The sequence below is a fragment of the Lathyrus oleraceus genome, chromosome 5 (assembly GCF_024323335.1).
Source record: "Lathyrus oleraceus cultivar Zhongwan6 chromosome 5, CAAS_Psat_ZW6_1.0, whole genome shotgun sequence".
Classification (NCBI taxonomy): Eukaryota; Viridiplantae; Streptophyta; class Magnoliopsida; order Fabales; family Fabaceae; genus Lathyrus; species Lathyrus oleraceus.
This window is the reverse complement of record NC_066583.1, coordinates 310,810,873-310,882,961: the sequence shown is the minus strand read 5'-3', so window position 1 is coordinate 310,882,961 and position 72,089 is coordinate 310,810,873. Positions and strand designations below refer to the sequence as shown.

The window sequence follows — 72,089 nt, the reverse complement described above, 5'->3', positions numbered from 1 at the left end:
CTCTTGTGGCGATTGTAACCTTTGATGCAGATCTACGGAGCGATCACAAATATTGACGATGACAACGCCTTTACTCAGTCCTCACAAATGGATTCCTTCAATCTCAGTGCTAGCTGCTATGAATGAAGGTTTTGAGTGTGTGTGTGTGTGTGTGTGAGAGAGAGAGAGAGAGAGAGAGAGAAACAAAATTGCAACTCCACAAATGCTTCTACATAAGGGTTCTATTTATAAAAGCACTTGTGTGGGCTGCAAGCTAAAAAGCCCACTCAAGTGTATGTGGCCCATATCTTATAATATGCCAAAATCACTTAAGTGTGTGGTACCTTACCATATTTCGTATTCTACTTAAGTACATTGTACCTTACGATGTTCTACAATTCACTTAAGTGCACCGTACATTACGGTATTCCTTAGTTAGTCTATCTCTCATCAATCTCTCCTTTTGTGTGTGACCCTGTAGGTTTTCGCAGCATTGACAATTATATTAAATCACGTATTCAACATAATAAACAGTGAGCGGTATCTAGCAACACATCACTTCTACCCAAGACACGAAAATGTCATGTGATCTGACAAACCCTTTTATGATAATACTTATGTATACAATTACCCTTTTGCCCTTATATCTATATTGAACACAAGGCATAGACCGTGTCATCCTAGTCCAGTTCAATATTGGGCCCATAGACATTTATCTTGTTACGGAGGATGGGAAAATTCCATCTAGGTCACTCATGTCCCTTAGCATGCTTCATGGAGTACCCATCAACTATCTTTATGGTCATCCAGTTACGGACAATGTTTGATCAGCAATAAGGCAATCGACTCTACATCTAGGGTCCATAGTGGTTTCAGGTTGAAGGGTGGTATACACCATTACCACCATGAGAATAACTTATGACACTTCGCATAACATTCTATATAGTATTCTCATAGCGGGTCAATCCAGTATAAATATTACTCTTAATATTCATACTTATGTTTAAGACTTGATAACTCCTTATCCATGATCCATGAGATGTGATCATCAGTCTATATACATAATAGTCTTAGTGCTTTAATGTTATCCAACTTCACAATAAAGCTCGACTATGAATACTTTAAGAATAATGTCCTTATGTTTAATGTGATCTCATGATTAAGTCACACTTGATACATTAAACGGACTATCTATTCTAGGGACTTTATTAGACAAACATAATAAAGAAAAAGCCTTTTATTATTAATAAATAATTCGATACAAGTACCAAAAGTATTGGCCTCTAGGGCTTACACCAACAATTTGAACTTCATCTGATACATCTTTGAAGACATCTCTAAGTTCATCTACAACATGATCATTGCGAAGCTGTTATTTTGAGCCTGTGACCTGTGGAATTCATCTGTTAGATGGGCTATTTTGAAGAAGATATTGGAATGGATAAGCTTGGACGTGGCCATCTTTATTTGATGCCTTGCTTTTCAAGATAATATAATTGTGCATTTGTGTGTTGCTTGATTCTAAAATTCTAAGGGAATTCTGGGTTTCTATTGACATTCTTGTCTATTGGATTGCTACCCACTTGGTCAGATCTTTTCAACTCTTAACTTTTAATTTTGTGCATAGGATAGTCTCTTCATCTTCTCCCCGTTTCTTTAATTTCAAAATATCTCCCTCCATTTCTCAATATCTTCTTTGTGTGAACTACTTTTGTTCTAAACTTTAACCACTTTTGCAAAAAGATAGAAACTTTGGCCTTATGCCATTGCATTTTCAAACTTCTTTTCTTAAATCAAACTTATAAATAAACTTAAATATACTTGACTTAAACTTTCAAAAAGAAAAAAAAAGAACTAACACATTCAAATCATTTTTAGGCCTTTGTGCCTTTCAAACTTAATTTTTGTTAAAAGTAATGCATCCACTTTGAAATTTATATCGCGAACTATGAAGTTTTGATCCCTCATTTTTATGTTGGTACGTAGGCACAAGACCGAAGGTCTTGTCAAACACAAAAATATAATTAATGAATTATTTTCTCACCCCCCATTCTATTTGTTTGTGAACATCACTTTATACCAAGTACATATGCACACAAAAAGGGCTCCCTAGGAGTACCTAGGACACTTTGGATGCTAACACCTTCCCTCTGTGTAACCAACCCCCTTACCTGTGATCTCTGACTTTTTATTAGTTTTGATTTGAAAACTTCTTACTTTTGGGTTTTGTTCATACTTTTTCCTTTTTCCCTTGGAAACGATAAAAGCACGGTGGCGACTCTTGTTATTTGATCTCTAGTTTGTCAACAGCTTGATGATAATGAATTTCCCGCTATAGAAATTAAGTGGCGACTCTGCTGGGGAGTAGTCTCCAGTGGGTTTAGCCTACTTTTTGTGTGAATATATTTGTATATATGTGATGTTTGTATATATGTATGTGTGATATAATCTGCTTGTTGTGCTTAGTGATCTCTGAGTGGTGAGATAAGTTCTAACCCGAACTTGAGTGCAATTAAGATAGGAGGATGGTATAGTCATGTTCGACTTATGTGGAGTAGTTCTTAACAAGTCTGCGTGAGATCCATCTGCTCAGTGGAGACTCCTTTGGATTTGGAAATGTCACACAAGTATTTGTGGTTAGACATTACTATTTATAGTTGGGTCTGAGAAGCTGAGGACCTTAGAACATTTAACCCATCTTAGCCTATTTAGGACGTAGTGCAAAAACTGTTCAAGTGTAGACTTGATAATAGTTGTTACGTGATACTACACTCAGACGAGTTTCTCTTGAGAATATTATGGGTCGATGAGTCTGTCATCTTAACCTGTAATATCCGATAGATGGAATTAAAACTTTGGGGACTTTTTAGAACATGATCTACAAGTTTTTATCCTTAGTTCATTCCTTTGGGATGGTTCTTACCCAGACTCCATGTTCGTGACTTGCAACAAACCCTTGATTCTTGGTTGATCCAATCAAGTCTTGTCAATATCAATGGAACTTGGGTGTTGATAAGGTGAAAGCCATAATCCACCAAAATGGATGATTGATCTTGACAATGACTTGATTCATCCCTTGACCTTTGTTTTCCTTGTGTGTGATCCCTTATTTGTGATTGTTGTATTCATATATTCATGCGCATCATAACATTCATCACACAAAAATTTCAAGGAACTAAGGTGTCATTTGCAAATATTTTCAGACCATGGATTATGGACGAAGGAACACTGAGAAGTACAATTTTAGATGTCCCGACTTGAAAGAGTTAAGGAAGGTAGCATCTTTTGTATTATATCCCTTGGACTTCAAACAACGTCTTAGGAAGCTTCTATCTATCTTGTTTGCTGTTGTGGTTGAAGTACTTTTGAGTGTGCTAGTGCAGTTCTATGATCCTCTCTACCATTGTTTCACTTTCCCAGATTTTCAGCTTGTGCCTACATTGGAGTAGTATTCTCATCTTTTGGGGATACTTGTTTCTAGTAGAGTGCCTTTTAGTGGATTGGAGGAGATTCCCCGATCTAGTATTATTGTTGAAGCTCTTCACTTGAAGAAGTCTGAGATAGAGGCTCATTGGGTGAAGAAGGGACGATTATTTGGGTTGCCATCTGATTTCCTCATCAAGGAAGCCACTACCTTTGCTCAAGCTGGTAGTATGGACGCTTTTGAAGCTATCTTTGTGTTGCTCATCTATGGATTAGCTTTGTTCCCTAACATTGGCGGTTTTGTTGATGTTAACGCCATTAGACTTTTCTTGATTGGGAATCATGTGCCTACTTTGTTGAGTGATATGTATTTCTCTTTGCATCTAAGGAATTCTAAGGGTGGTGGAACGATTGTCTGTTGTATTCCTCTTCTGTACAAGTGGTTTATTTTGCACTTGCCTCAGACACCTGCTTTTGTGGAAAACAAATAATGTGTAAGATGGTCTCTGAGACTTATGTCTCTCACTAATGATGATATAGTTTGGTATGATCCGTCTTTAAGAAGTTTGGAGATTATTGATAGTTGTGGTGAATTCTCTAATGCGCCTCTCATTGGTACACAAGGGGGAATTAACTACAACCCTGCTTTGGCTCGTCGTCAACTTGGGTTCCCTTGAGAGACAAACCTAATAACATGTTGTTAGAAGGTATTTTCTATCAAGAGGGTAAAAATTCCTAACATTTAAAGCAGAAGATTATGCATGCTTGGCATAATATGCATAGGAAAGGAAGATCCGAGCTTGGTTCGCGCAATTGTGTAGCTTTGGAAGCTTACACTCTTTGGGTGAAGAAGAGAGCTATGGAGTTTAAGATGCCTTACCCTTGTGAAAGACCTATGTCTATGGTTGTGGTTGAGCCATTAAATCTCCCTAACCAAGATGTAGAGGAGTTGGAATACGCGCTCGCCAAGATGAAGCAAGAGAAGGATATGTGGGAAGAGTGCTTTCGTGCTTTGAGCAAGAAGCATGAAGTGTTGCAGTTGGAGTCTAAGAACAAAGATGCACTTATCGAGCTACTTAAAGACCGAGTGACAAAGAGATAGAGAGAGCCATAGGTTTCATCTTCTAGCATGCCTCAGCCTTCCGTCGCTTTGAAGAAGATTGTTGATCGGCTTGTCCTCGAGAAGACTCATATGAAGGCTTCTTTTGAGACCGAGATCCGTTGCATTCGAAGGAAGTACGCGCCTTCAGTCAGATCTTCTGAGATTGTTGTTAGGGATCCTTAGGATGACTAGTCTCCTTTTCTTTTGTATTTTTCATTTGGTTTCTGAAATTGTACTTAGCGTAATCCTTCCAATTTACATAAATAAAAAGAGATTTTTTGTCATATCATATTGTTGCAATTGGCATTTAAATATTATATATTTGCAAATGATATAGTAAGCTCCTTGAAAATAAAAATAATCAAGCATTGCATTTCATGACTCATTTGCATAAGCAGGTTTTTGCCAGATGTCTAATTGGCGTTTCTTCTGTGCTTTAGCCAAGCTGACTCACCGTTACAATACCCGAGCCAATCATCAGAAAATCATGGAACATTTGGAGTAAGAGAACAGAGAGCTGAAGGACGAGATCGCTCGCCAGACTGCCATGATGGAGTCAGTTCTTGCTGCTCATAATCAAGCTTCTCCAAAACCCGCAACTCCTCCCGTGAGGACTGTTACTTCAGAGGTGACTACCTCTACCATGCCTGCTTCTACCGCCCACTTCACATCGAATATGCATGTCGGATTCCCGTGGGGAATACCGCCCAACTTTGTGCCCGAAGGCTTTGCGCCTACATTTGCTTCCATGGCGGAATCTAGCCCGGTCATGTCTGTGCCACCTCCTGTAGAGGATACCATCTATCATTCTGAGCCGTCTGAGGGTCCGGGTGTTTATGAGAAGATGGACGAGATAAAGGATCAGTTTCTTGAGCTACGTAAGGAATTGAAGATGCTGAGAGGTAAAGATCTGTTTGGGAAGAGTGCTGCTGAGTTATGCTTAGTGCCCAATGTCAAGATCCTAGTAAAATTCAAAGTGCCTGACTTTGAAAAGTATAAGGGGAACTCTTGTCCGATCAGTCATCTTGTGATGTATGCCCACAATATGTCTACTTATACCGACAATGATCAATTGCTTATTCACTACTTCCAAGATAACTTAACTGGTGTTGCACTCCGTTGGTACATGGGGTTGGATAGTGCAAGCATACACACTTTCAACGACTTGGGAGATGCTTTTGTGAAGCAATACAAATATAATGTGGATATGGCGCCAGATAGAGACCAACTGAGGTCTATGTCTCAGAAAGACAAAGAGACATTTAAGGAGTATGCGCAACGATGGAGGGAGTTGGCTGCCCAGATCACTCCTCCTTTGGAGGAAAAAGAAATGACAAAGATCTTCTTGAAAACCCTGAGTTCATTTTATTATGAACGCATGATCGCTAGTGCCCCCAATGATTTTATCGAAATGGTAAATATGGGGGTGAGACTTTAGGAAGGAGTCCATGAGGGACGGTTGTCAAGAGACGAGGCATCAACAAGCAAGAGATATGGTAGCAACTTTGGTAAGAAGAAGGATAGTGAGACCAACACAGTAATCAGTGGGAGGCAGAGGAGGCCTCAGATCAGAAGAAATCCACCATCCCGTCAACATCATCATCATCAAGTGTCATCAGTAATTCTGATATTTTCTAATCTACAAGAAACACTAATACAACAACAACAACATCAACGTCAACAACAACAATCGCAACAAAGAACAAACACCTACAACAACGACAATACCAACAACAGTCATCATCAGCAGAACTTTGAAAGGAAGAAGGTCTCTTTTGACCCGATTCCTATGTCGTATGGAGAGTTGTATCCCTCGCTAGTTCTCAAGAACTTAATTCAACCGAGGAACCCACTGCAGATCCCAGAACCACTTCCTTGGTGGTATAAACCTGAACTCCATTGTGCTTTTCAACAAGGAGCACCCGAACATGATATTGAAAATTGCTATCCATTGAAGTATGAGGTTCAAAAGCTTATGAAGAGTGGTATGGTGTCCTTTGAGGACCGCGCGCCAAATGTGAAAGAAACCCCTTTGCCCGCTCATGGGAACTCTTCAGTGAATATGATGGACGGTTGTCCTGGAGAATTCAAGGTTTTTGACGTCCAGTTTATCCGAAGATATTTGGTGCAGATGCACATGGATATCTGTTTGGTGAGTGACTGTGAACATGACCATGATGGTTGTGTTGTTTTTAGTATGAACCCAAGAGGGTGTGATGTAGTGAAAAAGGACATCCAACGTCTGATGGATGAAGGCATGATTCAATTTGTTCAATCCCATCATGTAGATGATGACGTCAATGTCATAGTGCCCGTTTTCAAACAGCAAGAGCGGTTGGTAATTCAATATGATAGCAACAACAATAATAATGTCAATCAAAGATCAGTATCGTCGTTGGTAATACGGTTAGCGGGCCCAGTCCCATATTCATCTGATAAGGTTGTACCGTACCAGTAAAATGCTACAATGATAAAGAATGGTCAAGAGGTCCCGTTACCTATGACTAGTTCAGTAGTGAGCATTGCCGATGTAACGAAGGTGACCCGCAGTGGTCGAGTGTTTGGGCCGGTGGTCCCAAAAAACAAAGAGTAAACGATTGTTGGTAAGAAGGTGGAGGTTCCTAATGTAGATCCGATTAGTTGTTCAAAAGATAAGTCTAGTGAATCCAGTAACTTGAAAGCCAATGATGATGATGAGGTACTGTCGCTCTCCGGATTTCCCGAATCCAAGTACAAACGCGAAAAAGAGTGGCGCGGAAAAAGAGTAGAGTCGCCAGCTATGTACTTTTATCCCAAAAGGAGGGAAAGGTAGTACTGCATAACCAAGAGGGAACGGATAAAACAAAGTCTCGAACCAAAGAAAACTGAGTAAGGGGGTCGGTTACGTGAAGGGAAGGTTATCGCACCCCTTCACGTCTGTGGTACTCCACAGGATCCACGCTTGCTATTTATGTCTAAAGTGTGTGTATAAAAAAGTCCTATATGCGATGCGAAAGAGAGAAAATCAAAGTAGGGAAAAGAAAGAGTTATTGCTCGCACAGGCCCTACCCTGCTGCATACGTATCTCAAGAAGGGTTGAGAATCAGAGCACCGTAGCTCGGCTAACCTATTTTTGTTTGTTTTGTGTTTTTTAGATGAACGACGTTACTACGCAATCTATCGGATGCTCGACCTTTGGAGACTTACTCACCTGTAGTAGAAGGAATTAACGTGTTCTTAAGAAAAGAAAATCAAAGAGTTTGTTTGTGTTTTAGGAATGCTCATGCAAAAAGGAAGTCCTAGACGAAGGAACCGTGCTACCTTAATTGACATGCAAGCGAGAGACTATACGAAGCCTAGCAATCCTATGGGGAGACGATCACACCATACAAAAAACATATAGCATAAAATAAACACACCAACAAGGGGGCTCAAACATACACGGGTAGGGGCTTTAGTCAAGAGGGGTCATATCAACCTCGACAAACAAGCCATGGAAAGGTAATCAAATGGGCTCTTAACCACTGACATTGAACGTCAGGGTGAGCAGATCAAAAGGGTAATGAGGATAAGACCTCATAGCTCTTAACCCTGGACAGGGTGAGCTCATGACAAAGCGTGGGGGTTCAGAAAGATGGAACCCTCTCCACTGACTGACCGGACAAAAGATCTTGGGCTTTTGTTCTGAAGCATTGACACGTAGTGCGAGCATATAGAACGACACACTGAATAATTGGGGATTGACTATTAATCCCTTTTATCCGTCAATTGCCTCTTCATGGAGGTCTTTAGCACTGGTGCCTCTTCTTGGAGGTCTTTGGGCACAAAAGTAAACACACAAAAATATTGCCTCCTATCGAGGTCTTCCAGCTAAGAAAGCGGTAAAATGCGGGAAAGATGTAAAAGGGATCAAGAGATCTACCACACGGATAAAGATCCGAAGTAATAGCAACTAAAGAAACAAGAAACCTAGAGATCTCTCAAGCTAACACCAGCAAAGAAAGCAAGTCAGCAAAGCAATCAGAATAAATCTCCAAATGGTATCCCACAAATAAAGTGGAATACCAAGCAAGCTATCCCTTCAAGAGTCATGTGAGCCCTTACAAAAACTCAACAAACAAGTTAGAATAACAAGATGGGGTGCAATCAAGAGTTGCACCAAACAAGAGAATCATAGCAACCACATGAATCATGCTATTAAAGTTCACAAAAAGCTCACAAAAAACAACCAAGGATAGGAGGCCTAAACCTCTTGTCAAACAAATGCATCAAAAGGATATCAAAACTCAAAGTCAGGGGGCAAGGATCCATACATCAAGACATGATATATATACTAAAACATGTGCAAAAGGATTGGTTTCAACACTCAAAGGAAGTGACATAAGTGCCTCATGCTAAGCAAGCATCAAAATAGGGACTAAAATGAAAACAGCAACTTCAAAAATCCAAATCAAATCGAAAATGCATCCTAAATTCATGGGAATTTAACACAAGGTTCCACTAGGCATATACAAACATCATGCAAAAAAATCAGGAGCATCCAGATTCATTTGATATGAAAATAAAAATCGAGAAATTGAGAAGGCAAAAATATGTCCTAAAATGCAACATTTAAGTTCATGTGTCAAACCTTAGCAAAATGACATAGAAAATAATCAAACAAATTACCACATCTTAGTATCATGTATGAGGATGGTGTGTGCAAAAGCTTGGGCCAGAATGATTAAAATATGGGATTTCATGAAGGTTTTAATGCAAATGGCCGAAAAATGCACATAAATGAATCAGAAATTCATATTAAATTCCACGTGTCATGAAATAATTGGGCAATGGTACCAAAAAATCAAGGACTCATCAGGGATCACTCACGAAAAATTTCGATTTTTTTTGAGTATTTTTGCTATTTTTAAAAATAAAATAAAACGGGATGAAATATGTACATGGCATGTGACACATAAGCAACAATATCAATTGGTCCAAAAGTCACTTAAGTGAATAATAAAAATAAATAAAAAATGAAAATCAGAAAAAATGTGGGCCTTTGGATCAAAAGAAAAGTCAACAAGATCTAACGGCCACGGGATCGTCTTCTTCCTCAAGACATTCCGGCCGTGAACAGTAACTCCGGCGGGATTCCGGCCACCGCCGGCGGCGGCCTCCTCTACGTGCGGCCCGGAAATTCACGAAAATGGGGCTACCCCCCCCTAAACCATATGCTAGGAACTCAAAAATCACATTAGTTTTTCATGAATCCTCACCAATCTCTCCAATCACAACCAAAAAGTTTGAACATCAAAACTTTAAATCAAGATTTCTCACTCAATATTGCATCATTTTAAAAAGTAAACACATCTACATCATCACCATAGCATGTAGTTTCATTTAGGCATAAAAAATGAGCAAAATAAGAGGGTCGAAATTTGAGTTACCGGAGATGGCGCCTTCCGAAACTTCAGTATGGTGACGAGATAAACTCCAGAATACCTCCCTTGAACTTCTATGAGTGTTTTCTACCTTTGATTGTGCTTGAAACGGTCCAGATCTTGAGATTCAAGAAGCGACCTCCATTAAAGCTCTGTTTAGGAACTGCTTGGAATGACTCAAATGAAGGGTGGTTTATGATCCTTAGAGTGTATAGATCAAGAATATGCTACTGGTTTTCATTTTTCATGGATGTATGGAGGGATTTGATGAGAATCAAGTGTGAGATGATTTTGGGAAAGTCAGATTTTTGGAGTGTATGGAGGCTGCACGAATTAGGGTTTGCTCCAATGAATTTTTAGAGTTTATACCCTGATTTTTGTGGCTTGGTGGGCTCAAAATGAAGGCAATTCAAGTCCGTGATTTTTTGTTATTTTTATGCATGTATGACTTCCACACATGTGGGAATACATGGGCTCAAATCCCAAGGTGGATTTGGCCCAAAAAACAATGCTGAAAAAATTCCCAATGATTGGCACATGAGGATATTCCATGATGTCATTATGAGTCCTTTTGACTTTTCATGCAAGAAAGCTTGAAAAATGACTTGCACCATTGATGAATAATGCAAAATTATAGGTCATTTTGCATGCCCTTTTGAAGTACTTCTCAAAACAAAACCATAGCAAAAAGAGCCACACCAATTGGACTTGTCAAACTCAAGTTATGCCCTTTTAAAGCCTTCATGCACACTTCATCATTCAAGAACCATAACTCTTCAACCATTCATCATATGGCCTTGAAATAGGACGTTTTGGAAAGGGGAGACAAATATCTACAACTTTCATGTTTGAGAAAAATTCATTTGGAGCTTCCTTGGTGATGAAAAATGTTAAATGATCTTGGTATATCAGCAAGCTCGCTAGGCGAGTGAGGTAGCGAAGGGGCTCGCTAGGTGAGCACTCAGCGAGGTTCTAGCGAACACTCCCAGACTTGGATAACATAACTAGCAGTTACTCGCTAGGCGAGCATCTAGCGAGCAGGTAGCGAGCAATTCCAGTAGCAACATCATCAAGGCTCGCTGGAGCGAAGCAGGAAGCGTGGGCTTCGCCTAGCGAAGGATTGTTCGCCTAGCGAACATCTGCAACTCTTCTGGGAAGTTTTCTCCTGGGCGCAGGTGCCTCTGGTGGCTTATTTTGGAGCTCGCTAGGCGAACCATTCTGCTCGCCTAGCGAGCATGACAGCTCAGGAACATCTTTCCAAATTTGGTAACCTGTGCACTGGACCTTTGTTCCTTCAAGATTAATGTTTTGAATGATGAATAGACCCCATTTGAACATGTTGGAAGTATCTCAAGCCATTCCCTAGCAATTTGACCCTCAGTTGACCAACAGTTGACTTTTGACTTCACGGTTGAGTTTTGAATTGTATTGGGCCCATTAAGCTTGATCCTTTAAAGAAAACCTCTGGTTGATGCGCAATCTCCCTTGGGTTGACTGATCAATCAGATAGAACCCACAAAGTGACTTGGATGATATCCAAACTTCTTGGAAGACAAACTCTTGGAGCTAATTCTGATTGACATGATGAAATGCAATATGAAATGTTAAATGACCTAAAATGAATGCATGAATGAGGAGGGAAAATTTGAGGTGCTACAGGTACTCCGATTGATAAAAAGGAGCGAGTTTAATGTGGTTGAGCAGCTGCTCCAGACTCCCTCAAAAATCTCAGTGTTGTCTCTATTGATGAATTCCGAAGCGCACAGAGAAGCACTACAGAGAGTTCTTGAACAAGCATACATAGAGCATGATGTTACTGTAGATCAGTTTGATCACATAGTGGCTAACATCACTTCATGCAATAAACTGAGCTTCTTCGATGAAGAACTCCCTGAGGAGGGAAGAAATCACAACCTGGCTTTGCATATTTCAATGAACTGTAAGAAGGATGCTTTGTCAAATGTGCTTGTTAACACCGGTTCGTCACTGAATGTGCTTCCGAAGTCAACTTTGTCAAAGTTATCTTACCAAGGAGCGCCCATGAGGTATAGCGGTGTAATCGTCAAAGCTTTTGATGGTTCGCGTAAGACAGTAATTGGTGAAGTGGACCTTCCGGTTAAGATAGGTCCGAGTGATTTTCAGATTACTTTTCAAGTAATGGATATCCACCCGGCCTATAACTGTTTATTGGGAAGGCCATGGATTCATGAGGCAGGGGTTGTTACCTCCACTCTGCATCAGAAATTGAAATTTGTCAAGAATGACAAGCTTGTGATTGTTGGAGGAGAGAAGGCGTTGTTGGTTAGCCATTTTTCATCTTTATCGTATGTTGAAGCTGAGGATGAGGTTGGAACTCCGTTCCAAGCCTTATCTATTGTTGCTGAGAAGAGAGTTGGGGCACCTATATCCTCATTGAAAGATGCCAAGAAGATTGTGGAAGAAGGTGTTGTTGATCAGTGGGGGCGCATGGTAGAGGTCTCCGACAACAAAGGCAGAATCGATTTGGGGTTCCAGAAAGGCTCATCAATTGCAAGATCTGAAGATATGCAACTTAGCTTCCATGGCGGAGGGTTCATTCATGGCAATGAACAACACTTAGTTGTAGTTCTAGAGGATAACAAAGAGGAAGATTGCACCAACTTTGTAACGCATGGAAAGACATGCAACAATTGGACTGTCGTTGATATTCCTGTTATTTTGCATCGATATAAGTAATTGCTTTTATATTTTAAAATCCTTATCTTATGCCTAAGGGAGAAGTGAACATTGTTTGGGCATTTTAAATTGATCATCAATAAAACTAATTCTATTCATCCACATCTTTGATGTTTATTTTTACTTTTTGCTTTATTCTGAAAATGGTAATTACAAAAAACATAAATAAACAATATAATTGTCCATCTGCATAATATTTGGTCACAAATTCACTTCTCTAAAATCAAAATATCAAATCATTATGCAGGTTGGTTCCTAACCCCATTGAATACAATGATCCTTTTCCTTCTCCAAATCTTGAATTCTCTGTGTTTGAGGCCGAGGAGGAAAGTGATGTAGAAGTCAGTGATGAATTGTCTCGTCTTCTTGAGAAAGATGAAAAGATTATTCAGCCGTTTGAAGAGCGGATTGAGCTAGTCAACTTGGGTTCGGAAGATGATGTGAAGGAAGTCAAGATTGGGTCTTGACTGTGTCCAGATGCTAAGAAGGAGTTGATTGATCTTCTTCAAGAATATTCAGATGTGTTTGCTTGGTCCTATCAAGATATGCCTGGGTTGGATTCTAAGATTGTGGAGCATAGATTGTCGTTGAAGCCAGAATGCCCGCCAGTCAAGCAGAAATTGAGAAGAACGCATCCTGATATGGCTGTGAAGATCAAAGAGGAAGTGCAAAAGAAGATTGATGCCGGTTTCCTTGTGACTGCTGAGTATTCGCAATGGGTGGCCAATATTGTGCCTGTGCCGAAGAAATATGGAAAAGTCCGCATGTGTGTCGATTATAGAGATTTGAATAAATCCAGTCCGAAAGATGATTTCCCTCTGCACACATTGATATGTTGGTAGAAAATACTGCTAAATTCAAAGTCTTTTCGTTTATGGATGTATTTTCCGGATATAATCAGATCAAAATGGCACCCGAAGATATGGAGAAGACCATATTCATTACACCCTGGGGAACATTCTGTTATAGAGTGATGCCTTTCGGTTTAAAGAATGCTGGTGTGACTTACCAGAGAGCAATGACTACTCTTTTTCATGATATGATGCATAAAGAGATCGAAGTATATCTCGATGACATGATTGCTAAATCAATTGATGAAGAGGAACATGTTGAGCATTTGATGAAGCTATTCCAGCGTTTGAGGAAGTATAAACTCCGCTTGAATCCCAATAAGTTTACTTTTGGTGTTCGTTCTGGTAAGTTGTTGGGCTTCATTGTTAGCGAGAAGGGTATTGAAGTTGATCATACCAAGGTCAAAGCAATACAAGAAATGCCTGCACCCAAAACTGAGAAGCAAGTCAGAGGTTTTCTCGGTCGCTTGAATTATATTTCCAGATTCATTTCCCACATGACTGTCACATGTGCACCTATATTCAAGCTTCTTCGGAAAGATCAGTCTTGTGATTGGACCAAAGACTGCCAGAAAGCTTTTGACAATATAAAGGAATATTTGCTTGAACCTCCGATTTTGTATCCACCTGTTGAAGGAAGACCGTTGATCATGTATCTGACTGTGCTCGAAGATAGTATGGGTTGTGTTCTTAGTCAGCAAGATGAGACTGGAAAGAAGGAATTTGCAATTTACTACCTCAGTAAGAAGTTCACCGACTGTGAGACTCGGTATTTAATGCTTGAGAAGACTTGTTGTGCATTGGCTTGGGCTGCTAAGCGACTGCGCTAGTATATGTTGAATCATACCACTTGGTTGATATCCAAAATGGATCCAATCAAGTATATATTTGAGAAGCCTGCTTTAACTGGGAGAATTTCCCGTTGGCAGATGTTCTTATTAGAGTATGATATCGAATATCGATCTCAGAAAGTGATCAAAGGTAGTATCTTGGCTGACCATTTGGCTCACCAACCAATTGAAGATTACCAGTCAGTGCAGTATGATTTTCCTGATGAAGAGATCTTATACTTGAAAATGAAAGATTGTGATGAACCATTGCTTGCAGAAGGGCCAGAAATTGGTTCCCGTTAGGGCATGGTATTTGATGGAGCTGTTAATCAATATGGGAATGGTATTGGGGCAGTGATTATTACTCCTCAAGGCACGCATCTACCATTTACAGCTAGATTGACTTTCAAATGTACAAATAACATGGCAGAATATGAAGCTTGCATTATGGGGCTCGAAGAGGCCATTGATCTAAGAATCAAGTATTTGGATGTCTTCGGTGATTCGGCTTTGGTTGTGAATCAAATCAAAGGTGAGTGGGAGACAAATCAACCCGGTTTAGTACCATATAGAGATTATGCGAGAAGGATTTCAACTTTCTTTACAAAGGTTGAATTTCATCATATCCCTCGAGATGAGAACCGGATGGCAGACGCTCTTGCAACATTGGCATCAATGATTATAGTGAAGTATTGGAATGAAGTTCCCAATTTATCAGTGATACGTCTTGATAGGCCAGCTCATGTGTTTTCTGTTGAAGAGATTAAAGACGAGAAGCCATGGTATTACGACATCAGATGTTTCCTCCAAAGTCAGATTTACCCGCCTGGGGAATCTTTGAAAGATAAGAAGACTTTGAGAAGATTAGCCGGTAATTTCTACTTGAATGGTGATATACTGTACAAGAGAAATTTCGACATGGTTTTGCTTAGATACGTGGATAGACACGAAGCAGACTTGTTGATGACCGAAGTGCATGAAGGTTCCTTTGGTACTCATTCCAATGGACATGCAATGGCAAAGAAGATGTTGCGAGCAGGTTACTATTGGCTGACAATGGAATCTGACTATTGCAAATTTGTGAAGAAGTGCCACAAGTGTCAAATATATGCTGATAAGATTCATGTTCCTCCGACACTATTGAATGTTATCTCTTCCCCATGGCCCTTCTCCATGTGGGGAATTGATATGATTGGGATGATCGAGCCCAAAGCTTCGAATGGACATCGTTTCATTTTGGTGGCAATCGACTACTTCACAAAATGGGTTGAAGCGGCATCGTATGCAAATGTAACCAAGCAAGTTGGTGTAAGGTTTATCAAGAATCAGATTATATGCCGCTATGGTATGCCAAGTACGATCATTACTGATAATGGATCGAACTTGAATAACAATATGGTGGAAGCTCTTTGCAAAGACTTCAAGATTGCACACCATAATTCTTCTCCCTACAGACCCAAGATGAATGGGGTTATTGAAGCTACGAACAAGAACATTAAGAAGATTATTCAGAAGATGGTTGTCACGTATAAGGATTGGCACGAGATGCTCCCTTTTGCTTTGCGTGGGTATCATACATTCATCCGCACTTCAACAGGGGCAACCCCTTTCTCTCTTGTATATGGTATGGAAGCAGTGCTCCCCTTAGAGGTTGAGATTCCTTCATTGCGTGTGCTCATGGAAGCCAAGTTGACTGAGGCTGAATGGTGTCAGACCAGGTTTGACTAATTGAATTTAATTGAAGAGAAGAGATTAACTGCCATGTGTCATGGTAAGTTATATCAGCAAAGGATGAAGAAAGCTTTTGATAAGAAGGTCAGACCTCGTGTGTTCATAGAGGGGTGACCTTGTGCTCAAGAAGATTTTGACGTTTAAGCCAGATTCTAGAGGAAAATGGACTCCTAATTATGAAGGCCCATATGTTGTTAAGAGAGCCTTTTCATGCGGAGCATTGATTCTTACAACTATGGATGGTGAAGAGTTCACTCGTCCTATGAACGCAGATGCAGTCAAGAAATACTTCGCCTAAAAATAAAAGAATAACTCGCTAAGTTGAAAACCCGAAAGGGCGGCTTAGGCAAAAATGAGTGTCTCTGTGGATCGAAAACCCGAAAGGACGATCCAGGCAAAAATTAGAGACATAAAACAGAAAGAATTTCCCGATAAGTTGAGTACCCCACCTTGGGGAGACTTATGCAAAAGTTAGGGATTATGTCAAGTAATTGCACTCTGCTGATCTTCAGATTTTGAAGACTTGTTTGAGCATAAGGGTTGACATCGATTCATCACCCCAGCAGTGGTCAAGAGCACAGTGGACATCAAGAGTTGGTAGAGGGATTAGTGGTCATTTGTATTCAATGTAACCCTTTTCCATGTAAATTACCATTTTCAACTTTGTAAAATCTACAGAGTCTTGTCATTTACAGACTACCATTCTATTAAATAAAGTTGAGCTTTTATCCAATTGTTTTCACTCTTATTTACTTTAGCCAATAATATTAATTTGATTATGATCATTTTTGAAATTAAAATTTTAATCAAATTCATTTTCTTAAATATATAAAAGCAAGAAATTTTCAAAGCAATTAAAAAGAAACACCGACAGCATTTCGAAAGCAGCAAGTCTTAAGTGTGAAGCATTGAGGGTTCCCCAAAGCAGTTAACCCTTCGGGTATCCTTGGCCGAGTTTGTTGATCAAGTTCCCCTGCGGCATGTTTGATCCCCGGCAGAACTCCCGTACATTTTCCTAACTGAGTTAGTACCCTGCGGAGTTGTGTTTTATCCCCGACAGAGTTTCGGTATCCCCCTGCAGAGTTTGTGTATTCTTCAGCAGGTTTGATTTTGGATCTTCAGCAAAGTAAGTTGATTTCCCCAGTAGATCGCGTTGGCTTCTCCACCTGTCGCCATCCGACTCGCTCCTATTCAAAGTTTCCTCCTGGTTTCTGAGCAGCTATTTGTGTTATCCTCTGTATGGTTGTCTCCCATTTGATATGGTGTTGACCTGCAGACTCGATAACATTTCCTTTCCTCAACGAATCTCCTCCTTCCCCAGCTAGGGTTGAGCCTTTGGATGTTGATCTCTCTGTTCTCTAGTAGTTGTCCCTTTTTTCTAGATTGGCCAAGGATTGTACTGATGATTCAAATTTTGCGACACCTTTGTATCCTTTGCGATCTTTTTGTCAGCATAATCATCATATATACATATACACTCATATAATTTCATATTTGCATATTTGTGTCATTCATATTTGATGAATCATTGTCTGAGATTCTTGTGCTCTGTTATGGCGATACTTTATCCATATACAAGTTCGGTGGTTATCCTCTCTCAATTTTAGAAGGTCGGCCCCTTAAGCAGAAAGACTTTAACCTTTCTCCTTTTTCCACTGAGTTATTTCCTCGTGGATGATCATTGTTTCATTTTTCCTCCCCATTCGATTATCTGAATGGAACCACTCCCCTTGAGATATATCCTCATTGGATGGAGTTTTGATTGACTGTTTCTTTCTAGCTCTTACCTAGATAGATGCTTTGAGTCTCCTAAGAGTTTATTGCCCAGTAACTGTTAATATTCTTCTTAGTTTGCAGTTTGTTACTTCTTGCCAAATACACGGCAAAAGTATCCCTGTTTTTCTCCTCAGTAGAGTCCCTAGTGGATCTATTCCCCAGAAAGTATATCCTTGATATGTTCATCCTAACCGGTGATGGATATCTTTCTCTCCCCTGCTTGAGTTTATCCTTGATATGTTCATCCTAACCGATGACGGATGTTCTCATCTTTGGTATTCTACCCAATAAAAAGGTAGTTGTAATCCCTATTTTTGTTCCCCAGAGAGTTAATCCTTGATATGTTCATCCTAACCGATGACAGGTTTCCTTCTCTTTGCGGTCTTCTACCCAGTAACCGATAGTTGTAAATCCTGCTTTTGTCCCCTTCTTAGAGTCTATCCTTGATATGTTCATCTTAACTGGTGACGGATTTTCTCTTCGATGGTACTCTATCCAGTAACTGATAGATGTAATTCCTATTTTCTCTCCTCAACAGAGTCTATCCTTGATATGTTCATCTTAACGGGTGACGAATTTTCTCTTTGACAGTATTCTATCCAGCATTCGATAGATGTAATTCCTACTTTTTTCTCAGTTGGTTTATCCTTGATATGTTCATCTTAATCGATGACGGATATCCTCCTTGACAATTCCCAGGCAAGTCTATCCTTGATATGTTCATCCTAACCGATGACGGATTTTCTTCCCTGTTGAGTTTATCCTTGATATGTTCATCCTAACCGATGACGGATACTCTCATCCTTGGTCTTCTACCCAGTAACTGGTAGTTGTAAATCCTATTTTTGCAGTTTTCCCAAGCAAGGCTATTCTTACCCAGTAACCGACAATGAATACTTTTTCCTGGCAGTTCCCAATGAATCATCCTTGATATGTTCATCCTAATCGATGACGGATGTCCTCTCTGTCAGATCTTTGTTATCTCCTTACCCAGTAATAGGTAGTAGATAGTAGATTTCTGCTCCTCCTGTGTTGAAGTTTATTTCTCCCCAGTTGAGTTGAGTGCGCATTTCCTTAGTGAAATCGCCTTTCCTGCATGATTCAAGTACGTCGGTTTTATCTTGATCTACTCGTTTCCCCTGCAGATGTTTCGTTTCCCCGACTGAGTCTTTCCATTTTGTATGGAATTCCTCTAGTCCCCCAGCAGTTTTAAGTCGTAGCCTAGCCTACGCATAACCTCTTTTATCCCCTCAGAGTCTTTGTCTCCCCGGTGACTTTTCCTTACGGAATACATTATACTCATGCGGACTTTCAATCTCTCTGATTTCTTTTCCTTTGTTGCAATATTTCCCCACAGGGCATTAACTTTTGCATTCATATCGTATGCATCATGAGGTCTCTTAGGGACCAAAATTCGTTTCTATGTGTTGTTATTTAAGCCCATTCTACTAGGTCGAGCCAAAGATTTTAACCTTCACCTCCTCAGTTAGAATGTCCTTAAATAGGGACAACTGTAAGACCCTAATTTTTACCCTAAGATCCCTCATGCAATTTCATCATATGCATTAGCATTGGGATCATACCTTGGCATCCTCCTTACCCCTCTCTCATTGAGTTTGTTTTGGGAGAGATCACCAAGCACTATGTGATTGTATCATACTTGTATATTATCATTTTACTAACCAAAATACCAAAAATATGTCTTTTGCATTTGCCTAACTCTTTTATAGGTAGGGCATGATCCCATTGATTTATCAAGTTCATATCTAGGGTTTGAGACCCTCATGGCAAAGAGCACAACCATGGATTGACCCACAAATGGTTATAAGCATCATATATGAGTCCCAATGGTTCCTACATGTGATATTGATCAAGTATTCTTCAAGAGTTTGAAGGTGATTTGCCTTGGAAACCCTAGTTTGACTGGGTATCTTGAGTGACTTCTCCAACAAGCTATCTCACCAATTGATCAAATTTCTCAAGGGACACTTCAAAATTTCATGATCTAATGCATATATGATCTATCATGAGCCTAAAAAGTCAAAAGAATTGAAGGTTAGCAAGTTGGTTGATGGTGGTTGGCCAGATGAATTCATCTGATCAAAACTGGGTCTCCCTAGACCCTATCTCCTACAATTTTCACCATATGAAAATTATTCCAAGAGAAACTTTACTCTAAATGATATTACAAACAACTTTCATGTTGAGACCTAGATCTAGTTTTGCTTGGAAAATCATTTTTCTATGTTTAAACATTATAGGTCATTTTGTCTAAACCCTAATTTGAAAGTCAACTTCCCAAAGCCATAACTTGCTTAATTTTTATGATATGAAATATTTCCAAGTTTAATAATCAAATTCAAGATGTCTAATTCAACTTTGATGTTTGGAGTGAGAGCTGATTCAACTTTTATGAGCATGTGATATGAGGATACATTATAGGTAATTTTTGACTTATACCATTAAACAAGTGATTTTCCTCAACTTCAAAAATGCATAACTCTATCATTATAAATCCAAAAACCATGAAATTAGTGACCATTTTGAATGTATTTGAAAGAGATACAACTTTTATGAAGACACTTTTCTCATTTGAAGCTCACATAAAATGTTAAGCAAGATGGAATATTGAGATATATGGCTTGACACTTAGAAATATTTTCAACATGTTGAAATTTCCAAACTTCCACCTCAAAAGTCACCATGATCCAAGCTCCAAATGGAAATGTGTTCAACATCAAACTTGTTCCCCTTGATCTAAGATTTCCAAAGAACCCAAGTTCATGCATTTTGGATGAAGTCTGCTAGGTCTGCGCAAGGCTTTAACAGAGTTGCATCATTGGAGAAAATCAAATGTCCAAAACTCCACATATCATTGCCTTGCCACTCAAGCCTCATTTGAACTTCAGAACAGTTGGGTATGGATCAAAGTGGATTGCTTCATGGGCATGTACACGCCCATGCAAGCTTGTGCATGAAATGACCAAATTTAGCAATTTTTCAAGTGTGCAGTTATCAATCCCAAATGCTATAAATATAAGGCCTCTGAGCTCAATTCAAACAGACCTTGCGCGCCAGCTTTACCCCCCAATTGAAACCCTCACATTTCAAAGGAAAACCTGAGAATTTTCAACTTGAAAATTGAGTTTGAATCTCACTGTTTGGATATTCAAGAACTCCAGGATCCAAAGCTTTATACCATTGCTAAACCTCTCCTACAAGCTTCTCATGTGTGAACAAATCAAGGTTGAAGCAAGCAACATCAAGTTCTACACAGCATTGAAGGTAATTTTCAGAAAACTTTATCTCTTCGATTATCACTCAATTCACATCAATTCTTTGGATCTTTGGTTGTCTGAAGTCCTACCAATGTAGGCAAGAAGATTGAGTTGCTTAGAGGTCAAATCGAAGCAACTCAGTTGACACACCTCAAAATTCAACTCCTCATATATTTTTATATATTTGGAGTTAGTTGAAATTGAGGTCAGATTCGTGCTCTACGCCATTTTTTCTTTCAGATCATGTCCTCATTTTTCATTTTCTCGATGTTGATGAATGAACCAGTCCGGTGGACCTCGCTTGAGAAGGTGACCGGAGGTCCGGCGCCTGTGGTGTGCTGGACAGGTTCTGAGCCATTTATCTCATTTAAAATGTTTTAATCTCACGCGTTGGTTTTAATTGACATCCCTGCAGCGCATTAACTTATGTCTATTATGGAGCGCGCGCGCTGATCCACTTGATCTACCACCTCAATTAATGAGGGAGATCAAGTGGTCCACGTTTTTTCTGATTATTTGAATTTCATTTAATTTGTTTTATTTTCATTAATTCATATTATATTTAATATTGATCCAAAAAATATGAGAATTTCACCAAAAAAATTTAAATAAATTCCTCTTTCATATTCTGAATTAAAATTATTTTTTGGATCATTATTAATATTTTTCATGATTTAATTGATTTTGTAATTATTTTTAATTGTTTAAAAATACTTTTAAGTCTTTAAAAATTCTGAAATTTTTTCTCCAAGGTCCTTTGACCTTGTTTGACCTATGATAAATCTCATGGACATTTCTTTGGTGTTTTGATAAGGTTTTAGGAATTTGGTAAACCATATTTAATTTAAATGCTTTATTTTAGTATTTTTTAATTTGAATAAATGCCAAATAATTGTGTTGACCTCTTGTGATAATTTGTGTAAGTTTGACTTATGTTGTTCGGCCTTGGTCAAAGTTGATTTGACTTTGTTAAGTTAATATCATTGGATTTAGGGGATTGATGGAATGTACATTCCATTTCCCAAAATGAATGAATGATATTAATTTGGTAAAAGTCCTCCTTTGACCAATTTGAGTTTTGATCCATCCCCCCCCCCCCCCTCTTCATCTATTTCCCATTCTTTATGCATTCATCTTATTTGGCCTATGATATCTCTAAGTCTTAAGGCTAGTCGATTGCAAAATCAACATAAGTATGGATGAGATTAGGCCATCTCTTTTGCATATTGTTTTTGTGTGTGGTATGTCTCATGAGCATAGTCCATTATACTATGTATCTAACATGCATTAACACCAAAATTCTATTGCCTGACCTTAAATAGTTGTGACTTCTACATAAGTCCAATTACGATTGCTTAACATAGCGCTAAATTTTGACACAAAAAAGCATAGCATTCTAGTTAGTGAGATTGTAAGTCTCCCCTCTTTCATGGTATTGTGTGGAAACTTGGCCTTTTTTCCTTCCCTTTTGGAAGATGTCTTGGCTCAAGGATCCATGCTTGTGATAAGTGGGTTGAGTATTCTCCAAAGAATGACTTAAAATGAAAAGCAAAAGAAAAACAATACTAACTTCTAACTCATTAACAACTAACATTTAATTTCAAGTCCTTTATTTCAATGCACTTTAATTTTTAAGCTCTATTCATTTGCCATTATTCATACCATTCTAATTGTTTATGTTAATGCAATTTTCACTTTGTCCATTGGGACCATATTGTGTGATATATCTTGTTTGTGTGTATTTTGTTTGTTTGTGTGGTCTTTAGCCATTAATGTACATAATAAGAACAAAAAACCCTAAAAAACTTCTGTGTGAACTGTTGACTTGATCTTGGACAAATTGGACTTAGAATCTAGGCAACCTCCCTATGCTAAAGGATTTGGCCAATGCCAACATTTGTGTAACCAATTGCTTACCATTTGAAAATTCATCTGATACATCTTTGAAGATCCTTTTAAGTTCATCTGCAACATGATCATTGTAAAGCTGTTATTTTGAACCTGTGACTTGTGGAATTCATCTGCTACATGGGCTAATTTGAAGAAGATCATGGAGTGGCTAAGCTTGGATGTGGCTATCTTTATTTGATGCCCTGCTCTTCAAGATTGATATAATTGTACATTGTGTGTTGCCTGATTCAAAATGTCCAAGGGAACTTGGGTTTATATAAGACATTCTTGTCTATTGGATTGCTACCCATTGGTCAAATAATTTCAACTCTTAACTTTTAATTTTGTGCATATGATTAGTCTCTTCATCTCCCCCCACCTCTTTATTTCAAAATCTCTCCCTCCTTTTAAAAAATCTTCTTTGTTTGAACTAGTTTTATTCTAAACTTTGACCACTTTGCAAACTAGAAACTTTGGCCTTATGCCATTGCATTTTCAAACTTCTTTTTCTTAAATCAAACTTGTAAATAGACTTAACTATACTTGACCTAAACTTTTAAAATCCAAAAAGAACTAACTCATTCAAACCATTTTTAGGCCTTGGTGCCTCTCAAACTAAATTTTTGTTAAAAGCTATGCATCCACTTTGAAATTTGTATCACGAACTATGAGGTTTTGATCCCTCATTTTTATGTTGGTACGTAGGCACAAGTTCGAAGGTCTTGTCAAACACAAAAATATAATTAATGAATTATTTTCTCTTCCCCTCACTCTATTTGTTTGTAAACATCACTTTGTACAAGATACATATGCACACAAAAAGGGGCTCCCTAAGAGTACCTAGGACACTTTGGGTGCTAACACCTTCCCTTTGTGTAACCAACCCCCTTACCTGTAATCTCTGACATTTTATTATTTTTGATTTGAAAACTTCTTACTTTTGGGTTTTGTTTGTACTTTTTCCCTTTTCCCTTGGAAATAATAAAAGCACGGTGGCGACTCTTGTTATTTGATGTCTTGCTTATCCATAGCTTGATGATCATGAATTTACCGTTACACATACATGTCATGGACGACTGTTATTGCATATTTTTCATCAGGGAATTCAATTGAAAATTTGGCACCATTCTTTCTAAACATTTGAATGAAATCTACACTTGATTCATCTACTTGTTTTTTTCAAGTTCATTCGATACGGTGCCTTATTATTTAGGCCAAGGCTAGTTGAATATGTCATGGAAACACCTTTTACATGTCTTACCGACTTTGTATTGAGTTTGTTGGAAGAAAGGATACCATGAAAAATATTGTTTTTGTCAATGATAAATAGAACAACTATAGTTTTTGAAATTCGTTCTAGTTTCCATATATAATTGCATTACACAGTAAACATTCCAATATGCTACATAGTTTATAACCTCTGGAAAGAGACACCAATTTTCCCATCCATTTAAGATATGACTTCCCATAAAACAACTTATCCACGGGATTAAGTTGCATTCTAAAGTACCTTATGATTGTATTGAATGTGAGGTTAGGATCCAACGACTGTTGTCTAATAGGTTTATCCCCGACTACAACTGGGTGGTGCTACACATTGTTTGGGTTTGTTTAGAAACCCTGTTCAAGCTGAATATGAGGTAGGAGGTTCCCCTCATTGCTGCTCATGGTTTGTCTTAACATTATTTCTCGCAGGAGCACTGAATACCATCAGTGAATTACAATGTTAAAACCATGGTTGTTCACCAACATAACCAACAATTGGTATAGGTATCGTCAAACCCACAGAAGGTGTAACTAGTAAGTTAAGTCGTGACAACAATGTTATGGAATTAGCCGACTCATATGGGTAACTTTCTCATGATTGCGGAATTTATTATCTACAACTAACATTTGGATTTATGCTATTGGGCTAAAGGTTTGTCCTTCAACATAACACATGTTGTTCGACTGTATAGTGTTGTCATAAGACAATAATTACAACTAGAGTCGTCAAAATTGGTTAACACATAATGGGCTGACTCATCAAGCCCGATAAATCATAGGATTTAGGGCTTAAAAATTAGAGTCCATGTTTTGCATATATTTTTTAGCCCGATCCTGAAAAGCCTGCTCTCCATTAGAGTTAGCTTAAATGGGTCGCAGGTAGCCCATTAGGCCCGTATAACGATTAATTAAAAATTTATATTGATATTTATAGTGCCTCACTCCAAAACAACATATTAATTTTTCTCACCTCATTAAATTTTATCTCTATTCTATTCAATTTTTCTCTTTTAAATATTATACATTAACATAATAAAATTAATATTTAATTATTTTGTGTTTTACTTATTATTATCATTTTCTATTAGTTTCTCTTATGTTAAATATTTGAGAATTATTTAATATAATTTAGACATGTATTGTATTTAAAAACATAATATAGTATTTATAGGAATAATATAGTACTTAAAAATGTATTATATTTAAAATAATATAATTTTTTAATTGTACTTATAATAAATATTATGGAGTTTTTATTTTAATTATTGTATAAAAAATAAAAAATAGCCATTTTATGGCTAGGTAGCCGGTATATGGTCGGACCCCGGTAGTAATTTTTGAGCTCATATTACAACAAAGCTTTTTCGGTCTGGTCTTAAAAAGCCCGATGCTCGTTTAGGATCAGATAACCTATTTTGACAGCTCTACTTGCAGCATTCCAAATTTCTACCTGCTTTGGTGGACTCTTTACCATATGTATTTGTCAAAGTTGAAGATTAGCCTAACTATATGTATCATTTGCCTTTAGATGCCCTCTAAGGTTAGTTGTGGCAAAAAATACTACGTTGAGAATGACAAAAAGTAAAAGACACATGTTGTTTAAGAATCATGTGGACTTGGGAAGGCACAACCATTTCATTAATCAACCAATATTTGAGTGATAATGCATGTGTTACCTAGATCCTGTTGAACTTCTTATGTAAAGAATGTGAAAGAATTTTCTCACATGATCTCCATATCTCTAACTTGTTGAACCTCGTCATAAACCATGTGCCTTAAAATGTAAACAAATTGTTGAAATACCTGATATATGATATCACGTGTCTCCATGTCCAACTACTGTTTAATAAAAGACTTTGTCATTACCATTGGTTCCTTATGTGGATCAATGAAGATTCTCCATAAGCAATGGAATAATCCATAAAATGTTGGCAATCCCACTAATTATGGAGATCCATCGTGTAGTTTTTGGCATGACATCCTCATTAACCTGATAAATGGAATCTTTTAGTGGTTTTGGCTGGAATGTTCCAACAAATGTGTAAGATTTATTTTTGGATTTAAAAGTTAGTCAGGGGATTGGCTAATAGTTCTAAATAATAATTCTTTTTTCTTCAAGTGATTTTGATCCATCAATTGTAGGTTCCTTAACTACTTTAAAAAGTGTTATGTTCATTTTATGAGAATGTTGAACTATTAAACTACAAAGTACATAAAAATAAAGTAAAACAAAAGAGAAAAAAATACGTTAAGAAATGATTTGTTTGATTGTATTTTTTTAAAGGATTGCATATTTCAGTATTTATAGAAAACCATAGTTCTATTGGCTAGATTGCAATGCCTTACAAAATTTAGCTTTGCTCAACTATTTATGCGAGTATTGCATGAACCCCCTTTCCGAGTGGTTGTGGTGCCCCACGTTCCTCTCAATGACATCTATTTAGTGGCATGTATTCTTTTATTGTGGCTATGTATACTACTATAGAAAACACCTATCAAAATGGTTGAAAAAGGGATACCACCACGCTGAACCAACCGTTATGAGGTAAGGTGTGGTTGTATGTATGATGCTTTCCACCATGGTCGTGCGACCGTGATTATGTCTATGTAGCGCACCACCTACCATAATAGTTACTTTAAACAACTGTTGTTGTATTGTTTAATGCAACATATATTAACAACGATTATGCTAAACAACCGCTGTGATATATAGACCTAAGTTTATTATAAATTATGTGAAATTCTTATTTCTCCAATGCTCACTAAACATATAACCTTTCAATTTGCACTAAAACATTATAATATGACAAATTAAGTTATATTAGAAGAACAAGTCCCCGTTCAATGCTTGACAATAGGTCTTCAACACCTTATTCGTATTTTGCTCTTTAATAGTAAGAACTTGATTTAATGATCCTAGTTCTTTAACCACCCCTGCCTTCACCTCTAGTTTTTTTTTTGCAAAATATTATCTACTATGCAAATAATATTATAGGTGGAGAGAGAGGCGGTTGAAGACCTACAATCATTAAACCAAGTTCTAACAGTCAAAGAATAACATGCAGTTAACGATGTGAAGAATTCTTGTCAAGAATTGAACGTGTACTTGTTTTCTAATATAACTTTATCTATCATATCATAATTTTCTAATGCAGTTTGAAAAGTTATATATTCGATAAGGGATTGGAAAAACACTCAAACCACATAATATATAATAAACTCATCTTTTAAACAAACATTAACAACAACATTCATCAATAATAAACCATAAACAACAAATACAACATATCAAGTCATATAATGCTTTAGAAACGTGCCATACATGTCCCATAATGATGTGTCCACAATGAAATAAGCATGAAGCTAAAGTTAGAGCAACAATCTTAACATCCCTACCTACAAGTTTGCAACACTAACTTTAGCTTCACCCTCTTTATTGAAACAAGCATCTCTACCTATAAGTCAAAACAAGAAGAAAGTTCATACATCATGAAATAAGCTATTGAAACAGATTTTGAAAAAAAAAACTATAGAGAAAACGAACATGTAAATACCCATTGGTTAAGATTTATTGTCATGGTTTCGTTTTGAGGTTTCCATATAAGAGATACGAGTGACAAAGTTGTTAGGGTTTCGTTTGGAGAGAGACGAGTGAAATAGTTGTTCGGGTTTTGTTTTGAGAGAGACGACTGTTATGTACTAAAGCGAGAGATAATTTTGCTTATATATAAATAAGTATCACCTTTCATCACGATTGGTAATAAAAATTGTGATGATATACATTGTCAATCACATATTTATCACGATAAATGGCTAATTGTTGGTGCTGAGATTCAAACCATTTCACTCTGTGTACCTTTCACTATGGTTGCTTCATTTGACCGTTGTGACATGTCCTTTAGTAAATAAAAAAAGCGTTCAAAAATAAACTATTACCACCGTTAACACCATGACCGTTGTAAAATTGATGTTACGAAAGATCTATTTTGTAGTAGTGGTAATCTCTATCATTTTTGATTAATGGCATTATCAACATAGAACATGACCATAATTTCCATTGGTCTACTTCTAATGCTTTTGACTAAGTCTAAAGTCTTCGCAAGTATGATACACTTAAGAAAGATACAACTAATTCATGTTCAGATGTGTTCATACTCGCCTACCTTGCTATTGACTAAAAAGAGTTCACATTGTATGTCTTACTAATTTGTCTTACATGTAATTTATTTCTAACAGTAAAAATACTCATGAACTTGTAAAATAGGTTATCACTATTCACTAACCAAATGAAGTATAGATAGAAAGAATGTGAACTTGTAAATTTATCGATGCTTAAAAAAGTGCGGCTTATTATTCCTGTAAGCAACACGTTTTAAACCGCTGTCTATTTTCATGTTGTTTAAAGTAAAAAATATTATAAATTATGGAAATGCGGGACTCAATTGAATCATAATATTCATTGTCAAAATAATTAGTATCTTAATTTATGTCCTATATATTTAAATTTGTCAAAATACATCATAATACAAAAACAAGATCTTTCCACATTATCGTATATTATGTGAAAATATACTACTCTAAATATGTTTTTAGATTCCATTTATGCTCTTTTAATATTTTTTTATCAAGTAGTCTAGGATTAAAATTCATATTTTAAAGATGAACAAATGAAATGTCACATATTTAAACTCGCACCCTTGTATATGATGTCTTTGCATATGGATTAACTGAGCTAGTTTAACGAGATATCTCCTCTAAACGATTGATTAAGAAAATCTTTTTAATATATTATATTTTTATTCAAAAGAAATTAAATAATATAATAATAAAAAATGTTGCTTAACCTTATCGCAAATTGTATACGAAAGTCATTTTCATTCTATTTCTTCCCATTATTCTGATCACTATCACCTTAACAACCCTTAACGAGTTGTTCTTGTATGTACATGTCTACAGAGAAAGTTTGATATGAATGTAACAGGGTGCACTGGGGCCAGTTTGTTCCCAATACATCGTTTCTTCTTCTCTTCCATCAATTATTTAATTAGTTCAACAACAAGATAAATTCTACATGAAGCTATTCTCATGCGTGTTTGTGTGTATTAGTACGATAAATTAATTACTAGTAGTACATTACATACCATGAGAGATGAGACAGCCTTAATTCTTTGGTCAAACACACTTTAAATTTATGTCTTGTTCTGGAATAATAGTAATAATATCGAACCCTAAAAGTGTAATCATTTCCATCGACAACTAAATCTTGTTAAAGTTGAAAGACATTAAACTAAAACTCTTTTCCATGGTACTAGTACGTAAGAACCCAAATGGTAATATTGGATTAACAGTTAATACAGCTTGCTAATTTAGGGTTTATTTTTCTAATCAGACTTAATTTAGGTGTGTGATTGCTAATGCATATAAGTGACGTGACCTCATGCAAGCGTGAATACGCACCAAGATATAGTTGCATTTATTTATATTTAAAGTGATGATGGCTGAGTTGATACTAATAAAGTGTGTGCATGGGTCAGTGTCCACCATTTCAGGCTCAAGTCAACATGCATGCTAGTATCATCCATATCCAAATCAAAAACGTTCTTTTATTTTTTATTTTTATGACACAAGAAAATAACATGCATGAACAATATATAATGTCATATTTAATAGTTATTATTATTTCGTCTATTTATTGGAGTAATAAAAATTTATAAATTCTATTTCATGGATTAAAATTAATATTGGATTTTATATAAATATGTAGTTAAAAAATTAATGTATCACTATCATAGTATCATTTATAAGATCTACAATTTCGCTTCCTTTTCCTATAGCAACTTAAAAACTCCACTTTCCAAATTCCACTCATTATTGATTTCATGTGACAAGCTGGATTTTACACTTTATTTTAAAGCTAAAATCAAGCCCAATTAAGAGAAGGAATCATGTGGCACTAGGTTATATTGCTTTCTATTTTTACAATATAAGTGCTTTTTTTTTCATAGCGGGAATTTTTCATGGAATGGAATGGAATAATTAAGATGTACTTTAATTAGGTAGTAAGTAACTTCCTACTTTAATAATTCAGTACAGATAAATTAATTATATCTACGAATAAATAATATTTAATTCAATACACCATATCTTATCTTATTCTATTTTTTTATTATTATTTCATTTATCAAATTTGTTTATCTTATATTATTTTATAAATTTAATTGAAATATACTGATAATATACCGTCACTTAATCAGAACCGTTAAATATTTGATTTTTATTTATAAAATCTATAAAATAATGCAAATATGTGATGATGATGAATCATTATTATAAATTTAATTAATCTTTTATTTTATACCTTCAATGTTAAACTAAATTAGGATTTGATCTAATATATGTAAGTTTGAGGGTTCTTTTCACAAAAACATAAAATTTAAAAATTATTTTAAAAAAATGTGACTCAATACCAAACAAAGGGTAAATTACCTTTTATTTTATACAAGTTTAATTTATTTTTACCCTTGATATCTTAGTTGTATTCATGTACCTAATGTTATGCTGTCACATCATTTAATGAATATGACAAATTATTTGTTTTTAAATCATTAAACATGATGAAAACATAGCATGAATAATTTATAAATATAATAATGAATGATTAGTTAAAAAAAATAGAGTTATTAATTAGTATTAGTATTAATCTATGAGACAAATTAATACTTGGTCCGTGAAGAAGTGTGTATGAATCACATTCACATTCACATTCGCATTCGGATCAGAACACAATCTGCTTCTTCTCATTTCATGTGCATTTTTCTGAAGCAGATTTAGCTTTCAAATCAACCCATTCAGTACCAATAACACCGTCGATAAGCGCCGTTGTTCTTCTTCCTCCGATTCGTTTTGTTTTCTCGCCAAAATTGAACACAACAACCATCGTCAAATTCACCGTGCTTTTGATCTTAGCAACAACAAGGTACTCCTCATTGCTTCTTCAAACGCCTTTGATCTAAACGCGATTTTCATTTTTTTTCCTTTCAATTCATTGATATTCATATCAATGTTGAGTCCGTGATGGATCTGGTTCCTTGAATTAATTAATAGTTTGATTCTTATTATTGTAATGCTTTTGATTCTGATTCTCTCAATACGAACTTTGATTTGTTTACTCGCTTAATTTGTGCTTTTTGTGTAACTTGCTTTTACTTACTGCAATGATATTGTGTTGCAATAAGAATACTCTAAATCTTGATAAGTGTGTCTCTATGGTTGTTATAACAGGTTTGTATTTGCTCAGCACAGCTGAAGACATATTTCATATTTCGTTAATGATTTATTTTACACAAATTTGAGTGATGTTGAAGTAAACTTTGGTTAGTATTTCGTTTCGGCGTATTCGTATAGTTAAGTTAATATCTACACGTTTAAACGCCGAGCAAGCGTGTTGGTTAGAGAATGTCCAGGCCTTTGTACAGAGGTGTGACTGGGATTCGGATCCCTGATAACAGTATCGATCCATGGGATTCACAATCGAAAGATAAAACAGATAAAGATGGTTTGGATAAAAAAGGTTCTTCTGATCAGAGTCCCTTACAATTGAGGTCTCCTTTTAGGTTGCTTTTTGCAGATAATTCTAGTTCTAAATACGGTGCCACGGAGAATGGTTTCTCGCCGGATCCGTTTGTTCTTGGCACTCCTAGAAGTCGGCATAAGTTGATTCTTCTCTTCATGAAGTTTAGTATAGTATTTATAGTTATTTTTGCTCTTGCTGGTTCTTTTTGGTGGACAGTATCGATTTCAACCACATCTAGAGGTAATATTTACCATGGTTATAGAAGACTTCAAGAGAAACTTGTATCGGACCTTTTGGATATCGGAGAGATTTCTTATGCTCCCTCAAGAACGAAAGAATTAGAATTCTGTTCTCAGGAGTTTGAAAACTATGTTCCTTGTTTTAACACTTCAGACAATCTAGCTCAGGGTTACTCTGATGGCGGTGAGTTTGACCGGCAATGTGGCCACGAGCTTAAGCAAAATTGTTTACTTCTCTCGCCGACGAATTACAAAATTCCTCTTCGGTGGCCTACTGGAAGGGATGTTATCTGGGTTTCTAATGTTAAAATCACTGCACAGGAAGTTCTTTCTTCTGGAAGCTTGACCAAGAGGTCAGTGATGATATATATCTCTACCACTGGCTTGCATTCTTTCATCCATCATTTCATCTTAAAGTTCTCATGTATTTTATTTGGTTACAGGATGATGATGCTCGATGAAGAGCAAATTTCCTTTCGTTCTGCCTCCCTTATGTTTGATGGTGTTGAAGACTACTCACACCAAATTGCAGAAATGATTGGACTTAGAAATGAATCCAACTTTATACAAACTGGGGTAACTGAATATTTCTTTTCTTCACTCAAATTAGAATAGAATACTTTAATTTTTTATGGTGGCCGTCTTCAATTATAGTCATACTCCTGAATTTCACTATTTTGGTATATGTTAATTATGGAATCAAGCATACTTAATTTCATCCACTTTGCTCAAGTGTGATAGATGGTTGGGTATCTCATATCTGCGTTGACTTTAGGCTCATTTTTCACTCTAACAGTACTAATACTAACAAATATATGCATATCTTGATTAACTATATTAAAGTTTTATTATGTGACCTCACTTACCTCAAGTGTAAGTTAATAAAATGCAAATATTTTCCATTTGCATGTAATGTCAACCTCACTTACCTCATATCTGTTGTAAAGCTTTTCTTTCCCTACAATGCTACAATAGTTTGTTTTATAATGCCAGAAAATCCTTTGTGATTGTTAAATAAGTTTTTGACATTATTGGCTAGGGACATCAACTTGGTGATTAACTTTGTATTAGTTATATTTATAAAACTTACCGTACCTTGCAATTGGAGGGATTTCGTTGTGATAGATATTTTGATAGGTTATGGAAATACTGAATATGAACATAGCCCTTAAAGTTCGACTGTGATATTCCTTGCCTGAAATGTTTTTTGATTGGCATGTTGGCATTCACAGGTTAGAACCATACTGGACATTGGTTGTGGTTATGGTAGCTTTGGAGCGCACCTCTTTCACAGTCAACTTTTAACTATGTGCATTGCAAACTATGAGCCTTCAGGGAGTCAAGTTCAACTTACACTTGAAAGGGGTCTTCCTGCTATGGTTGCTTCTTTCACTACAAAACAGTTGCCATATCCATCTCTCTCCTTTGATATGCTGCATTGTGCTAGATGTGGCATAGATTGGGACCAGAAAGGTATGCCAATAATCAACCTCATGCTACTATTTATAAGGTCAACATGGTTCTGTTATTCTATACATTTATTTGACAAAAGCATCTATTTTCTGGATGATTTGGGCTTTGAGATAAGATGTTAGATTATAAATGTCATTCAAAGAAGGAATTCTATGTCACAAATTAAGAAAAAATATTTTTTTTACTAGGATTTTTTTTGTTATTATAGACTTATAATAATGTATTATTCTGTTTCTTCAGAAGATGCTTTTGTATTTTTACATGACATAGATATTGAACTTTGAGGATAGGCTTTCTTGTGGTGTTGTAGTTTTTCCCTACTGAGCTTAGACCTTAAACCATCAACACTCTTTTGGGACCTATGAAAAATTTGAATTGTCATTCTTCAATATCATTTATTGTACCTCCAACAATGCTTAAAATATAGCCCCCCGTTTTGGTCTAAGTAATATTTTCTTTTAACTCGCAATTTATCCATTCTTAGGTTATTTAAAATTTGGAAGATATTTTACAAAAAGGATACACTTCATATGTTAAACCACACAAGCTGTCTATTTCCTGTGGTGTTATAATTTCCCCATTAAGTTTAGACTTGCAACCAAGGAAAATTAATGGAAGCTGTCTTGGTTGTTCGACTTGTTTCAACTAAGTCCAATATCGTGGCCTCATCCAACAAGACAACAACGACCAAGCCCTTTCCCACTAGGCCATGCCATAAAATATGTATTTTTTTTCATTTTAAATGTTTGAACTTAGAATAGGAAAACTTCATTATCTGCCCTAAATCCATACCTCAATTTATTTTCAGTATTTATTAATATTACAGAACCCTGTAGTTACTTGATTGATCCCACTAAATGTCTGGAGTCTGATTGTTCTATTTTATTTACATTTTCATGGCATAGATGGAATTCTCTTGATTGAAGCTGATAGACTTTTAAAACCCGGGGGCTATTTTGTCTGGACTTCGCCGGTTACAAATGCCCGTAACAAAGACAGTCAGCAAAGGTGGAAGTTCATACATGAGTTTACAGAAAACCTTTGCTGGGACATGCTATCACAGCAAGATGAAACTGTCGTATGGAAGAAAACTAGTAAAATAAAATGCTATAACTCAAGGTAATGCTGCTGGGGTGTGCATTTCTGAAAACTTATTTCGTTTTGTATATCACGGGAAGCAAGTTTCTAGTAACTTAGATCTCTATAATATGTGCGTGCAGTTATTATTGCAGAATTTTTTTTGCATGTATTCATGATTCTTGTGTGTTTGTATTTATAGAAAGAACGGTCCTCCTCCCCCTCCTTTATGTAGTAGAGGCTATGATGTGGAGTCTCCATACTATCGAGATCTGCAAAATTGTATTGGAGGAACACATAGCAGTCGTTGGATTTCAATTGAAAAGAGGGCGACCTGGCCTTCCAGGGATCATCCGAAAAAGCATGAGCTTGGAATACACGGTAGTTGTTATATTCTTCACCGTTTCTTGTTAGAACTCTTAATAGAAAGATTTCACTGTACAATATTACTGAATGATATCTCCTATCCCCTAGGTTATCTTAATGTGTATATTTACTTGCGTTAGGATTGCAACCTGATGAATTTGTGGAAGATGCTGAAAGCTGGAGGACAGCAGTACACAACTATTGGTCTCTTCTGTCACCTTTGATATTTTCTGATCATCCAAAGAGACCTGGTGATGAAGACCCTCCACCACCTTACAACATGCTACGAAATGTGCTAGACATGAATGCTCATTTTGGTGGTTTTAATTCTGCATTGTTGCATTCTGGAAAATCTGTCTGGGTCATGAATGTGGTGCCAACGAATGGACTCAACTATCTTCCCTTGATCCAGGACCGTGGTTACGTTGGTGTTTTGCATGATTGGTATTTTAATCTCCTTTCTCTTACAATTTAATTATTCACTGTTTGCATTTTTGTGCTTGACTGAATGTGAAACTCACAGCCATCTGCTAAATTATTTCTTTCTTGCCTTTTATTTTTTATGTCTCGATCCCTTCCAAATGTATAAGTTTATTGGTTTCTTAATTTTCCCATACGTAACGTCTAAGCATTAATACCTTGATCAAGGTCTTGTACTTTATTGTAATTGTATCTCTGTGTGTCTAATATGATCACACATGGTGTATATTTATATGCAAATAGGGAATATACAATAGGAAATAATATCAATTATAGTTATGACTAATTGAATATCAATCAATACTAATTGATTGATAACATATTCTTAACACTCCCCCTCAAGCCGGATCGTATATATTGTATGATCCGAGCTTGTTACAAATATAATTCACTCGAGAACCCTTGAGAGACTTGGTAAACATATCAGCCAATTGATCTTCAGATTTGACAAATTCCGTGGTTATTTCTCCCGACAGTACCTTGTCTCTTACATAGTGACAATCTATTTCTATATGCTTGGTCCGTTCATGGAAAACCGGATTGGACGCAATGTGGAGTGCCGCTTGATTGTCGCATATGAGTTTTGTGTTCTGAAGGTCACCGAACCTAAGTTCTGAGAGCAAATTCTTAAGCCAAGCAAGTTCTTTTGAGGCTGCTGCCATAGCCCGATATTCAGCTTCAGCACTAGATAATGCAACTGTGTTTTGTTTCTTGCTTCTCCATGAGATCATATTTCCTCCAATAAGAACACAATATCCAGAAGTGGATCTCCTATCCGACGGTGATCCTGCCCAATCTGCATCTGAGTAACAAGTGATTTTAGCATCACCCTTATCTTCATATAATAGGCCTTTTCCTGGTGCATTCTTTATATATCTGAGAATCCGAATAACGGCATTCCAATGAGTATCACAAGGAGCATTAAGGAATTGACTCACAATACTCACTGCAAAAGTAATATCCGGTCTGGTGACGGTAAGATAATTGAGTCTACCCACTAAACGTCGATATCTTCCCGGGTCTTTCAACAACTCCCCCTGACCCGGAAGAAGCTTGACATTGGGATCCATAGGAGTATCAATCGGACGACAGTCAAGCATACCAGTTTCAGTTAGGATGTCTAATGCATACTTACGTTGGTTAATTGCAATGCCTGATGAGGACTGTGCAACCTCAATACCTAAGAAGTATCTGAGTGGACCCAAATCTTTTGTCTGAAAGTTTTTGAAAAGATGAGTTTTGAGTCGCTGAATACCGTCTGTATCGTCTCCAGTGATAACAATGTCATCAACATAAACCACAAGAAAGATGTGTTGTCCGTTGGAAGAGTGAAGGAAGAAAACAGAATGATCTGCTTCACATCTAGTCATACCAAACTGTATCAAGGCAGAGCTGAAGCGACCAAACCAAGCACGTGGAGATTGTTTTAGCCCATAAAGAGATCGATTGAGCCGACAAACAAATCTTGAATTACCAGGAATAGTAAAACCTGGAGGTTGATCCATATACACTTCCTCCTCCAATTCTCCGTGTAAGAATGCATTTTTAATATCCAACTGATGAAGCGACCAATGATTAATAGCAGCCAATGCAAGGAAGAGACGGACTGAACTAATCTTGGCCACTGGAGAAAAGGTGTCACCATAATCAAGGCCAAATATTTGTGTGTATCCCTTGGCTACCAAACGAGCTTTAAAACGATCAATCTGACCATCTGGTCCAATTTTCACTGTATAAACCCATCGACAGCCCACTGTAGTTTTGTCTGGAGGTAAAGGAACAATGTCCCAAGTGTTATTTGAATGCAATGCAGTCATTTCTTCCACCATCGCCTGACGCCAATTGGGATCAGTCATAGCTTCACCTGTAGACTTAGGAATAGACACAGAATCCAAAGCAGACACAAAAGAAACATAGGAAGTAGATAGACGGTCATAATTTAAAGCACAAACATATTTAGGATTTGGATTATGAGATCGAATACCTTTTCGTAATGCTATTGGAAGGTCAAGTTCAGGTGACGTAGCTGGAGGAACAATTGGAGTAGGAGATGGTGCTGGTGGATCAATATCATCTCTAACTGCCGATGGACGCGTTGTGCGTCGCTGATATACCTGCAAAGGAGGTTTAATGGGTGTGGGGATGACAGAAGGGATATCTTGATCATCTAAATTACAAATCTCCTGGGAGGACGAAGAGGCAGAGAAAAAAGGAGAACCTTCAAAAAATGTTACATCGGAAGAGACAATATACCGTTGAAGTTGAGGACAAAAACAACGATATCCCTTTTGTATACGTGAGTAGCCTAGAAAAATACATTTGAGAGATTTAGCGGAAAGTTTGTCTTTACCTGGATTAAGATCATGAACAAAGCATGTGCAACCAAACACACGAAGGGGAATGGGGTAGAGATCGTGTTCCGGATTCAAGATAGAGTATGGAATCTGATCTTGAAGGACCGAGGAAGGCATTCGGTTGATAAGGTGACATGCGGTGAGGAGAGCATCACCCCAAAAACGAGAGGGTACATTGTGGTGAAGAAGAAGAGTCCGTGCAGTTTCAACTAAATGACGATTCTTCCGTTCAGCAACACCGTTCTGTTGTGGTGTATGAGCACATGATGATTGGTGAATAATTCCCTGTAATGTTAAAAAAGATTGAAACTGGGATGACATATATTCACGAGCATTATCTGTGCGTAAAATTTTAATGGTAGTATTAAACTGATTTTTAATTTCAGCATAAAACTCTTGGAATATACGGAAAACATCTGAACGATTTTTCATTAGAAATAACCAAGTGCATCGTGAGTAATCGTCGATGAACGTTACAAAGTAATAGTATCCTAAAGTAGACTTCACACGACTAGGACCCCAAATATCAGAGTGAACTAAAGCAAAAGGTGATGCAACACTTTTATTTACTCGTTGACAATAAGTACTACGAGTATGTTTGCCTAATTGACAGGACTGACACTCAAAAGAAGAAAGCTTAGAAAGACTAGGAACTAAAAGACGCATTTTATTTTGACTAGGGTGACCCAAACGTTGATGTGTGAGTTCTTGAGAAGCAATAGAAGCACAGGCCACCGGTGGAGAAAGATGATATAATCCTCCAGCTTCACTCCCTGCTCCAATCGTCCGTCCTGTACGTCGATCCTGGATATGAACAGAATTAGCATTAAAAAGAACTGAACAATCAAGAGTACGAATAAGCTTGTGAACAGATATTAGATTAAAGGGACAACCAGGAATGTAAAGGACAGACTCTAAAGACAAGTTTGGAAGTGGATGTGCCTGACCAAGGCCTTGAACTTTGGCTTTAGAACCATCCGCCACAGTGACAGAAGGCAAAGAATCAGAATAAGACAAATGAGATAAAAGAGATTTATTACCAGTCATATGATCAGATGCCCCAGAGTCAAGGACCCAAGGACCAAGTGAAGATGTAGAGACAAAAGCTACAGGATTACCCGACTGAGCAACAGCGGCAGATGATGATTGTTGATGGGCTGCTTTGTATTGGAGGAAATCATTGTAATCAGCGGCGGGAATAGTGACATCTTTAGTGATATCCGGTTGAGCAACAGCAGCGATCCGTGGTTGTCGTTGTTGTTCTCTTGCCTTTGTACGACAATCGGCTTCAATGTGACCGTAACGATTGCAATAGTTACAACGAATACTTTGACGTCCACCTCGTCCACCGGTTCGTCCACCACGACCGTGATAGTGGGAAGCAAGAGCAGATGATTCAGTGGGAGAGGAAGTAGGGACCGGTCCAAAAGCATGAGGTGTAGCCAAGCGTAACAATTGTTCACTAATTGCTTCATAGTTAGGAACGTTGGTACCTGATAAAATCTGATTCCGAACGGAATCAAGTTCAGATGGCAGTCCAGCAAGTGCCATGACCATGAAATACTTACTTTGTTGTTCAGCATAAGTTGTTGCATCTTTTGTAAAGGGCATTAAGGTTGTGAAATTTGCCTTTAACGCGTCAAGCTGAGTCAGATAGCCTTGCATATCCATATTCTCCAATTTCAAAGAGCGGAGTTTGGTGATGACACTGTAAAGATTATGGACATCATTTGAGAAGACTTTCTTGGCCTTTTCCCAAACCTCGTAGCAAGTGGTATAGGCTTGGTACTGTGCTTGGAGATTAGTTGCTATGGAAAACCATAACACAGTGCATAGAGAAGCATCGGTTTGTTTCCACTTATCGCGTTTGGCGGCGAGAATAGTATCGGCTTTTGTAGTTAAGTGATCCTCATATCCCTGACCGTGAAACCACATCTTGACAGCACCAGCCCATATGTTGTAGTTGGCTGTTCCGGTCAGTTTCTCACACGGAATAAGTGGAATTTTAGTGAACATGATGGAATCGGTATCTCCCATGATATTTGATGGCTTGGAACGAAAAACCGAGAGCAGATCTGGAAAAACGGCGACGGCTGGGGGCAGCGGATGCGCGGCTGATTGTCCGGCGCGTGAGATTCACGTGCGATGAAGGAGAGACGTGTGCGGATGCGTGCGGCGGCGGAAGGCAGTGAATCTGGCCGATCTGTAGGAGACGATTCCGGCGTATAGGAATCTCGCCGAAAAGTCGACAGGAGCGGCGGAGACGGCGGCGGCGCTGTGGGTGGCCGGAAAGAAAAAGAGAAAAAAAAAAAAATTATTTTTATTTTGTGGAAGACAGTAGGTCAACCAGCTCTAGATACCATATTGTAATTGTATCTCTGTGTGTCTAATATGATCACACATGGTGTATATTTATATGCAAATAGGGAATATACAATAGGAAATAATATCAATTATAGTTATGACTAATTGAATATCAATCAATACTAATTGATTGATAACATATTCTTAACATACTTATTAATGTTCTGTTGGAGGATAGAATATTTACACTAATATTCGGATATTCTTAATATGTTTAAGTTTGTTTCTAGAATATAAAATTTTCCAGATATGTGATACTTGTTTTAAAAGTCTGTTCAAAATTAATCAATGATGAAGCTTATATGTCTAAATCTCGAAGGAACCAATTCAACTAATAAGTTTTTGTAGAGTGAGAGAGCAGTTGAATGATTATCTATCTAATATACCCTTAATGCAAGATCTGTTTGGTCTTAAGCAGTACATTGATTATCTATTTAAATAACACACTTAAATTAAGGGCATTAATACAAAGCCTGTACTTACAATCACTTAGTCATGAAGCCTGTGTCAAGGTTCAACATATCGTAAAACTTCACTTTTTAAATAGAGGCATGTGAATGATTTTATGCCTTAACTTTATAGACCCTAAATTTTGCAGCTTAAATTTAACATTCCAGTAAACTAATTTACTATGTGGAAAGTTTTGTTACAATTATGATTTGTGGATTGTAGGTGTGAGGCCTTTCCAACATACCCTAGAACCTATGACTTGGTACACGCAGCAGGGTTTTTATCTCTTGAAACTGCTCAGCCGCACAGATGTACCATGCTTGATATATTCATTGAAATTGACAGATTACTTCGCCCAGAGGTATGTAAATACTCTGTGCTTTACTCTTCATTTATGGTTAAGAATGAAATAGTTAGATAAAAAGTTGGAATAAATCTCATAGTAGAAAAGATGTTGTAGTCATCTCGTAGATGGTTTTGGCCTACGATGAAGATGATCCATGGAAGCATTGGTAAGAAGTGTAAACTACATGGAGGATATTTCAATAGTTAGAGGTAGGAAGAGACCAAGGAAAATTATAAGAAGATAGATTTGGAGTTCAGTAATGTATTTTTGGATGTGATTCATGGCAGGGCAGTATGACCACGATTGATTTGTGTAACCAACTTTACCTAGTGAGAAAAGGATTTTGTTGAGACTCTTATTCAAAATTGTTTGGCATTTTGAGGTGTTAAATATATATAGCATAGATAAAGTCGTCTTTTATTGAACACTCATAGTTTGAGTAAGGATACATTTTCAAAAGCTTGAACAAACTCTTAACATGGTGAATTTAGGTTAATTGGCACTTACCTCCAAGCATGAAGTAATGACTTGTATGGATTTCACTACCCATTTGAGATAATTCATATGTATAATGTAATTTATTTGTTTTATTCCTTTATTGAATCAAAGCATATGACCTGGATGTGAGCATATAATGCAATATTAAATTACTGTAAAAGTTGCTTGATATTTTTTTTTGAAGAGTACAACAACAACAACCAAGCCTTGAGCCTTATCCCACTGAGTGAGATCGGCTACATGGACCAACTTCCGCCATAATGTTCTATCCAGGATCATGCATAATATTCTATTAATGTATGACCGTGACTTTTGTAACTTTCAGTTGGTCCGCCCCTTTCTAAGTCTGGCTAAGGCTTTTCTTTACTTGAGTATTTGTTCTATTTTCAAAATTTTACCGACATCATGATATCTCAATGACTATTAATTTGATAATTTGTCTTTCTGCTTAATTGCTATTATAACAAGGCTATTTTAGTCAAGAGTTGCCATTTTACTCTGGAAGTGATCATTAAACGACATTAATATAAGATGGAGGCAGTAAGAGTTATTCCAAATTGTAAAGCATGTTCTGAAAGAGAAATTGTAGATTTGTAGGAGGTTCTAATTTGATAGCTACATCCACTTGAATTGGTATATTGTAGATCTCTTGATATCATATGCTGATAATTGTCATGTGTGCAGGGTTGGATTATAATTCGTGACACAGTTCCTTTAATAGAGACAGCTAGAGCTTTAACAACTCGGCTGAAGTGGGATGCAAGAGTCATAGAAATCGAAAGTGATAGCGATCAGAGACTCCTGATCTGTCAGAAGCCTTTCTTTAAAAGACAAGCAAATTAATTCATTCAAGTCCTGAAGAAATCAAACCATAGTATTCATATATTCATTTTCATAATGTTCATTTGTTATCATAATGGTCTGCCATAGAAAGTGGGGATTGAAAATTTTGGACAGAAACGAGCCGAAAAAGACAATAGAGGAAAGAAAACAGTAAATGCTTATCAGCGATACAACCAAAACTCCTATGTAACCGTAAGGTTTATACATAGGATCGTGTAATTACCAAACGAGGAGCAGAACAGACGAGGAAGTATACTGGTAGATATGATTTTTCATGTGATGTCTGATTACAGTTACACAGACTTATTATGATTAAGATTGGGAAGATTATGAAAGAATAAGTTATTTTTGTTTGCTGTGGTGTATAAAATGCTCAGTGGTTGATTCCCCCTTTTGCAATAGAAGCATTTTTCTGCTCCATTTATAGATTCTTTATTGTTTCATGTAATGACCCGGAAAAACTATATCTTGACAATTTTCTCTATGTTCATGCTGTGAAATCAAAATCACATTCTCCATTAGTGTACAATTTATATAACTTCAGTATTGTAGCATTTTGGATCGGTTGCATCTGATTTGGATTGGTTCCAAAGTTTCTTAGGTGTGGTATTTCAAAATTATGACTCAGCTTTCGCGAAGAGGCCGACTTAAAAGAGTCTCATGATTTCATGATGGACTTTGTTCTCTATTAAATATATGATTCATAACAAAATTGATGATACTTATTTCACCTAATCAAATAACTAGTTTTGAGTTTGATTGCAAGAAAGTGGTAGACACAGTTCATAATCCATCAGCAGATCTCACAAGGTTAGACAAAGTTCATAATCCGAAACTTTGATGTAAAGTTTATTCATAGACAAACTAATGTTCAGGGCCGTCTTTGATCGGGTTAAGATAGACTATCACACATTATCTAATATTTGTAGTAGTTAAATTACAACTAAATTTTGTCATACCAGCAGCATATTCTAAACAATAATTATTAAAAACACACGTATATTGCACAGAAAACAGTTTCCCTTAAGTGTTTATCTGATGTTAAGAGTTTTTTTCTAATTTGATGGAAAATCGTGCATACATGTCCAATATATCAAAATGAATAATATCATATAAACAAATGAATAATCAAATTAATTATATGCACAGCCATATCTAATAAAAACTAGGATGAAGTAGCAATTTAATACAATTTTTTTTCCAAACTTTAAACTATTAATAAGTTATCATTCGAATAGGCTTCAACTCCGACCTTAGCTCAGTTGGTAGAGCGGAGGACTGTAGTTGGGATAAAATCCATTAGAAATCCTTAGGTCACTGGTTCGAATCCGGTAGGTCGGATTTTTTTTCTTTAGAAATTAAATTTTGGTTATAGCTATAGCCGTTATAACACTTGATTTCATTCTTCATAGAATCATTACTCATTTCAATTCAATGGCTTTTCGCTCCTTCTTCCTCTCATTTCCTTCCAAAATCACAAACTCCAAAACCCTAATAAACCCTAACCACAAGTTCACTCTCCAATTTTCAACCTCTTTTTTAGTCACAAAAACCCCAAAAAAGCTCAAGAAAAAACACAAACCCAAATCAAGCCCCCGAACCAACCCAATCCAAACCCAACCAAATCGCATAATCGAATTCGAACGAATCGTACAACGAGATGTTCTCATGAGATTCGTAACAAGATCAAAACAGTATCTCTCCAATCAACCGGAACACGTTCTTCAGCTTGACGACGCCGGGAAACTCCACCGCGAACTCGGTTTCCCGCGCGGCCGGAAAGTTTCCAGATCCATTCTGCAACATCCGCTGCTCTTTCAAACCTACCGCCACACTAATGGAAAAATGTGGCTTGGATTCACCGATCTCATGGAAGAACTCCTCGCGGAAGAACATTCTGTTATGGAATCAATGGAACTTGATCGTGTTGATAAGGTTCGTAAGCTTCTCATGCTGTCAGCGAATCACCGTATTCCACTTAGTAAAATTCATCATTGTAGAAACCTATTTGGTATACCTGATAATTTTCGTGACCGGGTTGTGAAATACCCTAATTATTTCCGGGTGGCGGTAGATAACAACAATGACGGAAAGCATGTTCTTGAGTTGGTTAATTGGGACCCGCTTTTGGCTGTGAGTGCGCTCGAAAGAGAGTTTATGGTTAATGAAGAAGCTGCTAAGAGGAAATTTCATTTTCCGGTGAAGCATGGGAAGGATTTGGATTTGGAATTGGATGATAAGAGGAAGCTGAATTTGTTAAACGTGCTTCCGTTGGTGTCTCCTTATTCAGATGGGTCGAAATTGGATGTGTGGACTTTGGAAGCTGAGAAATATAGGGTTGGATTGATTCATGAGTTTTTGAATTTGACATTGGAGAAGAGAGCTTCTATTCATCACCTTGTTGAGTTTAAAGAGGAGTTTAGTTTGACTAAGCATACTTATCATATGCTGCTTAAGCAGCCAAGGGCGTTTTATTTAGCTGGAACTGAGATGAATTGGGTTGTGTTTTTGAAAGATGGTTATGATAGAAATGGTGTTTTGATTCATAAGGATCCTCAGGTGGTGTTCAATGAGAAGCTTTATAAGTATGCTCAGATACAGGAAACGGAACCTGGTTCTGATGTTGGATTGGAAAGTCAACCTATCACTTGAAACTTTTTCAACAATTGAATCTGAACTACTTAAAAAGGGATTTTAAATTAAGAAAAGAAACATCGATGGGAGCACTTAGTGAAGTAACTTTGTTATATTGAGATGAAATACTTCATTTTTTATGGAAGTGATGGGCTTAGCAGATTCTCTTTGATTCAATGGTGAAATTTAAGTTAGTGTCCTGAGAAGTGTATAGATGGCAAAGATTTTAGGTTTCGCCAGCTTTACTATTTTATCATCTAGGTATATTGGTTCTGATATTTTCAATTTTCATATGCGATGAAATGTTTCCTTGTATCAAGGTTTTGCAGTATGATTTTTTTCATGATCAATATCTTTATAAGATGTTTTCAAGTTACTATAATAAAAAAAACCCAAGGTTTATCTGACTAAGTGGAGTCGGCTACGGGGATTACCTTTCGTCATAATTTTCTATCCATAAGCATGCTTCTATCCAAATCTATAATCTCGAGATTTTTTTAATAACTTCTCTTATAGTCTTTTTAGATCTTCCTTTTCTTTTAGTTGTTTGATTTCTCTCCATCTGATCTACTCTCCTTATCACAAAATTTATAGGTCTTCTCTCTACATGCCTAAACCTCTTAAATATATTTTCCATCATATTTTCTACTATAGGAGCTACCTCAATACTCTCTAATATTTTCATTTCTAATCCTATCATTTTTAGTCTTATTACACATATAACGCAACATCCTCATCTCTACAACAATTATTTTATTCTCGTGTTGATTTTTAAGCGTCCAACATTGTGTTCCTTACAACATCACATGTCTTACCGCAATCCGATAAAATCTTCTCCTCTGCTTGAGTAGTACCTTTGCGTAACATAAAACCTTTGAAGCCTTCCTTCATTTCGGTCATCCAACTTGAATTTGATGATTTATATCCCTTTCTATTTCTTCATCATTTTGTATTAAAGATCGAAGATATTTAAACCTCTAGGAGGGATGATATGGTCTCTAACTTTCACCTCTAGGTTAAAAATGTTTCTTTTTTTTGGTGAACTTTCATTTCATATACTCCGTCTTACTACTCTGCTTAGGCGAAAAACATGCTTTTTTAAAATTCGTCTCCAATCTCATTTAAATATTTCTTCGACTTTTTAAATATGACTATATCATTTACAAAAAAACATGCATCAAGCATGCATCTCGGTACTAGTTTTTGGTGAGTACATCTAAAATTAAGGTAAAAAGATAGTGACTAAGTTCAAGTTACTATAATAATTAGTTAATATATAAGAATCTTTTGATATGCTTTCTATCCTTTAATTGAGTTTACAGGGTAAGAAGTCTTCAGTAAAATTCAAATTATTCTTCTATGTCTCTGTCATTGTCCCTGCTTGCTACTGTAGGATAAACCAGATATCCCCTTCTTTTTTGTTTGTTATTTTATCTACGAAGTTCAACAGAGAAAATCTTATGGATACTAGATATTTGCATGCCTGTAAAATGAATAAATCAATTACAAAATGGTGGGAAGAATTGATTTCGCCTTTGCAATGCTTTGATGAAGTAGGCATGTTTCGGTGGAACATTTACAAACACTCTATTAACCTTGCAAATTCTCAAGTTCTAATATCTAATTTTTGACACCGACCCTAGTCACTGACCTATGAAAATTAGGGACAGATTCAGTGTTACTGAAGAAATGTTCAAACCAAGTAAGGCATTGGCAATGAATTCACGAATTTTTGGTTCTTTATTATTCTCATATAATCATATCAGAAAGATCTGAGTCACAAAAGTTAGTAATTTTTTCAATCAATTTCTCTTCCTTTCTTTTTATTGCCCCTTCCCAATGTTTGCTTTCTAACCCGTTTACTATTTTTTCAGTAATGCCATGGTTTCGGCTGTGAAGGTCCAACCGTGCAGGCTGTCAGATTTGTTTACAGTATTTTCGGACCACCTGAGTTCATCCATTATTAATCAATTTTTCATGGCTGGAAAAAAGGAGCTCTACTTGAATTACTATTATTTTATGAGAAGTTGTTATAAGGGATGTGCTAAGATATCTGGTCAATTTCACTGAATATGTGAGTCATAGTATTTCTTGCATCAACAGGAAGAGCATACAAACCTCTTCATTTGGAGTGAGTCCAAGTTATGATATAAACGATAAGATATGTGTATAGTGAGTAGCCTACTAGGATTGATCATCATGGGTGCTTGACCAAAAGTTCCCAGCTGTCTTGTTCAGATTCAGGTTTGCGGTGACCTTCAGTTACTGCTTTATGAGCTGAACATAATACTGTTTACTTTGAATTGTTCAGTTGTCATGGTATCCAGTGTTCAGATATGGATTAATGATAATGATAATGGCAACTGTAGCAATTAGGCTGGCCAATTTCTGTTTCGTAAGGCCAAAATTGTATACATGAAGTTCACAGAATTTCCAGAGGATAAATGAGTTCCATATATTACATTTACAGAATGGAGATGGTGAAGATTTTATTATATCAAGTCTTAGACAGAGACTGTCAATGTCTGGCGACCATGTGCAGTGTCTCCTTTATGGTATATAAATCAAACATTAATAATTACAGGTTGAAGCAAACACACCATTGGTTGAATGTTCTTACAACCAAACCTTAACGTATTGGTTCGGTTCTAGGTTGAAGCATTAGGTGCCCCAGTTTATAAGTTCTTGGAAACATAAAAGACTGGTGGAATGTTCCTTTTTCAGGCAGCTACTGATGTTTAGATCGGCTCTTTGACCTGTGCCTGCTTTTCTGGGCTAAACCAGCGCTGCTTCTATGCACACTGGAGGAACTTGATCCTCCTTGGACACCTTTCTTCAGTGCTCTTCTGTTCGAGGTACGGCTGCTGTTTGCTAGTGCAGCTTTGGCAACACTATCAGTGAGCATCTCTCGAGCCCTTTGAGGCTTTACGGCATCCTTGTTCAGGTATACTAGCTTTGGAAGAAGACCACAAACTGCTTTGCGCAGTTGCTCATCACCGATGTTGCTTTGAATTGGATTTCCAAGCAGATTCAGGGCCTGAAGTGAGTTGTAGTTTGCTACAAGCTGGCCTAATGCTTTTGTTGTTGTTATCTTGTTAAAGCTCAAGTCCAGAACTGTTAGCTTCAATAATCTGTGCAACCCCTCAACATCACTTATCTTGTTTCCCGCAAGATATAGCTCTTTGACCGGTGTACAATTTGATAACCCTGATAAACAGTCAATAATTTTTAGAAAGTGCTTCTGTGAAGACTAAGATTCGAGAAATAAAAAACCACCAGTGATCATCAGCCCGCATAGAAACTAACCTTGTCCAATTCTTGAGATGCGATTATAACTTAGGTCAAGTACACGCAATCGGGTTAATTCTCTGAGGCCCTCAATGGTGCTGATCTTGTTTCTTGACAAATTTAGTGTGTGAAGACTCTTTGGGAGAAATCCAGGTGTGATATGAACTGCAAATCAATGAAGAAGAAACCAGTCAAAGGAGCTTGTATTGTTTCTAATTTGAAATCATATTGAAGGTTATTTTCTTCTCTCGAATGAGTTATACCTATGCAATTGTTAGACAAATTCACTGAACGAAGACTGGAGAAGTGTGATATTGCAGGGATGGCTTTTATACCAACACCACATATATGAGCTGCAGTTGAGGCTGAATTCAGAGATTGGACCACGCTATTGGCGTACAAAATATCCTTTGAAAAATCGGCATCTTGATGTCGGGCCAACTGAGTCGTGCTTCTTGCAATTGATCTATCAGCATCTGGAGAAGGTGGCAGAACAATGGTTCCAATACTGTCAACAGGAAAATAATCCTCAGGAGGTGGCTGCTGATTTTCAAGATCTTTCATCCACTCATCCACTCTGTTCAAGGAGGAGGGTTCTGTTGAGAAGGCTACCCATTGATTTTGTGTCCAAAAATCCGAGTTTTTTTCCTTGTGAAATCTGCTCCACCTTGGATTATCAATATTTTTATCCTTGCCGCTTTTGCTAAAGTACTCTCCTGAGGATGATGCAGGAGAGGGTGATCTCACATGTCTCAATGTCTTACCTTTTTTTGGCTCCAGGATGTCTGAAGAGTACCCACATTGATTTTTTAAAACAGCATTTGCAGGATGTAATTGTGTTGATTTGCTAACCAAAGGTCGATGAATGTTCCTGTGGCTCCAGAGGAACAACTTCCACCACAATTTCTTACTTCCAGAAGGGAGAACTTGACTAGACGAACGCCTTTTCAACATCACTTTATCAGCACTGTGCTGAGTCATCACAGACCTGGGACTTTCCAGATTAATCATCTGATTTGCTGATAATTCCTGCAAATTCTCAAATGACTGTGACCTTGAAGATGGAAAGTGATGAGCAGTCTTCCGTAATATATCCCTTCTTTCCAGGTTAGAACAAGATCGCTTCAGCTTTGGAGAATCCCAGAAGTCACCCTTGCCAATCCCAGGATCACTGACATGCCCACTCAGGATTAAATCAACGCTCTTTTTGTTGTATTTATCGTCTCTGTCTTCAAATTGAATGTTGACTTGTTTTTTATATAAACTGGGGGAGTTCATCTCTTTGCCTGTTGGATCATATCCTCCCTTGCTTGCAACAGCTTCATGAACTTGGAGATCAAAATCAGATAGCTCTCTCTTGATGGAAGGTGAATCTTCATGCTCATCTTCCCCGTCATAAGCTTCTTGTACTTCAGTCTTCATTGGACTCTCGAGACTCATAACTTTCACATTGCACCTTGAATTCATCTGGGTGGCTTCTGGCTTTAAATCACGACTCTTTGATGATATTGTTGGGTGTCGTACTTTGGCATGCAACTGTTCCAGGTCCCCTTTTGAAGATCCTTCAATGCCCTGAAGAGACAAAGCAAGTAAATTATGTTCTCCAACCTCTAATAGACAAAACCAGACATGATATCTGAATATATGTTACTTTTACCTTGATTTTGTTCTTCCTTCTAATCAAAACAGAAACACACCTACACATGGCCATGACAGAAGATTAAGCTTGTTCTGAATCCTTTTATATTCAACCTCTCAAACCTTTGTCTATAGTTTATATACACAAACCTATTGCCTTTACATCACTACCCCGTGACGGAGAAGATTTAATCACATTGGAGAAGATTGGATCAGAGAAAGTTAACCATAATCAGTGGGAAGAAATAGGAGCTTGTCCAAATAAAAATTTGGACCAGAAAGCGAAGCACCAACGCCTCCTGAAGTTGGTGGAGATATGACTAGAGAGTTGGCCAGAATAGTATATGCATATGCTGATGCCTCAGCTCTTCAAAGTTCCATCAATATTTGTAGACCTATCCAATTGAAAACCAACCAATGGTTTAGAACTTCAGATAAACAAATATCCTCAGCCGAACATTGATTCCAAAGAATTCTAGAACTTCACGTAACAAAACTGCAACCTGGGAATAAGTTCTTTTAAAAAGTGGTATATACATGATATCTATCATCTAGAACTTGCAGTACATACACTGCATCAATCAAATAAGAATATATACTGTTTTTATAGAGTGTAGGTTAGGAATTCAATTTGTACATAGTGTTGACTAAAATCTACATGCAAGAGCCATTATTTCAAGGGTTAAAAAGGAAACATGAGCACAAAAAAGAGTGTTGATCTAATGAGGGAACATTTTTAGGGTAAAAAAGCAAACCTTTTGAAATGAAATTCTACCAGATTGTCAAACTAAATAAGACCTGATATATGATGTGTTTGTGCGGTATTCCTCGTAAGAACATAATTCGGTTTGTGCTGTGTATACACACAAAAAAGCTAAACAAGTGAAAGTGGAGAGGTTGAGATTGTGTATTATTGTTTGTTGTCTTTTTTGACTAAGTGTACTGAGCTTTGTTGAAGATTGCTGAGTGGACATTATTAAATGTGTGCATGTAGCATTTATCTTTCTAAAATAAATGACGCATAAACGCGGAACAAACACGGGGTGTCTGGTTACGTGTTTAGATCCGTGAGGTCATTCCCTAGACATGACATTGACTATAGTGTGTGCGTGGCCGCTGCATGATGAGATATGCGCTTCTTCACAAATCACAACAATCCGACACTAAAATCACAACAATCCGACATTATTTTCTAATACAAACTTTTTCTTTTGAAGTTTTTTATCTTACAAACTTTTTGGAGTACTTATATAATCACTTTCTTTTATATATATAGTTTTTTTTTAAGCTTAAGGGTAAGATTGCCAAGACAATAAACTGTTTTAGTCCTCCAAAAATATATAAAATATTTCATTTTCAATTGTGTATATGATAAAAAAAAGGATGAATTATGTGGTTACCTGATAATAAATAGGTAAATCTGAATTTTAATATTTGACAAACTAATGTATTGTATGTGTGTTCTGAATCTTAATTTTAATTTTCAGACACATCTACAAGATAATAAATTAGCGAATTTAGATTTTAATATTCGGAAAAATCCATGGACCGTATTATAAACATTTGGACAATATTATACATAGGTTATTATTTATACATTAGTCACAAAATTATACATTGTTCACACAATAAACCACAAATAACCCATTCCTTTATAATGTTTATATCAAACCATACATTATCCACACATCAATCATAAATCATACTGTGAGATATTAGATCGAACTCTAGTATGGTCGAAAGGTAGCTAGTTTCTTGGTTCGACAATTCGACATGACCTTAACATGTCGTCGAAGTCTGTTCACATGTTGTAGTCGAAGTATGCTAGGATTGTTAGCATGTCGAATTGGGTATGTTTGTTATGCCCAATTGTTTAAGTTAGCTTGTTCTCTAAGTTAACTTGTGTGATGGACATATGTGTAAAAGTCCATTAATTTAGTGTGTTAGTTTTCTTATAAATAACATACTAGTCTTTCATCATTGCATAATGCAAAACCTAATTAGAGTAAGAGATGTTATTTGATATTCTATAACACTTGTAATCTTGTTTCAAAGAGAAAGTAAAGAATAACAGTTTATAATCAATTTCATTGTTTTCTTATTCTTTTCTTCTTTTCTACTCTTGTGGGTTTCTTACCGATCAAGAAATCAATTATATTTTGTAATTCCAACATCGTTTTCACAACAAATTGGTGCGGTGAACGTGGAGAAGATGTCGTCAATAAAACATGAGATTGAAAAGATCACCGGAGTGAACGATTTTGGTATGTGGCGCTTGAAGATGAAAGCCCTATTGGTTTAGCAGGGTTATTTAGAAGCGTTGAAGGGAGCGTTAAAGGATAAAGTAAAAAAGACTATGGTAGAGAAATCACACATCACCATCTTATTGAGCCTAGGTGATAAGGTTATTCGACAGGTTTCGAAGGAGACGACAATGTCGGGTCTTTGGGAGAATCTCAAAAGTTTGTACATGACCAAATCATTGGTTAATCGCCTCTAACTGAAGCAAGCTCTATATTCATTCAAGATGAATGAAGACAAAGTTCTGGATGAGCAGTTGGATATTTTCAACAAATTGATTCTTGATCTTGAAAATATCAATGTAAAAATTGAGGATGAAGATCAAGCGTTGTTACTGTTGTGCGCTTTGCCCAGAACACATGCTCACTTCAAAGAAAATCTCTTGTATGGAAGAAAGTTTATGACCTTTGAAGAAGTTCAATCGATCTTGTACTCTAAGGATTTGAACGAACGAAAGGACCGCAAGTCATCTTCGATTGGTAAAGGTCTATCAATTAAGGCGAAATTCACAAAGAGAGATGGCAAGTTCGACAAGAAGAAGGGTAAAGGTCAACAAAAGTCTTATAGTGGCGATGCATCTGGTATTCGATGTTATCACTGTAAGAAGGAAGGTCATACAAGAAAAGTGTGCCTTGAACGCCTGAAAGGTCATGGAGGTAAGGATAATGACAACATAACCATTCTTCAAGATGATTTCGACTCATCTGATGTTCTTGTGGTTTCAAGCGACGACTCAAGTAAAGAGTGGATTATATATTCAAGTTGCATTTGGCACATGACTCCAAACAAAGACTTGTTCGAGGAACTATGTGATCAAGATGATGGATTTGTATTGCTTGGAAATAATAAAGCTTGCAAGATTGCAGGTGTTGGATCTGTGAGATTCAAGCTCCATGATGAGTCAATAAGGTTGTTGACTGAAGTCAAGTATGTACCTAATTTGAAGATAACTTTGATTTCTCTTGGTGAATTCGACAAGAAAGGATATGTTTTCCAATAAGAGAAAAGTATTCTAAAAGTCATAAAGGAGTCGAAGGAAGTCTTAAGAGGCGTGAAGAAATAAGGCTTGTATATCCTTGAGGCTGAAGTTGTCAGTGGTTCTGCAGATGTTGCATCCAAGAAACCTTTGTCGAAGATAGAAATTTGGCACATGAGATTGGGTCATGCCAGTGAAAGGGGTCTGGTCGAATTAGGGAAACGAAATCTACTTGGTGGAGATAAAGTCGAAAAGCTGAAGTTTTGTGAACCCTGTGTACTTGTAAAATCTTGCAAAGTGAAGTTCAATAAAGGCAAACAAAGAACACATGAATCCCTTGATTACATCCATTTTGTTCTTTGGGGGCCTGCGAGGTGTCTATCACATTCAGGAGCAAGGTATTTTCTATCAATAGTTTATGATTATTCCAAAAAGTTATGGGTATCCATCCAGAAGACTAAGGATGAAACTTTTGAGAACTTCAAAAGTTGGAAGACTCTGGTCAAAAATCAGACTGGCAGGAAGGTTAAGAGGTCGAGAATCGACAATGGCCTTGATTTTTGGAATGAGGTGTTCGATAGTTTTTGTGCAACCTCTAGTATTGCAAGGCACATAACTACTACAAGTACTCCCCCATAAAATGGTCTGGCTGAAAGGTTTAATCTAACCATTTTAGAAAGAGTTAGATGCATGTTGACTAGTGTTTGGTTAAAGAATGTGTTTTAGGAAGAGGCTGTTTCGACAATAATATATCTGATAAATAGATGTCCTTCGACTGTGTTAGATATGAAGACACCTGAAGAAATTTGATCGGAACATCCACCAGATCACGACAAACTTAGAATATTTGGTTATATAGCCTATGCTCACATTAGGCAGGACAAGGTCGAACCTAGAGCTCTGAGATGCATGTTCATGGTGAAGCTAACGAAAATATATCTGAAAGCATCGCACGCTCGAACATACAACAGAGTCGCCATCGAACTTTATTTATTCCCGAAGGAAAAGGAAAACATCGATAAAACCCGGGGGAAGAAAAATCTGGGTAAGGAAGTCGGTTATGCAAGGGGAAGGTATTAGCACCCCTAACATCCATGGTACTCCATGGGAACTGTTTTGATTGTTCTTTCCTTGAATGGGTGTTATATCTAAGGTTACTCGTGAAAGAATAAGGGAAAAGAAAAGAAATAGATAAAATGCTCAGTGAGGATTGGGGGCCTCATGCCTACGTATCCTTATAGTGCAATAAGGAATTCAGAGCTCTGTAGTTCATAGAACTAGTGGTGGGAGGTTTTGTGATAAAGGTATGGTCTAAATCAAAGGATAATATGATTTGAACTCCAACAAGGGTGGAATCTGAACCCAAGAGTAAAATTGGTATGAACCAACAAGTGAGGGGCATAAGGCACAATATCACTATATTGGAATAACCGAAAACAAAGAAATTAAGTGTTTGGTTTCATAGTACAAACAACTCTTGGTTCACAAGGTGACACAAGATGGAGCTCAAAGAGATATTGTATTTGGCTCAAAGATATAGGTATATCCCATGAAGTGAATGAAGGTAGAATTATGAATGCATCATGGAGATGAATGGAAGGATCCCCTAATGCAGAAGGAATAATTAGGATTATGCTTGCCAATGATTCGCATCCTTGTGCCTACGTATTCTCACTGTGCAATGAGAAAATCAGAGCATTCGTAGTTCGTGGAACCACGGAAACAAAGAGAGAAAATAAAGAAGTGATTAACTAAGCAACAAGGACTGACAAGACAAACACAACTACAAGGGTATGATTGAAGTGATGAACAATAACTTGTACCAAAAGACAATGGTAGCATGGGAAATCCATAAAGGAGAAAACTGGCTTTGAACCAAAGAGTAAATAGGAAAACCAGCAAGTAAGGGGCCTAAGGCATGGTATCACTGTATTGGAATGGTTGGAAACAGAGGGAATTAAATGTCTGGCAATAAGCCAAACAACTCTTGATATAAAGATGGATAATTTTCGTAAAAGGGTGAGTATGGAACCCAAAGGAAAGTATTGATTGGTACAAGGAACAATATATCATTGTAGGGGATCAATCAATTTGAAATCAAATAAGAATAGTATATTGGACCCATGAAGGAATACACTCTGAACTGAAGAGTAAAGGTAAACTAACAAGTGAGGGGCCTAAGGCATGGTATCACTGTATTGGAATAACAAAAAACAAAGGAATTAAGTGTCTAACAATAAGTCAAACAGCTCTTGGTCCACAAGGTGGACTTCAAGTAAATCGTCATAAAAGGATGTGCATGGAATCCAAGGAAAAATATATTCGATCTGAAAAAGATGGTATTGATTGATGAATGTAGAATGATAGATTAATAAATAAGGTAGCTCGCGGAGAATCTGGGTTCTCCTGCTTATGTATTCTTACCATGCAATGACAAAGTTAGAGCTTTCGTAGTTCAGAACTACTACGGCTGAAACAAAGGAAGAGATTGATTACCAAGGTACACAACCCTTCGAGGTAGAAAAAGGAGTGCAAAGGTTCACAACCTTCTAAGCAAGGTATCACTACCAGAGTTTGTAACTCTAAAGTCAAAGAATTGAACTACCAAGGTCTATAACCTTAAAAGGAAATGAGAAAGGATGTCAGAGTCCAGAAATCTTAAGGCAAAGGAAAGTACTGCCAAGGTCCACAACCTGATAGGTAATTGGATTTTGTAGAGTCCATAACTCTACAAGGCTACTCAAAGGGATTGTCAAGGTTCAAAACCAAGTGTCAAATTTTATAACTCCATATGCACGAAAAGAGTTTGCTAAGGTACACACCACCATTTGGGGCAAAGAAAGATTGCCAAGGTCTATTACCTTATAGGAAAGAAAGATTTAATTGCATGGATCCACAACTCTACAAGGCAAAAGGAATGCCCAAGTCTATTACCTTATAGGCAAGAAAGATTGAATTGCCTAGGTCTACAACCCTATAAGGCAAAAGGAATGCCCTAGGTCTATTACCTTATAGGCAAGAAAAGATCGTCAAGGTCTACCACCTTATAGGCTAGAAAAGATTGCCAAGGTCTACCACCTTATAGGCAAGAAAAGATTGCCAAGGTCTACCACCTTATAGGAAAGAAAAGATTATCGAAGTCTACCACCTTATAGGAAAGAAAAGATTGCCAAGGTCTACCACCTTATAGGCAAAAATGAATTGATTGAAATAGGGTGTACAACCACAAGGTGCTGATAGAAAAAGTGTTTCATTATTGAAGTGTTGAATGATTGATGCTTGCTTGAAGAAGACTTGTCAATTGCATGATTCCAATTGCACTAAAGTCTATGCACAAGGGAGAATGCTTTGAATAGCTAAGGCCTACACCCCGTACGCAAAGTCATTATAGACAAGGGTAGGAGAAACTTTGTCTCATCATTCCTCATTACTTAAGGGTCATAGTGTGTAACCCTTATAATGATTGACAAGTGTTGTTAGGAGAATGTGATTATTGATCTTGATGATGTCATGTGGTTTGTTATGTTGAGAAGACTTGATAATTGTTTGGTTCAAATTATGCTAAAGTCTTATGTACAAGGATAAATGCTTTAAATAGCTAGAGCCTACACCCCATACGCAAAGTCACTCTAGACAAGGGTAGGAGAAAATATGTTTCATCATTTCTCATCACTTAAGACTCATAGCATACAATTTGAATCGTAGTTATCAAGTGTTGATTTTTGATGCATCTTGTATAATTCGTTGCTTGATTTGATTGGGATGCCTTGTATGAAAGACTGGACTTGAAGCTTCGAGATCCACATTATTGAAATTAGTCCCATCAAGTGATCAATGGACTTTTGATCAGATGAATGGACTGTGGGATTATACATGATCAAAGGACTTAGTTGGTCAAAATTATTTTTGATCAACTTAAATCGGAGGGTTTGAATTAACTTGAAAAGTTGATTAGCCTAATCTAAGGTCTAGAATTATTCACAAGTTATTCGTAAGGGAGCATGTCATGTTAATCAAAAACTTGATTAAAACTATCTAATATTCTAAGTCAAAGATTAGTCCTAAAGGAGCTTGCATTTATATGGCTAAAACAACAAAAATAAACCCCTAAGGGCAAAATGGTCATTTCACATGGATATCCAATTTAAGGACAAAATATGATCCTAATCAATATCCTAACTAAAACCTAAAAATTAATCAAGTTCTAAGAAAACTATTTTAATCAAATCAAAGAAACCTAATTATTTTTAGAAATCTAACTAAATTAAAAAAAACAATTAATATTCTAGTTAATCCTAATTTTTATTCTAATTAAAATGCTATACTAATTAATCCTAAAAGTTTTGATTAATCTAAGTAAACATGATTAACAAAAATAATCCTAATTAGATAAAAAAATAGAATTAAAATGTAATTGAATTAAAGAAATATGAGGGTGTTGTCCGAAAAAAAGGGTGCAAAAAGCACCCCAACCAAGGCCCAAAGTGAAGGCCCATGCTGCCCCAAAAAAAGGAAAGTAAAAAAAAAAAGGGAAAGTCAATGGAGGTAAAAATCTGGACCGTTAGATGCAACCGCGACATATCTGATGTCTGGAAGCATGCTTGCGTGCTACACCCTCATGCATGGGATCCCTCTATTTTGTCCTTATTCCATTTTGTCTTATATGCTAATGGGAAGCTAGTAGCTACACACCATGTGGCGCAGTGAGATGGAAAGAATAATTGGTCAAGGCCACATGTCATTAAACTGTGCAGTCTGAATATTTTCCACATTGTTCATTAATTTTGCACACATTCTTGAATTTTGATCTACTAAAAATTATTAAATCAATAATTAATATGCAAATTATATATCACCGGACTCGATTTTTCACGAGGAATCCAAGTATGTGATTTAATTTTGCAAATGAGCCATAAATTTTGAAGAATCGTGCGAAAAGGTGAAATACAAAGTATGTAAAGAATCTATCGATTCATATTCGTTATAATGATTCGTGAAAAAGTAATCTATTCATGATCGTGATAAAAAATTGCTTCAAATGATATATTCATACGTAATTAACGGTTAAGAAATGAAAAAATCACTATTTTTTAAGTTTATGTGTTTTATGCAAAATAAGTGTTTATTTAATAAGCAACATTCAAAACAGTGGCTAAAATTGATCAACAAACAAAAATCTTATAATTCATGACAAAGGTGTGGAGGAGATAAAGGATTACCGACGGAGCGGAGATTTTCTCCGGTTAGTGTTGAAAATCGAAGCGTGGAAAAGAAACCCGAAAAACTTCAAGAATAAACTCCATTAATCCAATTAACTCCCAAGCTTTGGTAATTATTCTTAACGATGAGTGAATATAGAAGATGAATCATGAATATTGATGAACACGTTTGAATTGATGAATCTTGGATGATGATTGTTGATAAATCTTAGATGATGATTGTTGATAAATCTTGATAAACCTTAGATGATGATTGTTGATGATAATGTAGGATTGTTGATTGATGCTTTATTAAAATTGGATTGTGGCTAAGTTCCACCATTTTAGAATTTCAATATGAAGTTCTAAATGGTGATGAAGATGAACTTTAGTGAGGGTGAGAGAGAAGATGAATATTGAGAGAGAAATTGAGAAGAAAAAGTGGTAGAAAAATAATGATTAATTGTGAACTTTCCAAGTTAGGTTAGTTAATCCCCCAAAATGTGAAAAATAACATGTTTATATAGAATTGATAAGTGAATGACCACCCTTGGATTGTGATCTAAATAATGGATTTATCAATGGTTAGAAAATAATTTAATCCTAAGTTGCGGATCATCAATTTCAACCATAGGATTAATAATTAAGAGTGGATAGGATTGAGTGAAAAAATGGAAGTTAAAATTTGTGTTTGTTTGAAATTTTTGTGTTAGTTTGGAAGTTATGGTAGTTAAGGATAATTAGGTAAATTGATGACTTGTGGAGAAATAGGTAGTTAAGGGTAGTTAAAGATCAATGGTGTTGGAGTTTAGCAAAAGTACCAAGTTAGGATGTAAGGCGAAGAGTCACTAGTAATTAACTTGAATTTTCATGCATTTGCCTTGATTTTTCTACCACTTTTGCCTTGAATTTTGAGTGACTTAACCTATGACTTTTAGTACTTTTTGAGAAGTGACATTTTTCAATAAATGAATGAAATCTTCATTTTATTCCAACTTTGCCTTTTTCTTTGAATCCAAAATCAAGTTGAAGAAGAAACACAAGATGCTGAAGATACTGAGGAAGATTAGGAAACTGTCGATGACTACCTATTGGCAATAGATAGTCCGAGAAGAGTCATTAAGCCACCTCAAAGACTTGGCTATGCAGATCTGATATCTTATGCCTTAATCTCTAGAAGTGAGGTTCTAGATGAAAAACCTATAAACTATAAGGAAGTTATAAGGAGTCGAAATAAGACTGAATGGATGAAGGCCATTGATGATAAGATGAAGTCTCTTCATTATAACCACACTTGGAAACTGATCAAGAAATATGACGGAGCCAGGTTAGTCAAGTGTAAGTGGATTTTCAAAGTTAAGGAAGGAATTGAATGAGTGACATCGAAGAGATACAAGAAAAGATTGATTGCAATGGGTTTCACTCAAAAAGAAGGTGTCGACTTCAATGATGTCTTCTCTCCTATTATGAAGCACATGTCCATTCAAATGTTATTTGCCATAGTGGCACAGTTCGACTTAGAACTAGAACAAATGGATGTGAAAACTGCTTTCTTGTATGGAGATCTAGATGAAACAATCATGATGAGGCAACCTGAAGGGTATGGGGAAAAGAGTAAGGAAGATTATGTGTGCAAGATGAATAGATCTTTATATGGACTGAAACAATCTCCTCGATAGTGGAATATGAGATTTGACAAGTTTATGGCATACATAGGTTTCATTAGAAGTTTGTTCGACCACTGTGTTTACTTCAGATTTCAACTTGGACATTCATTTGTTATTTTGTTGCTTTATGTGGATGATATTCTCATAGCAGTCAACAATGTCGAGGATGTAATGAAGGTGAAGGCTGAACTCAATAAGGAGTTTGATATAAAGGATCTAGGAGAAGCATCCAGGATTCTTGGGATTGACATTCGAAAAGACAAAAAGCAATCGAAATTATGCTTATCTCAAGATACATACCTATGAAAGATTCTTGACAAGTTTGGTATGTCGAATTCAAAGCCTGTTGTGACTCCGACAAACCCTCAATTCAAGCTAAGTATAGATCAGTGTCCTAGTACTGAGGTCGAAAGAGCTTATATGAATAGCATCACATATGCTAACATAGTAGGTTCTTTGATGTATGTTATGGTATGTACTAGACCCGACATAATATATACAATAAGTTTTGTAAGCAAGTACATGACGAATCCTGGAAAGACTCATTGGCAAGCATTGAAGTGGATTCTAAGGTACATAAATGGGTCTCTGAACAGAGTCCTAATTTATGGTGGAGCATATGGTGAAAATAGTAAAGCAAAAATCGAAGGGTATGTCGACTCTGATTATCCAGGTTGTATAGATTCCAGAAAATCTATTTCTGGATATGTGTTCACTATGTTTGGCATATCAATCAGTTAGAAAGCAACACTTTAGAAGTTTGTTGCCTTATTAACCACTGAAGCGGAATATATCGCCCTCACTGAAGTTGTGAAAGAAGCATTGTGGCTTGGAGATTTTGTTAAGGAACTAAAACTTCAAGGTCGAGTTATCACTGTTAAATGTGATAGTCAAAGTGTTATACACATGTCGAAGAATTCAGCCTATCATGAGGGAACCAAGCACATCGATGTGAGACTGCATTTCATTAGAGGGGTAATCAAGCGTGGAGAAGTCCAAGTGCTGAAGATTTCGACAAATCACAATGATACTAATATGATCACCAAGACATTACCAAGTTGTAAGTTTTTCCACTGTATGCAGTTGATAAAGATGCATCAAGAAAACTAGTTTGTTCCCTTGATGTTATAGAGTTTATTCCAAGGTGGAGATTTTATATTGGATCGAACTCTAGTATGGTCGAAGGGTAGCTTTTTGGTTCGACAATTCGACAGGACCTTAGCATGTCGTCGAAGTCGGTTCACATGTTATAGTCAAAGTGTGCTAGGATTGTTAGCATGTCAAATTGAGCTTGTTTGTTATGCTCAATCATTTAAGTTAGTTTGTTCTTTAAGTTAGCTCGTGTAATGGGCTTGTATGTAAAAGCCATTAGTTTAGTGTGTTAGTTTTCTTATAAATAACATACTAATCTCTCATCATTACATAATGCAAATTCTAATTAGGGTGAGAGAGGTTATTTCTACCCATATGTGTATCATTTGTCCCATACGAGTGTCATATTTGAAAAAGTATGTATTTCTACCCATACGCATATGTCTTGCCCCCATACACGTATGTCCTGCCCCCGTACGCGTATGAGACACCCTCATACATGTATGACACCCCTCATATGCGTATTAAAGTCTAAAATTGCAAAAAAAATAAAAATAGTTTTGAGTATTTAAAGCCAGAAAGTGATTTTTGAGGTTTATACTGATTTTGGATGACAAAAAGCACAGTTTTAGAGCTGGAAAATAGAGTAGATCAAGGTGTAGTATCATCTTCAAAGGATTTTCGCTATTGAGGACTCTTCATCTTTCTCTTTCTGTAATGTTTAACAATATTCAGATATTTATTTTTATTATTATGAATAGCTAAATCCCCCAATACTATGGGGGTGTCCCTATTCTTGAATTTGTTAATTATTATAAATTGAACCTTGCGATGACCTATATTATCTATTGTTATGATTTGATTTACTTTTATGAGTTTAATGTTTTCTCTTTCAATCAAATTGAGAATTGATTTACGATTACCTGTTAGGAAGCACTTTCAACGGATAACGCTTGATTCAAATATTTTATAATAAATATCACTAAATATTAGAGCTAACTTTTATATATATATATATATATATATATATATATATATATATATATATATATATATATATATATATATATATATATATATATATATATATATATATATATATATATATATATATATATATAATTGATTAACAACTCCTCAAATTATATATTTTAACGCAATCTTTGTTACACCCAAAAGCTAAGCAGATCTTGTATTTCCTTAAGGTTCCTTTTTTTCCTTTTCATTACTATTATTATGAGTACATTTGGTACTTTCATACCATCATGGTAGACAACACACGCATGAAAGATATATACGCAGAGCTGAAAAATGCATAGGACATATAAAGTGAGTGATATGATACAAAGCCAAATGGAACGCTTGGAGGATGCAAACCAAGCTTAGTCGGAACAGATGGAGGATATCACCAGATACTTGTTCATCCCGATGATAAATTCAAAACTGCATTTAGGATTCATCATGGTCATTATGAATGGTTGGTGATGCCATTTGGACTTACAAATGCACCAACAACATTCCAGCGCTTAGTAAATAAAATATTCCAAAGTTCTCTCCGAAAGTTTGTTCTTGTTTTTTTTTTTATGATATTAGTGATATACAGTGCATCATGGAGGGATCATTTATGGCACTTAGAATCAGTATTACAATCACCTGATTAACAAGAAAGGATAATCAAGTTGCGGATGCATTGTCAAGAATGTTTATGTTTGCGTTGTTTGAGCCACATTCCTTGTTTCTAGAAGAGTTAAAGGCTAAATTAATTGTTGATCCTCATCACAAGCAATTAAATGAAGAAGTGGATTGGGAATGACAGAGGATGATTATTCCTTCCTCCTCCCTCATATTTCTCTTTCTTATCTAACCCTTTCCTTCTGCAACATTCTGTTATTTGTAATAATTCTAGTAGCCTAAAAACTAAGCAGATTTTCTATTTCCTTAGGCTATGTTGGGGAGTTGGGTTTTGAGAGGAGATGGGAGGGGAAGGGGAGGTTTGTGGGATAATTGAGATAGGAGATGGTTCACACATTCCTTCAAAAATTCTTGAAAATAATTGATTTTACCCTTATTTTAAAGATTGTGTTTGGACGATTGATTGTACACATGTTCGTGTAAACGTACCGTTGGCTGAAGCTTCAAGATATCGTGGTAGGAAAGACTTTCCTATCCAAAATGTTTTTTCAGTATGGGAGAGCACTGCCTCTGATTCTTTTTCATTTACTTTTTTTCCCTATAAATATTAGTAATAATTTTTTTATTTATAGGTAAATTTTATACTCTTGATGTTGAATTCATGTTGAGAAAGGGGCCGACTACACCACTTAGATCAACATATTATCACTTAAAAGAGTTCTACAAAACCCATAGAACACCAAAAGAGTTATTCAACCTTCGTCATTCATCATTGTGTAATGTTGTTGAAAGGGCTTTTGGGGTTGTGAAGAAAGATTTCCAATTATCTCAAGTGGTGCTGAAGCAATTTATGGAGTCGACACTCAAAATTATATTATTCTTGCATGTTGCATCTTGCATAATTATTTGATAGGAGTAGATACTGATGAAGACTTGATTGTTGAGGTAGATGAAGAAATTGACAATCAAAGTGCATCTCAAGCTGATCATAGACATTCAGAAGTAGACGAGGATGAAGAACACACACGCTTAGGGCAAATTTTTAGAAATTCTAGATTAGTGCAATATGGAACGATTACATAACACACAATTAGGGCTAATTTGTAGAAATCCTATTATTAGTGCAAGGTGAAACATTACATAGTTGGTGTTTTTCTAAAGTTACTATAGTTATTTCATTACATAAAACACTAATTGAGGTATGTTTTGCCTGTTAATTATGTCACATGGATTCTAAGCAATGATTATAAGCAAGTATATCATTTTGATTTTGAAGCAATTTGTGTCAATAGTTAGAACCAACTATCTTGTATTAGATTGTACATATTCTATGCGTGTAAATGAATCGTGATAATCACCAATTGATAATTTCTTACATGTTGCATAAAACAAAGGGAATACTAGGTTCTGCTTATAATTTGTCTTGCATTATATTTTGTTACATTTGAATGTGATACTGAATTTTGATAGAGTCTTGAAATTAGATTCCAACAAAAAATAGATCTCACATTGAGAAGCTTGAAAAGATCGAACAGGAAGAGCAGAACATAGGCACTGGAATTTTTTCACTGTTATATATATATGACAAATGTATTATGACGCATATGGTACCCAATACGGATACTGAAATCGGTAAGTTGTTTTAAAAAAAATAAAGGTATAAGTATCTTAATAAGAAATAATTTTTTCTTGTATAATAATGAGTAAAGAATTGAATTGTTAGGAAATCATAACAAAAAACCATTATAAAAAATTGAAATATAAAAAATAGAAAAATAAAAAATAATGTTAACATACGATAACAAAAAAAATTAAAATATATAAATATACTATATTGATATTTCAGAAAATCACAAATTTCATTCAAAATCGAATAATGAAAAAAAATAAGTACTACGAGTGTCCAGTACGGGTGTGTATCCGGTATCGGTACTTCACAATTTTAGAAGTATTCATGGTTCAGAGAGTATGCATCTAGTGAAATTTAAATCGACCACCATGTTAAAAACACTTATTTAAAGGTCAAAGACTCAACCAAACAAATGAGAGAGACACCACATATTCATCCAAAATCTTAAGGTAATAGGTGTAAGGGTCGTGTGCGTAATAATTGAATCGAGCTGATGTCTACAGAATATGTTACTGAATGTGTGTGCACGGGCATGTTTGTTAATGTAGCATGCTGACAATACAATTGTGATGCTTAATGTGTCTTTACATTGTTGGAGTCCACTTCATTAGCTATAGCTTTGGTAACTGATAATGTTGCATATTAGTAACATGCAAATAAAAACTACTAATGTTTGGTTGTTTAATTGGTCCCTGGATTGGAAAGTTTTATTTGAATGAGTATGAGAGTGTCTTTATATAGAAGTCATTTGCTGTGATATTCGATGTGTGGAATTAAATGGTTTCTGCTACCACCCCAACAAATAAACAAAGATAGCTCTATCAATATTTTATTGAATTTCACTAATTTTGGACTGTGTGTTAAATGCACCATGATTTATATGCTAAAGATAGATCTGTTTTATTTTTGCCTTTTTACATAATTTCATTTTTTTATTGGCAAAATCAGAAGCTGCACAATGGATGACAAAACATGCTCCTAATTATGATAAATTGTCCATTGCATGTGGAGATGATAGGCATCGGGAGGAAAAGTTATAAATCATGAAGATATTCGACAAAATCATCCACTCAATCGAGAGTCAGAGTACATCGAAACTAGTGAGCAAGTGACATTAGGGAGTTTGCAAGATGGAGACAATGATCAAGATGTTACTTCTCCTGAGATGTAAATTCCACAACAACCTGCTCTTTTGACCATAGCTAATGCTTTTAGAGAGAGTATTGCATCTCATGATAAATATTTAAGGAAAGTGTTTCTGCTTATGAGAAACTAAAATCAAACTTCTAATTTTAGAAGAAGATGTTTGGAAAAAATGCAAGTGGAGAGACATATGTTCACTCCAGCATATACTTATCTTCTTGAATACCCTGAAAATGTTAAAGCTTACTTGGACTTTCCAAAGATATACGAAAAAATTATTTAGTTGAACTTATGTTTGGTCAAGGTAGTACATCTATTTTTACATTTTTCGATATACTTACTAATTCTATTAAAAGCATATATGTTGATGGTACGTTGTTATTTTGATTTAAATATTGTAGGAATTTGTGGGATGATGGAAGAAGGAAGTCAAGAATATATGATTGTTATTGCAAAAGTTATATTTAAATACTCTTGAATTGTAATTAATTTCGACTTATGTGAAATTGTGAAAATTCGTCTACATTGCATAGATTTGCTTAGAATTATATGAAATAATATTATTTGTGTTTACCAATTCAACTCATTTTAAGAAATTTTTACTATGTTTTTTTAATTTTGAATTTCAAGTATATTCTCAATTTTTTTATCTAGAAAATTTTATAACCTTTTATTTTGTATTTTTAAATTAATAATGAAATAAAAAATAATACTTTTTTTTAGAAAAATAGAAATTTAATTTATTATTGTTTTATCAAGTTTTTTCAAATTTACATGTATTTTATTTTTAATTTTTTTTATTATATACATTTTTTTAATTTTATCTAGAATACTTCATCACTTTTTTGTATTTTTCAAATTAATCACAAAATAAAAAATAATACAGTTTTTTAGAAAAATTCAAATTTAATTTATCATTATTTTATCAAGTATTTTTCAGATTTACATGTATTTTATTTTTAATTTCTTTTATTATATATATATATATATATATTATATATATATATATATATATATATATATATATATATATATATATATATATATATATATATATATATATATATATATATATATATATATATATAGAGAAAAATGATTATGCACTGTTTAAAATATTTTTACACTTTCAACCAATGAGACTCATTAAACCCGTCACATCACACTTTTATTATGCACTGGCAATATAAAATATTTTGATTGGATGTGAGTGTAATACTTTTTTACACTGACAGTGCACTACCTTTAACCTCTCTCTCTCTCTCTCTCTCTCTCTCTCTCTCTCTCTCTCTCTCTCTCTCTCTCTCTCTCTCTCTCTCTCTCTCTCTCTCTCCTCTCTCTCTCTCTCCTCTCTCTCTCTCTCTCTCTCTCTCTCTCCTCTCTCTCTCTCTCTCCCATATCTATATATATATATAATATCTATATATAATATAATATATATATATATATATATATATATATATAATACAATTTTTTTTAGAAAAGTTGAAATTTAATTTACTATTACTTTATAAAAAAAATCAAATTAAATGTATTTTAATTTTAATTTTTTTAATTAGATATAGTTTTAAATTTTATCTAGAGAAATTTATAACTTTTTTGTATTTTTCAATTTTAATAATGAAATAAAAGATAATATAATTTTTAAAAAAATAAACAAATTAAATTATTATTATTTTATCAAGTTTTTTCACATTTACATTTATTTTAATTTTAAATATTTTTATTAGATAAAGATTAGAAAGTAGAGATTACAAATTAATAAATTTAAAGAAAAGGGTAAAAGGGTAATATAACAACAAAAGCCCTCCATCTCCTTTTCTTTTTATTTTTTAAACTCCTAAACAAGGGAGGGGTTTCCCTTCTTCCTCCTCTCATCCATTTCCTTTCCCTTCCCTCTTAAGCATTCCCATCCCTTTGTTTAAAACTCCCAAACATAGACTTAAACTTCCTTATTTCCTTTTCATTACTAGTATTATCATTACATCATCCGGAAGAAATAAATAGCTCCATTATAGTAACTATAAAGATAAAAGAAGAGTCTCAAAGTGATTCACAAACTAATGCTAACAATAGCAAAATCACAAAAAAAAACTAGCTTACAAATAAGAAACAAGAAGTTGAAAGTACCCAAATCTGCATCTTCAATGCAAAGCCAATATCTCTCAACTCGAATTTCATTTTGAAGATCCGAACGGTTAAAACGTAGAAATAGGTGAGACACAAATGGGCTAACATATTTTTACATTTCTCCACATAAGAAGGGAGCTCAAACCCAGTAAATCTCCCTATCACAACTATGTGGAGGAAATCGTCAAATCGATGATATCATAACAAGCTTCAAACTTTCCATCTTTGTAACGCTTTAGTCATCATATCAGAACCATTATTATCTTTATGAACTTTAACTAACTTCAACAACTTAGCATCCAAAACATCATGTATCCAATGATATCTCACATCAATTTATTTGGACCTATTATTAAAACTCGCTTTCTTACCAAGATGAATAGTGTTTTGACTATCAATAAATAACACATATTTGTCGTGAACAAACCCAAGCTCCTACAAAAATTTCTTTAACCATAAAAACTCTTTGCATGTTTTAGTAATGGAAATGAATTATGCCTATGTAGTAGACAATGTTACATACTTTTGCAATTTGGACTGCCAAGTCACACCTCTCACTGCAAATTTAATCATGTAGTCTAAAGTGGACTTTCTGGAATCAATATCTCCAACAATATCAGAGTCAGAATACCCATATAGAGTATACTTATCTCCTTCAAAGCAAAGTGTCACACAAGTAGTATCGCAAAGATACCTTACAATTCAATTTACAATTTTCAAATGCTCTCTATCTGGATTTGACAAAAACCTACTGATTGTACCAACAACATTTATTATATCTAGTCTTGTACACACCATTGCATACATTAAACTACCCAGAACATACACATAAGGATCACGTTTCATATCAAATATTTCATCTTCACTTGAAGGAATTTGAGTAACAAGAGGGGTGCTTACAACCTTAGAACTTTCTATTTGGAATCTTTGCAGCACCCTTTCGATATTAAATTCTTGTGACATCTAAAGTTTCTTCTCATTTCTGTTAGACATAGTTCTAATGCCAAGAATCTGTTTAGCTTCTCATATGTCTTTCAGGATAAATGAATCATCCAACTGCTTTTTTAACATGTCAATGTTAGAAATATTTTCCCTACAATAAGTGTAACGCCCTGTTTCTCGTTAATTTTAATTTACTTGAGTTAATATTGATTTTTATGAATTATGTGTGTGTTTGGGTAGTTATGTGGGAATATTTGTGGTGGATATAAATTAATTAGAATTTTAATAAATTTTTATTAATTAAAATAATAAAATAATAATTTAATTAGTAATATAATATAAGAAGTAAGAGGAATTGTGAGCTGTGGAGTGAAAAGTAGTATACTAATGAAATTAGTGGGCTAAGGTGAGAGTTGGTGAGGATGGAGGGAAAGTAGGAAATTGAACATACTAATATTAGGTTAAATACATAGAAAAGGTGAGAGGAGACTTTTTGTCTTATACATAGAAGTTTGGGAATTAAGGAAAAGAGGCAAACCTAGGAAGCTCTTGAAGGGGAAGAACATCATAGCCAAGGACTTTGATTATTTTCTGTGGGAAATTCGGGTAGGGAAAAACTACCCTAATATATGTGTATTGCATGAAGGATAGAGAGGTAACCTCATCCACCTCTAGGCTTTCTCCATTATTGAGATTTGTGTGTTTGATTGAGGTTTATGTGGGAAAAAAATTGTTGTTAGAGGTTTCATATTTTCATGAAATATGAAGAGTATATTTACTTGTGATAAGTCTTACGATACGATAATTGAATAATCATGTAATCGTGAATTGATGGTTGCCATGTGTTGAGTTTGTGATGTTAGAATATTCTGAGTCAAGGTTGTTATATGTTGATGAAAAGCATGACAATTTTTGGTTATAAAATATCATGATTAGTTTAATAAGTTTTGAATTATACTTATGTGTATGAGTTGTGAAGTGTCTGTATAATTATGTGTTGATGAACATAGTTATATATTTCAGAATATTTGTATAATTATATGATGAGTTATAATTATATGTTGTTGATGTGAGTTATGATGTGGCTTGTGTAATTATGTGTTGTGAGTATAATCATATGTGTGGTGTTGAGGTGAGTAGTTCAGAAGTGGAGACTAATATGAATGTTATATTGCATGTCGTTTATGGTTAGAAGTGGAACCATAAGTGTTGTTGTTATTGTTACATTACTTTATATGACATACATCATATTATGTTAGTGTGTTGAAAGATGCGAGTCATGGATTCAAAAGTGGGGACTTGTGATCGTTCGGGGTTCAGAAGTGGGGATCTAGTTCTAATAAGGAACCATTATTGAGTGGATGAGATCAGTAAGAAACATATGATGTCCGAATTGATACCACATACATAGAGTCTAGTTGTAAGTCACATTTCATACATAAAGGCTACGTGAATCGAATGGCTGTGTTGTTGTAAATTGAATTTGTATGTTGTTGATTATGTGATTTTAACTACCCTTGCATTATTTTACACTATTAATATATTTGAGCATATTATCACCCCTTTCTTGTTTATTTTGTATTGCTCTGTATATTATTATACAGATACTCAGAAGGAGTAAGTGTTGTTGTAAGTTGGAAGATGACCCTTGAGCTTTTCTTTGTTTATTTTATTGTTTATCACTATTTAGTTGGTTTAATTCTATTATCTGTAACATCGGGAACAAGGAATTTTAATTGTTTTTGGGTTAATCATTGGATCATGTTACTTTAATTAAGTATTTCAATTTGATGATAGAATTGAAGTTTATGATATTTATTTGAGGTATGATGCGAGTTTTGAAATTAATTGAAAAGTATGTATGTTATGTTTGTGTAGCATCTTAAATTGTGGATTTTATCCTTTTGATTATGCATCGGGATTTTAGAGTGTTAGAATAAGCATATCATCAACATATAATAATATGATAATGAAGCCATCGTTAGAAAAGTTTCTAACAAAGACACAATGATCTAAAGTAGTCTTATGGTATCCTTGATCACGCATAACATACTCAAACTTCTTGTACCATTGTCTTGGAGCTTGCCTCAACCCATATAAAATATTTCTCAATCTACACACATTATCTTCTTTGCCTTTAATTTTAAAATCATTGGGTTGTTTCATATAGATCTCTTCCTGTAAATCACCATGAAGCAAATTCGTATTAACATCATTTTGCTCAACCTCTAAATCAAGAGTAGCAGCTAAACTCAACACGGCTCTAATTGATGACATCTTTATAACAAATGAGAAAATATCATTAAAACCAATACCCTTTATTTGACGGAAATCTTTCACCATTAATTTGGATTATGTGTTAAATGCACCCTGACTTACATGCTAAAGATAGTTCTGCTTTATTTTTGCCTTTTTACATAATTTCATTTTTTATCGACAAAACCAGAAGCTGCACAATGGATGCAAAATATGTTCCTAATTATGACAAATTGTCCATTGCATGTGGAGATAATAGGGCCATCTGAGGAAAAGTTATAAATCATGAAGATATTCGACAAAATCATCCACTCAATTGAGAGTCATAGAACATCGAAACTAGTGAGAAAGTGATATTAGGGAGTTTGCAAGAGGGAGGCAATGATCAAGATGTTACTTCTTCTAAGATGCAAATTACACAAGAACCTGCTCTTTTGACTATAGTTGATGCTTTTAGAGAGAGTACTGCATCTCATGATAAATGTTTAAGGAAAATGTTTCTGCTTATGAGAAGCTAAAATCAAACTTCTAATTTTAGAAGCAGATGTTTGGAAAAATGCAAGTGGAGAGACATATGCTCACTCCAGCATATACTTATCTTCTTGAATACCTTGAAAAGGTTAAAGCTTTACTTGGACTCTCCAAAGATATACGAAAAAATTATCTAGTTGAACTTATGTTTGGTCAAGGTAGTCCATCAAGGTAATTCATCTATTGTTTGAACATTTTTTTCATATACTTACTAATTCTATTGAAAGCATATATGTTGATGGTACCTTGCTATTTTGATTTGAATATTGTAAGAATTTGTGGCATGATGGAAGAGAGAAGTCAAGAATATGTGATTGTTGTGGCAAAAGTTATATTTGAATATATTATCTTGAATTGTAATTAATTTTGACTTATGTGAAATTGTGAAAACTCATCTACATTGCATAGAGTTACATAGAATTATATGAAACAATAGTATTTGTGTTTATCAGTTCAATTCATTTTAAGAAATTTTACTACATTTTCTTTTTTGATTTTGAATTTCAAGTACAAAATAAAAAATATTCTCAATTTTTTTATCTTGAAAAATTTTATAACCTTTTATTTTGTATTTTTAAATTAATAATGAAATAAAAAATAATACTTTTTTTTAGAAAAATAGAAACTTAATTTATTATGTTTTATCAAGTTTTTTTTCAGATTTACATGTATTTCATTTTAATTTCTTTTATTTTTCATATATATATATATATATATATATATAT

At 35.6% G+C, this 72,089-nt stretch overlaps 3 protein-coding genes and 1 non-coding gene across 8 annotated transcripts; 3 read left to right on the top strand and 1 right to left on the bottom strand.

The window, feature by feature from the left end:
* Window positions 1-30,919: 30,919 nt before the first annotated feature.
* On the top strand, window positions 30,920-42,827 carry LOC127084220 (probable pectin methyltransferase QUA2). Of its 2 annotated transcripts, XM_051024631.1 has the most exons (9): window positions 30,920-31,219; window positions 31,525-32,408; window positions 32,499-32,631; window positions 33,288-33,528; window positions 34,434-34,647; window positions 34,808-34,986; window positions 35,112-35,415; window positions 40,842-40,980; window positions 42,148-42,827. In XM_051024631.1, the coding sequence occupies exons 2-9, from the start codon at window positions 31,699-31,701 to the stop codon at window positions 42,304-42,306; spliced, it is 2,079 nt and encodes a 692-aa protein (XP_050880588.1). In that variant the 5' UTR covers window positions 30,920-31,219; window positions 31,525-31,698; the 3' UTR covers window positions 42,307-42,827. The 2 variants fall into 2 exon arrangements, with proteins under 2 accessions (XP_050880588.1, XP_050880587.1); XM_051024630.1 differs by having other exon boundaries at window positions 31,525-32,631.
* A 726-nt stretch (window positions 42,828-43,553) lies between these two features.
* TRNAY-GUA (transfer RNA tyrosine (anticodon GUA)) lies at window positions 43,554-43,647 on the top strand. The gene is made up of 2 exons: window positions 43,554-43,590; window positions 43,612-43,647. It is a non-coding gene; the product is annotated as a tRNA-Tyr (tRNA).
* Window positions 43,606-47,091, top strand: LOC127084222 (protein WHAT'S THIS FACTOR 1 homolog, chloroplastic). The gene is made up of 2 exons (XM_051024637.1): window positions 43,606-45,201; window positions 46,815-47,091. Exon 1 carries the CDS (start codon window positions 43,741-43,743, stop codon window positions 44,956-44,958), a length of 1,218 nt encoding a protein of 405 aa, XP_050880594.1. The 5' UTR covers window positions 43,606-43,740; the 3' UTR covers window positions 44,959-45,201; window positions 46,815-47,091.
* A 221-nt stretch (window positions 47,092-47,312) lies between these two features.
* Window positions 47,313-50,855, bottom strand: LOC127084221 (uncharacterized). Of its 4 annotated transcripts, XM_051024636.1 has the most exons (6): window positions 50,622-50,855; window positions 50,017-50,261; window positions 49,886-49,925; window positions 48,492-49,800; window positions 48,247-48,393; window positions 47,313-48,147 (listed from the first exon to the last, which is right to left on the bottom strand). In XM_051024636.1, exons 4-6 carry the CDS (start codon window positions 49,693-49,695, stop codon window positions 47,669-47,671), a joined length of 1,830 nt encoding a protein of 609 aa, XP_050880593.1. In that variant the 5' UTR covers window positions 49,696-49,800; window positions 49,886-49,925; window positions 50,017-50,261; window positions 50,622-50,855; the 3' UTR covers window positions 47,313-47,668. The 4 variants fall into 4 exon arrangements, with proteins under 4 accessions (XP_050880593.1, XP_050880590.1, XP_050880589.1 ...); XM_051024633.1 differs by having other exon boundaries at window positions 49,886-50,369; XM_051024632.1 differs by having other exon boundaries at window positions 49,886-50,261.
* Between the last annotated feature and the right edge of the window lie 21,234 nt (window positions 50,856-72,089).

What these genes read in the sequence shown, in the direction of transcription:
- LOC127084220 (XM_051024630.1), top strand. Translation starts at nt 31,699, where the DNA reads ATGTCCAGGCCTTTGTACAGAGGTGTGACTGGGATTCGGATCCCTGAT. An exon ending in GTTGGTGTTTTGCATGATTG is followed by an intron (nt 35,416 to 40,841) that starts GTATTTTAATCT and finishes TGTGGATTGTAG; the next exon opens with GTGTGAGGCCTTTCCAACAT. An exon ending in ACAGATTACTTCGCCCAGAG is followed by an intron (nt 40,981 to 42,147) that starts GTATGTAAATAC and finishes TCATGTGTGCAG; the next exon opens with GGTTGGATTATAATTCGTGA.
- LOC127084222 (XM_051024637.1), top strand. Translation starts at nt 43,741, where the DNA reads ATGGCTTTTCGCTCCTTCTTCCTCTCATTTCCTTCCAAAATCACAAAC.
- LOC127084221 (XM_051024633.1), bottom strand. Translation starts at nt 49,939, where the DNA reads ATGGCCATGTGTAGGTGTGTTTCTGTTTTGATTAGAAGGAAGAACAAA. An exon ending in GAAGGAAGAACAAAATCAAG is followed by an intron (nt 49,801 to 49,885) that starts GTAAAAGTAACA and finishes TTGTCTCTTCAG; the next exon opens with GGCATTGAAGGATCTTCAAA. An exon ending in TTTGTCTAACAATTGCATAG is followed by an intron (nt 48,394 to 48,491) that starts GTATAACTCATT and finishes ATTGATTTGCAG; the next exon opens with TTCATATCACACCTGGATTT.